The sequence below is a fragment of the Apium graveolens genome, chromosome 10 (assembly GCF_009905375.1).
Source record: "Apium graveolens cultivar Ventura chromosome 10, ASM990537v1, whole genome shotgun sequence".
In the NCBI taxonomy this organism is placed as follows: Eukaryota; Viridiplantae; Streptophyta; class Magnoliopsida; order Apiales; family Apiaceae; genus Apium; species Apium graveolens.
The window spans coordinates 221415411-221487499 of record NC_133656.1 but is presented as its reverse complement, the minus strand read 5'-3'; the positions used below and the strand labels follow the sequence as shown (position 1 = coordinate 221487499).

At 34.9% G+C, this 72089-nt stretch overlaps 3 protein-coding genes across 4 annotated transcripts; 2 read left to right on the top strand and 1 right to left on the bottom strand.

The window, feature by feature from the left end:
- The first annotated feature begins 49472 nt into the window (after window positions 1-49472).
- Window positions 49473-52758, top strand: LOC141691869 (B3 domain-containing protein LOC_Os12g40080-like). Its single transcript, XM_074496621.1, has 8 exons — window positions 49473-49526; window positions 49655-49951; window positions 50107-50295; window positions 50444-50662; window positions 51664-51777; window positions 51859-52156; window positions 52244-52383; window positions 52492-52758. Exons 1-8 carry the CDS (start codon window positions 49473-49475, stop codon window positions 52756-52758), a joined length of 1578 nt encoding a protein of 525 aa, XP_074352722.1.
- A 1206-nt stretch (window positions 52759-53964) lies between these two features.
- On the top strand, window positions 53965-55094 carry LOC141691868 (B3 domain-containing transcription factor VRN1-like). The gene is made up of 4 exons (XM_074496620.1): window positions 53965-54174; window positions 54288-54459; window positions 54539-54669; window positions 54828-55094. The coding sequence occupies exons 1-4, from the start codon at window positions 53965-53967 to the stop codon at window positions 55092-55094; spliced, it is 780 nt and encodes a 259-aa protein (XP_074352721.1).
- A 3712-nt stretch (window positions 55095-58806) lies between these two features.
- On the bottom strand, window positions 58807-70287 carry LOC141689224 (extra-large guanine nucleotide-binding protein 1-like). Of its 2 annotated transcripts, none has more exons than XM_074493442.1 (9): window positions 70085-70287; window positions 68192-69507; window positions 67975-68112; window positions 67791-67895; window positions 67529-67714; window positions 66260-66440; window positions 65333-65595; window positions 65025-65188; window positions 58807-59750 (listed from the first exon to the last, which is right to left on the bottom strand). In XM_074493442.1, the coding sequence occupies exons 2-9, from the start codon at window positions 69500-69502 to the stop codon at window positions 59156-59158; spliced, it is 2943 nt and encodes a 980-aa protein (XP_074349543.1). In that variant the 5' UTR covers window positions 69503-69507; window positions 70085-70287; the 3' UTR covers window positions 58807-59155. The 2 variants fall into 2 exon arrangements, with proteins under 2 accessions (XP_074349543.1, XP_074349542.1); XM_074493441.1 differs by having other exon boundaries at window positions 68192-69510; window positions 70085-70286.
- Between the last annotated feature and the right edge of the window lie 1802 nt (window positions 70288-72089).

Here is a 72089-nt window from a genome sequence, read left to right as displayed (position 1 = left end):
GGACCAATACATCATTATCATTGTGAGATTAACTTATGACACTATAAACATGTAGTATCTCACAACGGGTCAATCCAGCACCATGTATTTAATACATGTGCCTGTATTTTGACTTTAGTATCACCATACCTATGATCAATGAGATGTGATCATCAGCCAACAAACACACTAGTCTCAATGTATTTATTATCGTCCCTTAACAATAATACTTGACTAGGGACATTATGAATATCAATACTATTCTCATAATCTCATTTTTAAGTCACGTACTCAGAGATATAGATTTATATATCATATTCCAAGAACATTTATTAATCTAACATCTTATCACAGAAAATAAAGATATAATAAATTATTAAAGAATAATCCATATAATCATAATTAATAATCCAAATGTTTCATAATATAAACATAATAGTGTTGTCTCTAGGGCACAAACACTAACACAATAATCTTTTTGTAATCAATTCATAATAGAAGGCAGAGTTACTTGCCTCAAAAAGCTCTCATGTTTAATGGAACCTGAGCTACTGCCACCTAAGATTTCCTTTCCTTTACTAGCCTGAATGCTCCTGTTATCCAAATCTATAATACAAAATAGAACCCTAATTAGGGACTAGATCAATTCCGGACGTTTATCAAAACGTTTAAATTCTACCCCAAATGCGATAAACACTTATCTTATATACACATGCATAAAACGTATCACATAATAAGATATACCCTTATACTCTTTATATCACTGACCATCTCAATACCTTACATATAACAAGTAAACACATAGTCTCATAATCCGACACCAAATCTTATTAGGTCCTATCAACTTCTTTTGCGCTAATCGGGCATGACGTATTCGTACCACGCTTACCCTTATCATCTCAACCAATCAATCAATCAAGTATACTTAATTATTTTTAACACTTAACATGCATCTCAATTCTATACAATTAACAACTAATGACTTAGCATAACGAGTCAAAGCTACAATACAAGACTCAAATCCTTAGTTCTTTTAAAACCTAATACAAATTCTTGCGATCGTCTTAACGATAAAACAAATACCACTTCGCATGCAATTCGAATTTAGCATATTCAATCCAAATAACACATAACCTTCTTAACAACTATCATGCATACTTTATTAATAATCCAAATCATGAGTTAATCCTTATCATCCATAAAACCATTCTTTTTCGCCATTTTTTTATAAAAAATCGAACCAAAAGGTTCCCTAATTCGACCCAAACTCACAATTTTAACATGCAAAAATTCTTAGTTCTATAAAATCTCAATCCGATTATTCTTATACCACTTAAACATCAATTACCCTTGATAATCAACTATTTCCCCCTTTTATTAATAAAAATTTGAACCAAAACATCATGGAAAAATCAAACATAATCAACATGCAACCACTTAACACTTACATGCATACTTCTAAACATCACTTACCTTTAAAAATCATTTCCTTGCATTTTATCAAAAATTCGAACCAAAAACTTGTAGAAAACCCGAATGAAACTTAGAAAATCAACATGCATCCAATTTTAATAACATGCATCAAGATTTAGTGACATGCATTAACACTTTATTCAACTAATCATATAAATAACTACCACTAGTCATTATATCTAAACTTTTAAGCATAAAACTTGATTTGAAAACCAAGAACTCAAGCAACCTAAACAAGTAACATGCACTCCATATCTCATCCTATTTACACTAAATTAATTCAAAAATCAAATTCTTACAAACCCACCGGCTCCCATTTGGTCATGGTCGGTGGTGGTCGAACTCGAGGGTGCCCATGCACGGGTCTCCCTTCAAATTTTGAACCTCTAATTCACATAATCTATCTTGACTAATGTGTTTCACACCCTTATGAACATACACCAAGAAATTGTACTTTTCTTGGATATAATCAAAGAGAGAGTTTTGAAAAACTTACTCAAGAACTTACATGAAAAGTTTGTAGTGATAGAGGATTAGAAATGGTTAAGATTGGTGGTAAAATCTTTGAAAAGTAACTTGGTTTTGATCTTGCATGTAAGAGGTGAGAGAGAGAGAGAGTATTCGGGAGAGAGAGAGAGAGAGAGAGAGAGAGAGAGAGAGTGAGAAGAAGAAGAAGAAGAAGAAGAAGAAGAGAGGAAGAAGGTGGGGGATGGAGGGGTATATATAAGTGAGTGGAGGGGCACAATGGTCATTTGCCATTTAATTTCTAGAATCTTGTTTTCTTTTCTCTCAATAAGTAATAATTCTCTATTTGTAAAATAAAACATCTTTATAAAACCAGAAAATATTACAAATTCTATTTTTTAAAATAAAGAGCATGAAATTATCTCTTCTTCCATATTTTCAAAATAATTTCTGAGCGAACGAATTAATATCTATGGATTTTATAAATAAATCCCAAATGATAGAAATAAACTCCATAAAATCATTTTAAAATATCAGGTCATCAAAATTAATCCACCTATCATTTTTAAAAAGTCTTTTGAACTATTTTAGAGATAATAAAACAAATCTCGCACCTTAATCACGTTTCTATAATTTTATAAAAATATATAAGGATCATTAAATCCTTATTTAAATCAAATAAATCATTTTTAAAACATTTAAAAGCTAATGAATTCACAATTCATACACAAACTCACAAATAACACATATTCACATAACACTAGGAACCACCATTCAATTCGATACACTTTAGCATATAATTCTCTTTTAATTTGTCATTTGAATAACGGGTCCCGTTCTACTTGACGGCCCAACAACAACAGCTTAAGCCCTTAGCTGACTCATCAAACTGGAACGAATTACGTTACGTTCCCATTTACTATTTTACAACAATGACTAATAACCCAAAAAATCATTTAACCTTTTATTTTATATACATAAATCCACATAATCCACATTTATAGCACAACATTTTATTATATTCACATAAATAAATCACAAAAATCCCAGTCACTACATTTCTACTGGTAGAATTTTCCGAGGCGGGCTCCATGCCAAGTGTTCGGGACCTCAGTTCTGTTGAGATAGCTTAACTTGTAGGTCCCCGGACGGAGCACCTCTCTGACTATGTAGGGCTCTTCCTAGTTGGGCTATAACTTTCCTTGGTTCGTTGGGTCCGAAGCTTCGGTGTGTCGGAGTACCAGATTGCCTGTTTTGTGCTCCCTTATCTTGGCCTTTTTTCCGAAGTAGTGTCTTTTTTTTTTCTTGTAACTTTCCATCTTTTTCACAGCACAGTCTCATTATCTAATGGATTATTCCGCTATAATACTTTATCTGAAAAGTTATTAGACACTATTGAATCACATAAAGATATTATTGATGAAAAGGTGATTTATTCCAGATGAGATGAAAATTTGATTATTGGTAATTCATCGTTATTCAGAAGGAGCTGGATATGAGACAAAGAAGATGGTTAAAGGATATTAAAGACTATGGTCGTACTATACCTTACCACCCAGAAAAGATAAATGATGTAACATATGTTTAAGTGGAAAAGGAATGTCAGAATGATGGTTACTTTAAAAGATTTTAGTTCATGGGGTTGACAACATGAGATTGAAAATAAGGACCTAGTTTAATCAAATAAATCAAAGTACAAAATACAAACACAACCAGAAATGTTAGAAAATATTTTTGACAATGTCTAAAATAAGTGATGATGATAAGAAACCTTAATTGACGAGAGAAGAAATTATGACTATCACGGACAAGAGCTAATTATAACATGATATATAATATTGTAGATCGATTAACTAAATCTGCTTCCAGTCAGTGAGAGAAACATTTTGTTAAATTTGAAAACCGGTATGTACGAGGGAGATTATAATGAGACATGGAGTCCCTAAGTCGACGGTAACAAATTTTGATGCTTGATATTACTTCAAGATTTCAAAAGAATTTTTAGGAATATTAAGGCACAACGCATAATTTGAGTATACCTTATCACACTCAGACCTAAGGCATAGTAAGCACGTGTTAAAACCACCTAAGATATGATACAAACTGTTGTGTCTAGGGTTTAAAAGGGAGTTAATATATTGGTTCATCTTTGGTTGGTGATTTTCTTCATCCAAATTTTTGCAACGATATTTTTGTATTTTTTGAAAGGAACACCTATTGTTCAGAGGGTTATTTTTATATCATTTTATCATAATTAGTATTAATTTTCGACAATTTAAATTAATCGAGGGGTTATTAGAATTTTATTTTATGTTTGGAACCGTGAAATCGATAGTTGGTTATGCTGTTAGGTCACACACACACTGTAGAGGGGGTGAATACAGTGTAAAGTACAATCAAATCGAACTTTAGTAACTCAAGTAACAGAAAACAAACTTTATTGAAACAATAAACTCTGTTACAGTATGGAACTGTTACCTCTCAGTGATGAACAAATATCACGAGAGCTGCTAGGGTTACAATGAATAATCTTCTCGAATATGATAACACTTATAGTGTAAACCCTATGTCCGTGTTTATATACTACACAGTTACAAGATAATCGTTAATTGATATGGAATATAATTCTGCTTCCTAAAATATATCAATCAGATATCTTTTCTTCCAAGTATTCTATTCTTCATAGAATTCCTTCTTCATGCATATCTCTTCTTATGTTTGTCTCGATCTTCTTTCCTTTAATCAGCTGCAGTCCTTATCTGAACGTCCTTCAGTATTTAAGTTCTGATATCCATCTTCTGATGATTATCTCCTGATAATATAAGTACTGATATCCTTAAGTCCTAACTTCCAATAAGTACTAATTTATCCTGTTTAAGTAAGATCTTAAAACTAAACATAAATCATATTAGCCATGACATTATCAAATATATCTAACAATCTCCCCCAACTTGTAAATTAGCATAATATACAAGTTTAACAGATATTTGATGATGTCAAAAACATTAAGTACAAATACATGAGAATTAGACTAGATAACTACAACTTATAGTCCTTAAAACTTTACCAATCTTTAACTTCTGATAACAGCTTCAGTCTGTACAAATATCATAATTTAATCAGTTATAGATCTTGACTTGGCTTCATCTTCTGATCTCTTTGATGTCAGGAGTTGTTCTGAGATAGTTCTTCAACAAACATTTCTCAGCATATCTAAGTTCATCAATCATCCTCATTTTAACATCTTTAAGCTCTGCAGTATCTTCACCAATTAGAAAGATTGCAGCCCTGAGATCTTTAATCTTAGCTTTTCTTATATCCTGATCTAGTCTGATCAAATATGTCTTATCAGACTCAAGATTGAATTCCACAGCCCTGTAACCCAGAAAGGTAGTTATAATCTTAGCAGTGTTGGGCTTCATTTCAACTATATCACCCTTGTGATCTCTGTACTTTGGAAGATATGTGCTGTCAGACTTAAGAGAATAAAGCCTTTTCTGTCTCTGAATCTGATCCTTCAAATAGTTTGCAGCACTTTCTGTTAATCTGTCATTCACTTGAAGTAAGAATAGTACATGCTCCAGTTCTTCAAAATACTTCAAAGGAATGGCATTTTGCCTTATATGATAAACCCTACCATCTGTCATGAAGTACAACAAGATGTGTTCTTTCAAGTAGGTATGGTAAACCATTTGTACAGATTCCAGTTGATTCAATCTCTCAGGAGTTGCTCCAATACCTGGTTTACTCAAGGAAGTTGGATCATTGGTAGTGTTTTGTATTCTTCTTTCATCAGCACTTCCCAATCCAGTTTTATCTCTTGCTTCCTTTCCAGTAACTACTCTTGCTTCAAAACCACTTGCAGCAGTCTTCAAAGGTTGAGTCTATTTTGCTTTAGTGAATCCTGGTAGGAGTGTCTTTGATCTATCTTCTGATATCAAGTTAACTTGAGCTATGTCAGAGGTTACTTGCTTCTTTGGAATATCAGAACTTACTGTCTCTTGACTCTGAACAACTTGAGCCATGTCAGAGTTTGTCTTAAAAACTTTTCTTGAAGTCAGAGCAAGATCATCCTTTTCATCAGTGATTTCTTCATTCTCAGGAGGCACATAAACCTTGATAGGTTCACCAACTTTTTCTTTACCCTTGGATCTTGGATCTATCTGCAGTTGTGATTTAGCCAATGTTGCTTCAGTATTTGTCCTTTCTTTTATCACAATACCTTTGAGTTTTGGAAGTGTCTTTTTACCAGAAGCTTCAGATTTAGATGTGACTTTTTCTGATTTAAGTCTGGCTTCTTCTTCCATTAAACTCTCCAAGTCCATTCTTGGATTTTCCTGAAGAAATAACCGTCTTGACATTTCTTCATCAAGATCTAAAAGTTCATCAGAACTTATCATTTTACCAGTAGCAGAACTAATTCTTTTTCCAGTATCAGAACTTGTCCTGTGAGTTGTGATTTCAGCTTTTCTTGATGAAAAACCTCTACCTTGACTATGACCTCTACCCATTCCAGAGTAGTTTCCTTGATCATCCTTTTCATCATCCTTGCCCTTCAGTGTCTTATCAGTTTTGCATTTGGGCTTAATTACTTTCTCCCCCTTTTTGACATCAGCAGGTAAGAGAAGAGAGACAAGCAATTCCACTGAGGCTTGGATTTCATTAAGTTGAGATTGCTGAGAAGCTTGACTTTTCAGAATATCATCAATCTGAGCTTGTTGTTTCTCTTGAGTACTCTCAATATAAGCAACTCTGTCAAAGGTAGGTTGGAAGAATTTTTTCTTGTCAATTTTCTGAATCTATTCCTGCTTAATGAATTCTTCCTGAATCTTATGTAACTCTGCATGAGTAGTTGAATGAAGACCTTGTAGATGTTTAGTACTCAATGCAGTAACTCTAAGCTATGTTTTAAAATCATCAGTAATTAACATTTCATCAGCTTTTGTCAAGTGCTCAGCAAGATGTTGTGCAGATGGAGCACAGGTAACTGAGTTCCATTCCTTGGTCCACTCCTGTCCTGCAGGAGTTTCACTCCAAGGCACTGGTGCCTCTCTTGTAACAAACTTCTTAATAAGTTCAGATTTAAGAACAGTTTGTTAAGGTGCATGTCCAGAGGGTCCTGCTTCATCAGCATCTGCAGTTGGAGCAGCATCACCAGTATCTCCAGTATTTGCAGCATCAGAACTTACAGAATCAGTATTTTCTGATAAAACAACAGTATTAGTAGCAATGGAGGCTTCATCATCATCCCCTAATTGCTGATCTGGTTCTAAGTTCTGATCAACAGCCATATCCTGATGCTCACCTATATTCTGATCATCAGCATCTAGATGCAGAGAAGGTGTAGTAGATAATTCTGGAGTTTGAGCAGCATCAATAACAGGTGTTGTTGATGGATTAGTTGCTGTTGGAGCTTCTAAGTAAACTATCTCAGGCACAACCAGGTTCTGAACATCAATTTCAGCACTTGTGCCTGAATCAGCAGGAGATACAACCTTTTGAACAGGAGAAACAGATGGTGTGTTTGCCATTTCAGTAGCAACTTCCTTAGTTGGAGTTAATGGAGAAGCAGTGGCTTTAGCAGAATCTGGTTCTTGTGAGATCAGAGATTCCTGATCTCTTTCCTTAGCTGCTGCTTTCTCATCATCTGAAACTAGCCTTTTTGCCCTCTGTTTCTTGCATCTCTTTGAAGGTATGGATTCCTTGGGAATTTCAGCAACAGTCATTCTTCTAAGCCTTTTGAGAAGCCTAGATCCCCCAATTGCAGAATCCTTGTGAGAAGGAACTTTCTCAGCTTCTTTGACAACAGGTTCTGATGTAGAAACCTGTTCCTCACTGTCAGATTCATCTCTCAGAACAATCCTCCTTCTCTTCTGAGGTGTTTGAGGAACAGTCTTTGTCCTCTTAGGCTTGGAAGATGAAGGCTTCACAGTAGGTGCTGAGGATGAGGGTTGAGCTTTCTGTGAAGTGGAGAGATATGATTTGAGATATGTTCCGAGGGATGGTTGAGTAGTGTGAGAGGTATGTGCTGTTGTTTGCTGTGATGTTTGAGGTGTGGTGGTAGATTGGATATCAGGATAAACAGATCTGTAGGTATCAGGATCAGCATTTACTAAGATCTGTTTTACAGATTGAGGAATCTGCAAGGGTCTAACCACCTTTTTCTTAACATCAGCATTTACCAAATCATTAAAGGCTCGTTTTGCAATTTTGAAAGATGGAGTTAAGTCAGTGGTAGGTTGGGGGTTATCAGCACAACAATGGTTAAAAATAAGTTGACAAAATCTAGCAAAGTATACAACATTCCTATCTTCTGTCATCCTATCCCCAATAAAACCTATCACAGCAGTTGCAAAATCAAAATGAGTTTGGTTAATGATAGCATACCCGATGTGCTGACTCATTATGGGTATAGCATCAAAGTTGGAACATTTATTCCCAAAAGCTTTGGTAATGCAGTCAAAGAAGAAGCTCCACTCCTTTCTGATATGAGCCCGTTTCAACTGCCCAAGCTTTGCCAAACTCTGCTCATACCCCAAACTAGCCATGAACTCTTTAAGAGCTGATTCCTCCGGGGTTGAAAAAGTACATCCTTCTGGTAGATGTAGGGCCTTGCGAATTGTACCAGGAGTTACCCCATATATAGAATCACCCACTTCGAAAACAATACTAGGAGTACCATTTTGACCACCATTATCAAAGTTTCCAGTCCTCCAAAATGTCAGAACTTGTTGGCTCGAAAAGGTTGAAGGTTGGGTCAATGCATACCCGATTTCACTTTGTGCAAGAAGATCTTGCACAAAATACAACTCAGACGGAGCTTTAGTATTATCAAGAATTGCAGCATAGTTATTTGGAACAAATTTAGCTCCATCAATGATCAAATCCTTGGGTGCCATGAAAATAATCGAGATTTAAGAGTGCCTGTTAGGTGTTTGATAAAATGTCTAAATGAAAAACCAACGTCAGGAGAAGAAAGAGAGTAAAAGCAAATAGAGAGATAAAGTATAAAAGTGAATAAAAGATGAGAAAATCCTCTCTCTGTCTGACTTATACTTTTTTTTAAAAAAAATGTAACCGTTGGACACCTGTCAGACATGCAGTAATAATGAATAGTTAATGGGCACGGGAAAACAGTAATCATTACTTACCCACTTACCCACTTGAAGTTTTTCAAGGAAAAACCGTTCCACTTACCCAGTAAGTCCATTAAACAAGGTAAATCAGTTTTAATTCAAAATTGAAACTGTTTCCACTTATTCAATTATTTTTCACTGCAACACCAATATTCTGGAAAAAAAATTGAGTGAGAATGACCTAAATAAATCAATTAAACAAGTACTGATAATGTAAAATCAGAACTTAATTTAAATCAAAATATGAAATGGTCATCAGAATATGATATTTATCAGGATTTATCAATGCATTACAGAACATCTCAGAGACAGGAACTTGCAAAAAAAAGAAATTTCATTAATATATTAAGAGAATACATCCATTAAATTTAAATTACATCAGAACTTTTACAAGATTATCCTAAGCTGCTAAATCTAACATCAACAGCCTTTGTCCTAGCTCAAGAAGCAGGGCAAGGCTGATGGTGAAGAAAAACAGGAAGAAGAAAATAAATCATTTCTTCTTCCTACTCTCGACAAACAGAATAGCGAGTCGAATGATTCACTCTTGCTGGCGGAGAGCTTCCAGTCTTTCCTCCTCCAATCGCTCCAGATGGCGATGGTAATCCATGTAGAAGAACAGGAGGTGGGTGAGTACCTCCTGGGGAACGGAGTCCCATATCTCATCAGGAATGGCAGTGACATGCCATTCCTGCTGCCAGGCTTCACAGCTCAGCTTCATGTTGAATGTTTCATAGTTCAAAAACATATTGTAATTGACCATGGTGATTTTAATATTAAGAGTATGAATGTGAGTTTGTGATAAAAGAGTTGATGTGAAGGCTGATGTGAAGTGGTTGTTTTATAGGCAAAAGAATGTCAGGAGACGCAAAGAAATTTAATGCTGGCAGGTAGAATTAATTCTACCTCATCTCCCTAGACTGGGAAGACGAAAAACAGACATTGGAAGTGTAAGTCAAGGTTAATGCGCACAAGTAACAAGTAAAAATTACTGTACGTGTACGTGAACCACTATCCCTAATGATATGGACTGTTAGTATTCTACCCAAACGTGTTCTGATTTAAAATGAGACTGTTTTTAGATTTTATCCACAGATAAGTCAAGTAAAGGATCAGAATTTAATATCAGAACTTAGACTTATATCAGAACTTAACAGTTATCAGAACATAATTTCTTAACTCGAAAAATGAATGCCTATCTTAGTAAGTCCTCACACAAATTCTGATACAGATTCTTCAGAACTTATTCATCAGAACATGCAATCAGAACTTGTCATCAGAATTTGTGCAATATGACACAGAAACTGTTCATCTAAAATAACATAGATCACCACAGTAATTTTCATCATTCATATGGAGTGTTTAGTGTGTGCATTAAGCTAAATATCGGACAAAGAATAAAGTCTGATTCACTTCAGTACATCTTAGAAATAAGGCATAACTAAAACTTTACTAAAGACCTGTCATTATTCTGAAACCTACTATTGAATGAGTTCATGCTTGAGTCCACCTCAACTATTTTGTGTTAATTTTGTGCATCTTTTTAAATTCTATTTTACAATGACTTCTTAGTGTAAGTGAGTCACGACTGCTTATCAGAATTTATGCTATTATCAGAGTATTTCTCCAGTAATCATAGAGTGTGAAAAGTCACCAAGAAAATATTTTGCTTTTCTGATGCATATTTACTTAATACCAGCCATGCACTTGGGTCGTCCCTTCCACATTTTTACTCTAGATCTCAAAGGAGTACCTGATTTTAATCCATGATTATTTTCTTTTTCTTTTGATAAGAGAGGTTTATCAGCACTTAGTACATTCAACAGATTTACTATCATCAGAACTTAACAGATGAGAAGCAATATTCTAGTTTGTGACTTAGTAATAAGACAGACAAAGTAAACTCAACTAAGCTCAATATTAGAATTTGCTTGTGTTAATAGATTTCCACAGAAATAATTACTTCTTACATGGGATCCCTAGTTTATTGAAGACTACTAGGTCAGCATCTAGCACAGGTATCCTCATAGGATTGAATAGTTACATAAAAAGACATATCATTTTCAGAGTTTAGAAAGTTACATCAGACAACAGCCAGTACTTAAGCAAGTTTTCAATTAAGCACAGAATACACAAAGAGAGTAATTCCTGTAAATACTGATCATAAAGTCTGATGCATCAGAACAAAACTAAGCAGATTTAGAGAAAGAACCTGAAACCATTCCAAGTACATTTACCAATCTTGTAAAAGTAGCTTCACACAGTGGTTTTGTGAAGATATCTGCTAGTTGTTCATCTGTTGGAACAAAGTGCAATTCCACTGTACCTTCATCCACATGTTCCCTTATGAAGTGGTACCTGATGATGATGTGCTTTGTCATTGAGTGTTGAACTGGATTACCTGTCATAGCAATGGCACTTTGATTATCACAGTAAATAGGGATTTTGAAATATGTTAACCCATAATCCAGTAACTGATTCTTCATCCAAAGAATCTGTGCACAACAGCTTCCTGCTGCAATGTACTCTACTTCTGCAGTTGATGTGGAAATTGACTTTTGTTTCTTGCTAAACCAAGAAACCAATCTGCCTCCAAGAAATTGGCAGCTTCCACTTATGTTTTTCCTGTCAATTTTGCAACCTGCAAAATCTGCATCTGAGTAACCTATTAGTTTAAAATCTGATTCTCTGGGATACCACAATCCCAGATCAGTTGTTCCCTTAAGATACTTGAAAATTCTTTTCACAGCTGTTAAGTGAGGTTCTCTTGGATCTGCTTAAAATCTTGCACAAAGACAGGTAGCATACATGATATCAGGTCTACTAGCATTTAGATAGAGTAGAGAGTCAATCATACCTCTGTAATTAGTAATATCTACTGATTTACCAGTATCCTTGTCCAGTTTTGTTGCAGTGGTCATGGGAGTGGATGCACTTGAACAATCTTGCATTCCAAATTTCTTCAGCAAGTTTCTGGTGTACTTAGTTTGACAAATAAAAGTACCTTCTTCATTCTGCTTGACTTGAAGGCCCAAAAAATAGCTAAGTTCCCCCATCATACTCATCTGATATCTTGACTGCATCAGTTTGGCAAACTTTTTATAAAGTCTGTCATTTGTAGACCCAAAAATGATATCATCAACATAAATCTGGACCAGAAGTAAGTCTTTTCCATGGTTGAGGTAGAACAGGGTTTTGTCTATAGTTCCTCGGTTAAATCCATTTTCCAGAAGAAACTGAGCTAAAGTCTCATACCATGCTCTAGGAGCTTGCTTAAGTCCATAAAGTGCTTTATCAAGCCTGTAGACATAATCTGGATATTTGGAATCTACAAAGCCTGGAGGTTGTTCAACATATACTTCTTCCTCTAATTCTCCATTGAGAAAAGCACTTTTCACATCCATTTGAAAGATAGTAAACTTTTTGTGAGCAGCATAAGCCAAAAATATCCTTATGGCTTTTAACCTAGCAACTGGTGCAAATGTTTCATCATAATCAATTCCCTCCTGTTGAGAATATCCTTTTACAACCAGCCTTGCCTTATTTCTTGTAATTATGCCATCACTGTCATTTTTGTTTCTGAATACCCACTTTGTACCAACAACAGATCTATTCTTTGGTCTTGGCACTAGGGTCCAGACTTTGTTTCTTTCAAATTTATTTAACTCTTCCTGCAGTGCTTGCACCCAATCAGCATCTTGAAGAGCTTCTTCCACTTTCTTTGGCTCAGTCTGAGAAAGAAAAGAATTGTAAAGACATTCATTTGAAGTACCTGGTCTAGTTCTGACACCTGCATCAGGATTTCCAATTATCAAATCAGGTGTATGTGATTTAGTCCACTTCCTTGCAGATGGAAAGTTTTCTCTAGAATTGGATGCTCCCCCCATGATCCATGCTGTCTTCATTTTCATTTTCTGATGCTCCCCCTGAAACTATGCTCTCTGACTTGGATTCTTCAGAATTTAGATTTTCAGAACTATCAGAACTTGGCTTATCAGAACTTGACCAATCAGAACTTGAAGAGCCAGATGTATGTTCTGATGCTTCTTGAGATGTGGTAAGATCTTGAGTATGCTACCCCTGCATAGGTGCATCTTCCTTTGGCGTAGTCACCACAGTTTCAATAACATCAGAGTTTAATCCATCAGAGTTTGCATTATCAGGACTTAGATTGTCAGGATTTTCAGTATCAGAATTTGAGTCTTCATTTTCAAATCTCAACTGATCCTGATCAATAAAATCTTCAAGTCCAGTAATCTTCTTATCATCAAAGGAGATATTGATAGATTCCATGACCACTCTTGTTCTAAAATTATAGACTTTGAAGGCTTTTGTGGAAAGTGGATATCCAACAAAGATTTCTTCATCAGCTTTTAGATCAAATTTGGATAGATGTTTAGGATGAGTCTTAAGAACAAAACACTTGCATCCAAATACATGAAAATACTTCAGATTTGGCTTCTTTTTCCTCACCATCTCATATGGTGTTTTTCCTTGCTTGTTAATGAGTGTTGCATTTTGAGTAAAACAAGCAGTCTGCACAGCTTCAGCCCAGAAATAGGTTGGAAGCTTTGCTTCTTCAAGCATTATACGTGCAGCTTCAATGAGAGTTCTATTCTTCCTTTCAACAACTCCATTTTGCTGTGGAGTTCCAGGAACAGAGAATTCTTGCTTGATTCCATGGTTTTTGCAGAACTCTTCCATTATCAAATTCTTGAACTCAGTGTCATTATCACTCCTTAATATCTTTACTGAGTTTTTGACCAATTTATCTAGTTGTGTTAGGTCCCAATTTGTTTGTAGAAGGGGGGTTGAATGCAAACAATACCGTTTAATCGAATAAAATGCGGAATAAAAATGTGAAACAAAATTCAAGTTAAATAAAACTTTTATTAAACTTGAAAGGTGTTACAACTACGGTATCGGTTACAAGGGATTAATCTCAAATCAATTATTACAAATCTAGAATAAATTCGACATGAACTTTTTCTATTTTTGCAATTAAAAGATCAAATGCTAAATGCGATTTGAGATTAAGTTCTAGGGATTTTAATCCGCTAGATTGATACACAAGAACAAGATAAATAATTCTAGTGGATTGGATTTAATTTTTCAATCTAGAATTTTGATCTTGAATAAAGCAGATGAAAAATAAAATGTTGTGCCTTTGTTTTCTGCTGTGTTCTTGACTTGTGTTTTCTGTTGAATTATTGCATGAATATCTTCTGCTGTGTTTTTGTTGTTTAAGTAAACAGAACAATCCAGTTTACTCAGCAAGACTTTCGGCAAGACAATCAAATGAACTGGTATGACAATCCATTTGAACTGGTAGGACTTTCGGTGAGACTATCCTCTTGAACTAGCAAGACAATCCCAATAGCTAGCAAGACAATCAGAATGAACTAGCAAGACTTTCGGTATGACTATCAATTGTCATACCGATTGTCATAGTAGTTCAAATCACATTGTCTTACTGAATTATTAATAGATTTTAATCTAATAATAATTCTGAAAATCCTTAATATTAATTCTGAATTAATTAATCAATTAATTCAATTAATCAATTAATTCAATTAATTAATAAATTAATCTTTGCAGATATAATTTATTTTCTTAATTAAATTATTTGACTTAATTAATTAATAGAGAATTAATACTAATCTTGAGCAGCAACCATTCTTCTGAAAATCTTCTGAAAATTACTGTCAATTATGAATCAATTCCACCACTTCAATGTTGACACTCGATTTACTGTCTGGTTCATGAGTGACTAACTTCCGTGACGTTTCTTCAAGCCTTGACCTTGATACTCTTGATTTTCTTCAGATTAAATCCTTGTAATTAATTGATACCCTGACGAGATCTCTGTCACTTGATTAAATCCACAATCTTGATTTATATCACTGAGGCTTGATCAATTTCTTGAGCTTCTTCCAGTGAATTAAGTCTTCAAGTCTGTAGATGAATAATGTTTCTTAACCCTTTGACAGATGTTACTTTGTGAGATCTCTCTGACGATAGATCCACTATTTACTTATTACATTCTTATTTGAGTTGAGTTATATCCTCGAATATACAAATAGGCTATGCCATATGCCTTTCAATCTCCCCCTATTTGCTTGTTAGACAATAACAACAAATACCTAGAGGATAAATCAACTAACAAATAAGAAAAAGATATAAACAGTAATGCAAAGTAAATAGCAGAAAAGTTCTGGATTATATTTAACATTTTCCAGATTCCAAAAGAAATTTATAAGTGAATACAAGATAGATGTTCCTCTAGCCTGAACATATAACTACATTAGACTATCTTGATTCATAAAGCTCTAATCATATTACATTGAGTTTTGAGCTAATTGACTTCAGTTGTCTTCTCTTCTGACTTCACCTTCTTCTAAATCTTGAAACAACTCTTTGTCAAAGACACGATCATTTTCTGAAGTGAAGCTTGCTGGTCTGACTGGTTGAACTCCAACTGACTTCAGCTTATTCTTGATCTGATTGTACCTTTTAATATTCTTTTCACAATAAGCTTGAATCAAATCAGCAGCTTGAGTCTTAATCATGGATGAGTATCCAGCAGTTCTTAAATGATGTTCCATCCAGACCAGATGCTTAGCTGAGTAGTCTTTAAGAGATTGTACATCTAGCTGACAGATTTGAAGACAATCAGACTTAAAGAATCTCACCTGATGAGGATTGTTGACCACTTGAGGACTAGCCCTGCTGGCAAACTCTTTAAGCCTTTCTCGAAGAACTTCATTCAATTCTGAGCTTCTTTTTACCTTGTTGAGAAGAACCCAAATCTCTGACAAAGAACGATTCTCAAACAGATGAAGTGACACCTTGAAAGATCCTTCACTCTGACAATATACAAAAATGCTCATCTCATTTAGGGATCTATCAAAAGCAGCTGTGATCCTTGAGACTTCAGTCTTGATAGCATTCATATACATGTCATTGTTAGGATTTGAGATTTCCAGCTTGTCAAGAAGATGTAGGAACTGTCTATCATTGTTAGTGCTCAGCTGAGGCATATCAAGTACTCTCCTAGCTTCATCCCATTTTTCACCAATCTTCAGTCTGACATCTCTTCTCCTTTCTTGAGCCTTAATGTCATGAAGACGTTGCTTTTGAAGAGTTTATGTTCTTTGTATGTCTTCCCTCATGTCAATGATCTGGGAGACCTTTTTGAGTTCAGCTTCTTTTCTTTTCATCTCTGACTGCTGCTGCTGAAACTCTTTCTCAAAGATAGGATCCACTGTAGCTTCCTCTTCCCATTCTCCAAAATCACTTTCCTCTTCAGCTTCAAATAAACCATCTTTATCTTCCAAGACTGGTTCAGTGGGAATGTCAAAAATATCAAAGTCATCCTGTTCTCCACTGTAATAGACATCATCAGCCTTTCCTTTATCCCCACCAGAGGTATCTTTTTCTTTCCCCTTTCCACTACTCCCTTTCTTCTCCCCCTTAGTTGAGGGATCCTCTACTGACTTTCCCTTAGATCCTCCATGACCTCCATCACCTCCCGAGCCTGAGCCTCCACCAGATGGCCCTTCAAAGTAAGTCCTTTGTTCTTCATTGGGACAGTGAGAATTTTTGATTATGTAGTACAGGTGCTTCATCCCTTCATTCAGATGTTCCATACCTGTCTCTATCTTCAGAAATCTAGAGGAATCCAGTGAATGATTCATTTCAACCAAATCTTCAAGAGAAGTCAGCCTTGTATGTAGAGAGCAGAAGTCAGAAATGTCATCAGCTGATAAAGTTGGAGTTTCCTGAATGGAATTGAGCTTTGGTGTGACAGTGTTCTTGAGATCTGAGATATCATTCCTTATGAGTGCCAGCTGATTGTTGACAGAGGTGGAAGAAGAAGACCGTTCAACCACTTATGCTTTGAATGCTTGAGCTTCAGCTTGGCTTTTAGCAAGTTCTTCTTTCAGAGCAGCAATTTGAGCTAACAGGTTTACAGTATCAGTGTCTGTGTGTGCTCTCACCTGAATTTCACTCGTGTTTGGTTCACTCACCTCACGTGCTTGTGTTTCTCTCAATATAATTGCTCGTGAGGAGTCTTCCTGTTGCTATTCTTCTGTACCTGCAGTTAAAATCACCCTAGCCTCTTCAAGAGAGGTCAGTGGTGGTGCAATGGGAATTCGTGAGTCCCGATCCTCAGTCAAACCTATCATTTCATGTGAAATAGATGTCTGAATTGCTTCAGGGATAGATTGACCGAGTTGCCCTCCACTTTCTCCAGATAAATCTGCGAGTGGAGAATCCCGTGAGGGAGCCAGAGGTGTTTGATCTGGGAGGGGAGAAAATGACTCTATTAAGGGTGGCTGAGAGTCAGATTTTCCCTCAGAAGCATGTGACTGCTCTTCTGCCGTAACTATGGCAGGCACTGTAACAGACTCTATGTGCACTCCTCTCTCTGTGTCCTGAGTATCATCTGTGGGTATGTATGGTTCCATTGTGAGTAATGGAATTATGCTTGACTCAGTACAAGATGCCATGGCCCTATGGCGAATTTCAATAGATTCATCCTGTTGAGAGAATGTCTCTAGTAACTGTTCATTGGCCATTTCAAAGTCCATGTCCTGTTGGGAGGACAAAGATGGGCTTTCAGATGCCTCAGTATAAGTTCTTCTTTTCTTTGAAGGAGGCAGAGCTGAGGGTTCACTCACATTTAACAATGCACTACTTCCTATTAACCTTCTGGGTAAATTTTAGACAGTGGGGGAGAGGTTGAGATAGAATGTGACTCTGTGTTTGGCTCTATGACCTGGGATTGAAGCTGTGGTTCTACAACTTCATGGTCAGCGCTATCAACCACTGGGGGTCTTTCAATAGAAGTAGGAATGGAGTGAGAGTGAGGAATTACTACCTGTAAAGGAAGAGCATCTGATATTGGAGGAGCCTGGGTGGCTTGAACCACTGGAGGTTGAGGTTGCTGTTCATGACCGGGAAGATTGAAAATAGGTAAAGGAATATAAGTGGCCATGAAAGCAGATACAAGTACTGGAACTTGCATGAATTTAAAGGTTGTGTCTTGGCGGGTGTAAATCTTTTTGCTTACTGGAGGGGGTTCGGTTACTGCAGAGTTAGCAAAAAGGGCTTTGTGTTCAGGTGTGAGAAGATGATCTGCTGAGAAAACGAGCATAGTAACATGATACCCTACGATTTGTAGAATGATCACGTAAAGCAGTAGTGAGACGTCTCAAGAGAATGGGAAAAAGTAGTTTGCCAAAATTGATCCTTTGATTGAAAACAACCGCAAGACCAATATACTGCAGAGTGGAAGTGATGTTGTGAAAGTTGGATTTAGTGCAGTTGGCAAACACTTTAGAAAGTGTATCGAAGAAAATATCCCATTCAGACACCAAATTGGATTTTGAAAGTTTGGTTAAATTGATCACCCCCTGATAGTGAATATCATGGAAAAAGTTTGTGATATCATTTTCAGAGGGTAAATTACAGAAATTGTCCAATGGAAAATTTAAAGCCTGATTGATGACTGATTCATCAACTACATACTGTGTGTTTGCCACGGTGAATGAAAAAGATTTTGAATCATCGGCCACAGTAGAGGTTGTGCAAATCAGTCTTAGCAGATCGACATTTAAAATCACATTTGATTTAATAGCAGAGCTAACAATCGAATGGTCATTTAAAAATCTAATCCACGGCTTAAATTTTTCTACATCACATTTTTCTGGATTAAAATAACCAACCTGATTATGCGCGATAATTTGGAAATTGAGAGCCATTTAAAATAATAATAAGACACACACTTTCAGAATTTTAAGAATACTATTAAGAAAATTTGAATTAATTAAATTAATTTAATAATTCGAATCAAATTAATTATAATCGAAAAATTTAGACAGAAATGTATCTCGTTAAAATTTTTAACTCACAAACGCAGATTTGACAAGCCAAAAGACACAAATCAGAAATTAAAAATAAAATAAAATAAAATAAAATACCCAAAATCAACAAACAGAAACTGATTTTTTTTTAACAAAAATCCAACAGCACTTCTGTATGTATATATCACAGGAGGAGTGATGATTTTTGTATGCTGAGTAAAAACTCGAGCAAGGAAGATCAAATGGCGAATTGGGAGTAGCTGTTCGAAGAGAGAGAGAGAGAGAGAGAGAGAGAGAGAGAGAGAGAGAGAGAGAGAGAGAGAGAGAGAGAGAGAGAGAGAGAGAGAAGGAGACTGTTGAAATTTTGAAAGAAAATGAACTGATGAGGATTAAAACAGCCACAAAAATGATTAAGTAGTATAACTGGTATGACAATCCGGGATTGTCATACCGATTGTCATACCAGCTTAATAAACACTAAATAAATATAACTGGTATGACGATCCGATAGTCATACCGATTGTCATACCAGTATAAAATAAAAGAAAATATATATATAATGTTTATAACTGGCAAGACAATTGATAGTCATACCGATTGTCTTGCCAGTATAAAACTATACTGAAAAACACTAAAATGACAATTATATACTGAAATGACTTTCAGCAAGACAATTTCAATTGTCTTGCCGGTTGTCATTCTGGAAATAAAACGTTTACAAACAGAATTAATATGAATATATGTGTATATATATAAGTACTGAAATGATTTTCAGCAAGACAATTTTAATTGTCTTGCCGATTGTCATTTCAGTAGAAAGACAATCAAATATATACAGAAAATATGGAAACCTGAAATAAAGTCTTATATAAATAGTAGAAATTCAGAAAGTATTTACAAAAATAAATAATTAAAATATTTCAGAGATAATAATATTTTCAGTCTAAAAATAGATTTCTTTTGAATTTTAACAAATTAAATTCATAGAAAAATATTTTTAGAGAAAATAAAATATTCTGAGACATTAAAATTAACAATTTGAGTAAATAAATAAGATAAGATAATAAAAAATTCCATAGAAATAAGCAAGACATATGATAAAATGATAAAATAAATTTGCAAATGAATTTTTCATTTATGAAAAATTCATTTGTAAATTCTTTCAAGAACAGATCTCAGATATTAACTAAATTAATCACTAAAACTATTCAACATGCCCAATTTACCAACTAATCTGGTAAATGTGGATTCATCAAGTGGTTTAGTGAAAATATCTGCTATTTGTTCTTCTGTTGGAATAAAAAATAGTTCAACAGTACCACTCATGACGTGTTCTCTAATAAAATGATACCTGATGTCAATGTGCTTTGTCCTCGAGTGCTGCACAGGGTTGTTGGTGATGGCTATTGCACTTGTATTGTCACATAAAATAGGAATTTTGTTTAATACAGAGCCATAGTCTCGTAGCTGGTTCCTAATCCACAAGATCTGAGCACAGCAGCTTCCAGCAGCAATATATTCAGCCTCGGCCGTTGAGTTGGAAACTGTTTGCTGTTTCTTGCTGTACCATGAGACTAGCCTGCTTCCTAGGAATTGACAACTCCCTGAGGTGCTTTTCCTATCAACAACACTTCCTGCGTAATCTGAATCTGTATATCCAACAAGGTTAAAACCAGATTCTTTAGGGTACCAAATACCTAGATTTGGTGTTCCCTTAAGATATCTTAAGATTCGTTTAACAGCAACGAGATGAATATCTCTAGGATCCGCTTGGAACCTTGCACATAAGCATGTAGCATACATAATATCTGGTCTACTTGCAGTAAGATAGAGTAACGAGCCAATCATACCTCTGTAGCTTGTGATATCTACCTTAATGGAGTTTTCACATGGTCCAAGCTTAACAGCTGTAGTTGATGGAGTCCTTGCTGATGCAGAATCCTCTAGATTGTACTTTTTGAGGAGTTCCTTGAGATACTTGGATTGACAAATAAATATTCCATCTAACCTTTGATTTACTTGTAATCCAAGAAAGAACTTCAGCTCTCCCATCATGCTCATTTCAAACTTGCTGTGCATTAACTTAGCAAATCTCTTACAGAGATTATCATTAGTAGACCCAAATATTATATCATCCACATAGACTTGGACTAATATAGTATCATTCTTATGTTTTTTAGAAAAGAGAGTTTTGTCTATGACACCTCTAATAAAGCTATTTTTAATAAGAAATTCAGAGAGAGTGTCATACCATTTTCTTGGAGACTGTTTGAGCCCATAGATAGCCTTGAAAAGAAAGAAGACAAAATCCAAATGATCTAGATCTTCAAAACCAGGAGGTTGCTCTACATATACCTCTTCATCCAACTTTCCATTCAGAAAGGCGCTCTTGACATCCATTTGATAAACTTTAAAGTTTGAGAATGCTGTGAATGCCAGAAATATCCTGATGGCCTCAAGTCTAGCCACTGGAGCATAGGTTTCATCATAATCAATGCCTTCAGCTTGAGAATACCTTTTTGCTACCAGTCTTGCCTTGTTTCTTGTAACTACACCATCTTCATCTAGTTTATTCCCGAATACCCACCTAGTACCAACAGCTTTCTTGTGTGTAGGTCTAGGTACAAGTTTCCAGACTTGTTGACTTTCAAACTGATTGAGTTCATCTTGCATAGCAATCACCCAATCTGGATCAGTTAGTGCTTCTTCAATCTTTTTAGGTTCCATCTCAGAAAGAAATCCTGAGAATGGACACTCATTTTGAGTAGCACGTCTAGTTCTGACTCCAACATCTGGATCACCAATAATCAACTCAAAAGGATGAGCTTTATTCCAGACAGTCTGTCTTGGAAGATTTGATCTTGATGATTCGCCTTGAAACTCATTTGGATGTTGTGTCCTACTAGATGATCCTTCAGCATCTCCCCCTGAGTTGTTGCCATATTGACTTAAAGATTCTCCATCAGTAGCAGTGGTATCTCCATTGTTGCCAAAGTTTCCATCACTATTACCTTGAGTATCATCACGATTAACAGGTTCTTCACCAGCAACAACCTCAGGTTCTTGACCATGTTCTGATTCTGAATCTGACATATCATCAAACTTCAGTTTCTCAGAAGGATCTTCAGTTTGGATACTAGGGAGTTTAGTGTCATCAAATGTAACATTGACACTTTCAGTTACTTTATGTTGATCAATGATATACACTCTGTATGATCTTCTTCCATATCCAACAAAAATACCCTCATATGCCTTTGCCTCGAATTTACCACGACGCTCATCTCCATCCTTGAGCACGAAGCATCTGGCACCAAATACATAAAAGCATTTGATAGAAGGTTTCTGTTCATTCAAAATCTCATAAAGAGTTTTCATGAAGTCTTTGTTGATTAGAGTTCGATTCTGAGTATAACATGCAGTATTGACAGCTTCAGCCCAAAAGTACATTGGAAGACCTGATTCACTTAACATCGTTCTTGCAGCTTCAATCAATGTACGATTCTTCCTTTCTACCACTCCATTTTTCTGAGGGGTTCTAGGAGCTAAAAATTGTCTGGTAATCCCTTTGTCTGTACGAAATCCATTGAGAAGTGAATTCTTGAATTCTGTTCCATTATCTGACCTTATTGCTCTAACAGGGACGTTAGAATCTAACTCAATCATCTTGATATGATCAATCACAACTTGTGGTGTTTCATCCTTAGAGTGAAGAAATAAAACCCACGTATACTTGGAATAGTCATCAACTATCACAAGACAGTAACACTTCTTTGACATCGAAAGGACATTAACTGGTCCAAATAAATCCATGTGCAATAATTGCAGAACACCAGTTATGGAAGATGTGTCAGTGCCTCTGTGACTTGCTTTCTTTGACTTTCCTTTCTGGCAAGCCTCACATAGTCCTTCTGGAGAGAATTCCAGCTGAGGCAGACCTCTTACCAATTCTCTTTTTACAAGAGAATTCATTGTTTTGAAATTGAGATGAGAAAGTCTCTTGTGCCATAGCCAACTCTCATCTGACGATGCCTTTGCATAGAAGCAATTGACTTCAGGATTGCTTCCAGAGTTCATGTCAGCTACGAACAGATTTCCTTTCTGGATTCCCATTAAGGAGGGTTTTTCACTTTTCTTGTACAGAATCTGACACTTCAGCTTGTCGAATAAAACATTGTAGCCGTTGTCACAAAACTGACTAATGCTAAGCAGATTGTGTTCAAGTCCTTGCACAACATACACATTTTCAATGATAACATTTCCAGCTAGCAAACAGCCATATCCCTCCGTTAAACCTTTGCTGTTATCTCCAAAGGTAACCACTGGGACAGCTTTCTCAACCATATTTGATAGCAGGGCTCTATCTCCGGTCATATGTCTTGACGATCCGCTGTCAAGAATCCACACTACCGGTTGTACCTGTTTAATGCCCTCTTTTCTTGACGATGAGGTGTTTGAATCACTAGCCATGAGAGCAAGATTCCCAACTTCTTCATCTTCACTGTCAGTATCATCCCAGCTTATTCCCTTTGCCAGGTAAGCCCTTTCAGATTTACTCTTTTGATTAGAATCGTAAGAGTTCTTCCTTGCTTGTTTTGGCTTCCTGCATTCTGTGGCAAAGTGTCCCAACTCATTGCAGTTGAAGCATCGAATGGTGCTTCGATCAACCATCCATGTTTTATACCCACCACTGCTGGTGTTAGAGGATGAAGATCCACCTTTCTGGAATCTGTTGTAGTTGGACTTGTACTTGAACTTGGGATTCCTTTTGAATCTGACATTTGAGAATCTCTTGACAATCAGGGCCATTGACTCATCCTCCAATTGCTCCAGTTCTTCCAAGGAATAATAATCATCTCCTGATTGATTTGTAGTAGGAGGATCAAATTCTGCTACTATCACATTATCTTCAACCTTGGAAGACTGTACCATTCTTTCTGACTGTTGAGATTGTTGTTGATATTGTGGTTGTTATTGTTGTTCATCAGCTATTAGAGCAGTAGACGTGCCGACCACTCTTCCTTTCCCGTAAACTTCCTTCTGCTGAATCTGCTCCAACTCATAAGTCTTTAACACACCATAGAGCCTTTCCAAAGAAATCTCACTCAGATCTCTTGCTTCTCTTATGGCAGTGATTCTATGTTCGAGATAAGTTGCCAGTGTTAAAAGGAACTTTTTGTTGACCTCCCTGATGGAATAGTATTTACCATTAATGTTCAGGTTGTTGATCAATGCATTGTACCTCTCAAACACTTCAGTGATTCCTTCTCCTGGATTGGATTTAAAGTATTCATACTCAGAGGTTAGGATTTCTAGCTTGTTCTCCCTAACTTCCTCTTTGCCTTCATTAATAATCTCAATAGTTTCCCAGATATGTTTGGAATCTTTACAATTCATCACATGTCTATTCATCAAGGGATTAAGGGAATCTACTAAAATTAATTGAAGGCTAGCATCCAGGGAGGCTTCTTCTATTTCAGCAGGAGAGAAATCCTCAGGATCTTTCACATAAGTTCTCGCTTTGGTGATCACCACGTCATTTTCTATTACCTCTGGTTCAATAACCATAGGAATTTTTGGACCCTTCTTTAACACTTGCAAATATTTGGGATTAGCAACTTGTAAAAACAGTAGCATCTTCTTCTTCCACATAACATAATTTTCTTTATCGAAAAGTGGAATTTTAACGGTTCCAACTTTTTGTGTAGTCATTATGAATTTTTGAGTGAATAAAAAATTCAAGAAGTGAAAGAAACACAAAAGTCTAGGATCTAGATTTGTACGTTAATCAGAAGGCTCTGATACCAATTGTTAGGTCCCAATTTGTTTGTAGAAGGGGGGGTTGAATGCAAACAATACCGTTTAATCGAATAAAATGCGAAATAAAAATGTGAAACAAAATTCAAGTTAAATAAAACTTTTATTAAACTTGAAAGGTGTTACAACTACGGTATCGGTTACAAGGGATTAATCTCAAATCAATTATTACAAATCTAGAATAAATTCGACATGAACTTTTTCTATTTTTGCAATTAAAAGATCAAATGCTAAATGCGATTTGAGATTAAGTTCTAGGGATTTTAATCCGCTAGATTGATACACAAGAACAAGATAAATAATTCTAGTGGATTGGATTTAACTTTTTAATCTAGAATTTTGATCTTGAATAAAGCAGATGAAAAATAGAATGTTGTGCCTTTGTTTTCTGCTGTGTTCTTGACTTGTGTTTTCTGTTGAATTATTGCATGAATGTCTTCTGTTGTGTTTTTGTTGTTTAAGTAAACAGAACAATCCAGTTTACTCAGCAAGACTTTCGGCAAGACAATCAAATGAACTAGTATGACAATCCATTTGAACTGGTAGGACTTTCGGTGAGACTATCCTCTTGAACTAGCAAGACAATCCCAATAGCTAGCAAGACAATCAGAATGAACTAGTAAGACTTTCGGTATGACTATCAATTATCATACCGATTGTCATAGTAGTTCAAATCACATTGTCTTACTGAATTATTAATAGATTTTAATCTAATAATAATTCTGAAAATCCTTAATATTAATTCTGAATTAATTAATCAATTAATTCAATTAATCAATTAATTCAATTAATCAATAAATTAACCTTTGCAGATATAATTTATTTTCTTAATTAAATTATTTGACTTAATTAATTAATAGAGAATTAATACTAATCTTGAGCAGCAACCATTCTTCTGAAAATCTTCTGAAAATTACTGTCAATTATGAATCAATTCCACCACTTCAATGTTGACACTCGATGTACTGTCTGGTTCATGAGTGACTAACTTCCGTGACGTTTCTTCAAGCCTTGACCTTGATACTCTTGATTTTCTTCAGATTAAATCCTTGTAATTAATTGATACCCTGACGAGATCTCTGTCACTTGATTAAATCCACAATCTTGATTTATATCACTGTGGCTTGATCAATTTCTTGAGCTTCTTCCAGTGAATTAAGTCTTCAAGTCTGTAGATGAATAATGTTTCTTAACCCTTTGACAGATGTTACTTTGTGAGATCTCTCTGACGATAGATCCACTATTTACTTATTACATTCTTATTTGAGTTGAGTTATATCCTCGAATATACAAATAGGCTATGCCATATGCCTTTCAAGTTGCCTGACATGATCAATCAAGATAGATGCAGTTTCACTTTTTGTGTGCAATAAATACACCCATGTGTATCTGGTGAACTCATCTACTATGACCAAGGCATATTTCTTCTTTGCAATAGACATGACATTCACTAGACCAAATAGATCAACATGTAGTAGGTGATAAGGCTCAAGAATTGATGATTCAGTCTTGCTCTTGAATGAAGATTTTCTTTGTTTGGCCTTTTGACAGGAATCACAGAGGCCATCAGGAGCAAATACTGACTTTGGCAGTCCTCTCACAAGATCTTTCTTGACCAACTCATTTATATTGTTGAAATTTAAATGAGAGAGTTTCTTGTGCCAGTTCCAGCTTTCTTCAATTGATGTTCCAGCTTTCTTCAATTGATGTTCTACTTGTCATCTCCATAAGAAACACTTGGGCCAGCTTTCTCCACAAAGTCTGATAGCAGGGCTTTATTTCCAGTCATATGTCATGAACATCTACTGTCCAGAACTAGGATGTTTTTCCTGTTGCCCTGCAATCACAAAGACCACTAATGATTAGTTTTAAGGACCCAGACTTGCTTGGATCCTTTGGCCTTATCAAGTTTGTTAACATTTGCAGCGGATTTAGCATCAGAGTTTATGTTAACATTTTTCTTATCAGAATTTACACTATCAGACTTTGAATCAGAATTTACAGTAGAAGGAACAATGGAAACTTTCTTTAAAGAGGGTTTTATTTGATAATAATCATAGTACAAACTATGATATTCCTTACAAGTATAAATGGAATGCCATAAACTACCATAATGAAAACAAGGATTTTGTGGCTTATATCTAACAGACTGACTCTTAACTCCTGACTTTGAAGGTAAGGAGTTTATGTTCTTATTCTTCCTGTAAAAAGAAGCCAGATGGTTAGAACTTCCACAGTTATGACACGTTTTCCTAGGAGCTTTATTATAATCATTGCTTTTATTCACACCTTCCTTTCCATTCCTATTTTTCCTAGGTGATTTTACCTTGTTCGCATTCTTAACATCTTTCAGCTTACGCTTAAGCTGCTTCTTAGTCATTAAACCTATGTTTACTTTAGCTGTCTTTTCCTGTTTTAGTTTGTCAGAAGTTAATCCCTCTTTAACTTCTGATTTCTCATTATCAGACTTTACAGTTACAAACTTAACAGGTTTTAACTTTGGCTTTTGCTTAACAACAACAGGCTTAATTTCTACAGTTTCTTTATCATTCTTGTCCTTTCCATAACCTAAGCCCTCTTTACAGTTTTCACTACTTAGCAAATTTTGAGTTGTTTTGCCAGAGTTAGTCCAAGTCCTGATAACCTCTCTTTCCTTTTCTAACTCAGTTTTTAGAGATTCATTCATTTTTAGCACTTCATCCCTAACATAAAAAGCATCATCTCTATCTTTCTGAGTTTGATGGAACATAACTAACTCTTTTTCTAAGAAATCATTTCTTTTCTTAAAAGCAAGATTTTCAGAAGTTATTCTTTCACATGTTAAAGTTTGATCTCTATAACTGACAAACATGGTTTTAAGATATCTTCTCAACTCATTAATATCATCAGTATGAAAAGCATAAGTAGTTTGAGGTACCTTTGATTCAGCAGTTTCAGAACTGCTTTCAGCACTTGCATTATCAGCATTTATCATCAGGGCATAATTCTCCTCACTTTCAAAGTCTGAGGTGTATGTCCAGCTTTTCTTCTTTGTGACAAGAGCCTTGCCTTTGTCACTCTTCACTTTCTTGCAATCAGGAGATATGTGGCCTTTCTCACCATAGTTATAGCATTTGACCTTGGCATAATCTTCTTTGTCATACTTTCCTCCTCTGCCCTCTGATCTTCTGAAATTCTTCTTATCAGAACTTGTGTCTTTCCTGGAAAACTTCTTTCCCTTCCTAAAATTCCTGTATGCAATCTTTGTGATCCCTTTCACCATAAGAGCACACAGCTTCATCATCTCCTCATCAACATCAGTCTCAGGTAAGCTTTCAGATTCTGAGTCATCATCACTTTCAGAACTTGATGACTCAGTATCAGACTTTGTGAAAAGAGCTTTACCCTTGTCTTTCCTTGAGGTAGCTGCCTTGGGGGATTCTTCTTCAGCCTTAAGAGCAACTGTCCTTGACTTTCCTCCTTTCCTCTTGCTTCTTTGTTCCATCTCAAGTTCATGAGTCTTGAGCATTCCATAAATTTCATCAAGAGTTGTTTCATCAAGATTGTAGTTGTCTATTATTGTTGTAGCCTTCAAATCCCAGCATTCAGGAAGAGCTAACAGGAATTTAAGGTTTGAATCTTCAAGATCATACTCCTTATCAACCAATGACAGATCATTCAAGAGTTTGACAAATCTATCATATAAATCAGTCAATGACTCATTAGCCTTTGAGTCAAAGTGTTCATACTCTTGAGTGAGTATTGTCTTCCTGTTCTTCTTAATCGTATCAGTTCCCTGACATCTTGTTTCCAGGGCATCCCATATCTCCTTTGTAGTCTTGCAGTTTATAACCCTGTTTGACATTACATTATCAATGGCACTATGCAGTAAGTGTCGTACCTTAGCATCCTTAGCAATTGATGCGATATCTTCAGCAGTATAATCACTCTTCTCCTTTGGTAACGTCTTTGCTGCTTCACCTGCGACTGTAACCGCGAGCTTGGTTGGTTTGTGAGGTCCTTCCTTGATTCTATCAAGATATTCTGGATCTGTTGCTTCCAGAAACATGGTCATCCTCACCTTCCATATGGGATATTCAGATGGTCTCAATATGGGAACTCTGATGGTCTCATATCGACTTTGAATTTGTGTCTTTGGAGGTTCTTCAGTTTTGGTGGGCTAAGTTGGAGTTTCTGTTTCAGACATGATTGTATATGGATCTTAAACTGTTTGTACGCTAACAGATTGGCTCTGATACCACTTGTTAGGTCACACACACACTGTAGAGGGGTGAATACAGTGTAAAGTACAATCAAATCGAACTTTAGTAACTCAAGTAACAGAAAACAAACTTTATTGAAGTAATAAACTATGTTACAGTATGGAACTGTTACCTCTCAGTGATGAACAAATATCACGAGAGCTGCTAGGGTTACAATGAATAATCTTTTCGAATATGATAACACTTATAGTGTAAACCCTATGTCTGTGTTTATATACTACACAGTTACAAGATAATCGCTAATTGATATGGAATATAATTATGCTTCCCAAAATATATCAATCAGATATCTTTTCTTCCAAGTATTATATTCTTCATAGAATTCCTTCTTCATGCATATCTCTTCTTATATTTGTCTCGATCTTCTTTCCTTTAATCAGCTGCAGTCCTTATCTGAACGTCCTTCAGTACTTAAGTTCTGATATCCATCTTCTGATGATTATCTCCTGATAATATAAGTACTGATATCCTTAAGTCCTGACTTCCAATAAGTACTGATTTATCCTGTTTAAGTAAGATCTGAAAACTAAATATAAATCATATTAGCCATGACATTATCAAATATATCTAACATATGCATACTAATATTGATATATAACATTTACCGAAAATGAGGTAATATTATTTTTATGTATTATAAGGTGTTTTTAATATTAAAATTACTTTATTTCGCTGAAATGGAAGGTATTTAGAATAAATATAATCGTATAAAATTCTATTATTCAGCTAATTTTGTATTATGATTAAAATGATTGAGAGAGAATGTTTATCTCATTTACCACCATATCAAGAACCAAATTATAATACACATACAAAGCAAAAGAAAAAAAATACCCACTAAACTATAGAGTGAAACAAGAAAACCCACAAAAAAAAGATCAGATTGAGTTTGATTATTATATATTATATGGGATATTATTTAGGAATATTTTATTTTATTTAATTTTATAAATTAAAATTACCTTATGTTTTATATTAAAAATAGTAAATATATTGAGTTAGATATTTTGAGGTGTCCAGGATATTTTATAAGATATTTTTCTAGAATTAGATATTTTTTTAGATATTTTTAGGAGATTCTAGAGACTACTACATGTTTCTTTTTATTATATTTATAAATTTATTTCAATGGAGCTCTCTAGAACTAACTAGAATGAAGAACATATTTATTTACCAAGGTAGTTCATTTTTTTTCTTTACAATTATTTAGAATTCTTTAGAGAATAGTGGAACATTCTAGATTTCTTTTTATATATAACTTGAACTAGTGTAATTGTTCATTTTTACCTCTAATCCCTAACCACACACTAGTCTACACACACTTTCTCTTTGTGATATTAAAAGCTAAATTTTTACTAATTTAGGAGAATCAAGAGGGTTGGTAATTTACACATGGATTGTTAGTTAAGTTGGATAATTGAGATGGAGGATAATTGGGATGGAGCAGGAGGATTCATGTGGTGGTAGCTTTGATCTTTCCTTTATTTCAAGGTAAAAATATATGAGTAGGGTTATTTACCCAAATATATTCCCCAAAAAATTTAACAAATGACATGGTTGATACATGATTGATTTTAATTTGTGGGCGCATATAAATGCACGCGGGTCTCATATTATTATTAGGAAAGTTCCAAATATTCATATGACACATCAGATTTGGGGAATTTTTTAGTGTAAAAGTTTGGGGTCTTTAGCATTTTCCAAAATCTATTTCTCACAATGATATTGATAATTTATTGACTTGCCATGTATGGAGGAATTATCACGATGGTTACTTCTATTGGAGTCACTAGGATGCTTTTGCAAAATTTTAGGGCTGGATTTCATTTTTCTTTCTAATTTTTTAATTTTTTTCATCCTCTTTCTTGTTTCTTTTATTAATTATTCGAAAAAATGACAAATATATCACTTTTTTAGAGTTTGTAATAATACCACTTTTAAAAATTCTGACAAAAATACTCGTTTAATACGCATTTTTAAGTTGTGTATTACTAATACGCATTTTAAAAATGGCTAAATTATGTAAAAAATAGTTGGAAAAAAAATTAAATTGATCCACATATTTCATTTAATTTTTTTATTTGCACGACACTCATTTTTTTTCAACCGGATTTTTTTATGAATTGATCCACATATTTCATTTAATTTGTTTAATGAGAAAAAAAATTAATATTTAATGTCAATGTCATATTTTGATTTTAAGTGTTAATATTGTTCATGTCTTTTATTTTTAACTAAAATTCATTCACTTATTGGGAAAAAAAATCCCTAGAAAAATATTAATTTTTTGATTTTATGTGTTAACTTTGTTCATGTCTTTTATTTTTATGTGTTAACTTTGTTCATGTCTTTGTACAATACTTTTTAACTGAAAAAAATAGTATATTAGAAGTGAAAATACGCATGCATGAAAATTGAAATAAAAAACGGCCATTCAACTTGAAAATTATGAAATTCTTTTTTTTTTACCCTTTAATTTCACATGAATAGAATATACATGTACCATCCAACTTGAAAAATATGAAATCCTTTTTTTTTTTGCAAAAAATATCTTTTTTATAGTAATAAAAATACCATATTTGAAAATTTTGGTCAAAAATACATGTTTAATATGCATTTCTAAGTTGGGTACTATTAAAACGCATTTTAAAAATGGGTAATTTGTGTAAAAAAGCTAAATATTCTTTTAAAAAAAAATTTAAGATACGCATTCACATAATGCTTCTCACACATTTGACTTTGGTGATACGCATTTGTGACATGCCTATCTCGTGTTCTGCTTCTTTTTTTCTTTCTTTTTTTATTTTTTTTTACGTAATACCATTTCTCAAATGTATAATAGATTTATCTATTTTTAAAATTTATATTAGGCGGGTATTTTTTGGTCATAAATTCCAAAAAGTGGTATTCTGGTAATAATTTCTAAAAAAGGTATTTTTTACCAATGTCTTTTATTTTTAACTAAAATCCATTTACTTATTTGAAAAAAAAAGGTCACTAAGTGGTGTTGGATATTTTAGTGTAATTGGATTGACTAGTTGATCAATATAATCATAAAATTAAATTGAACAAGTCGGGAGAGTGCGGAGTGCACGCTTTGTTCGAGTTTATTGTGATTTTGGTATTATTATTTATGAGACATGTCCATTGGCAGCAGCCACACCTGCTGAAATAAGATGTGTCTGTTAGTTTTAGCCATGATTGTTAGACTGAGATGTGTCTATTGGCAAAAGACTGATATGTGTTTGTTGGCAAAATACACATCTACTGACATCCATTGATCATTTTTAGGGGTTGGTTCATTTTCTTGAAATTCACAACAAAAACACATTCTCTCTTCTTGCAGAATTTCTGATTTTATCCGATTGATTTATTTGGGTGAACCACAAATAACTTCAATCTGAAAGTGTTCACACGACTTCAGAAAAATTCAAGTTACTACCATTTTTCCCAACATAGATTGAAGCTACATTTTCCTTTTGAAAATTCATCTGTTTCCCAATGCTTTAGAGCCAGGGGCAGATCACTCAATTCCCATGTATTATTATTCATGATAGAATCCATCTCATCCTAGATAGCTTCTTTCCAGAATGCAACATCCCTTGATGTCATAGCTTCACTAAAAGTTTTTGGATCATCCTTAATAATAAAACAATATTGGTATTGATATTCAATTTCATCTCTAGAACCTTCAACTAGATAAAGATGAAAATCATCTCCAAAAGACTTCACTTTTCTAGCTCTAGTGCTTCTTCTTGGTTCAGACGGTCCATGAACATCTTCAGTAGAAACTAAGTTCCTATTATAAGAATTCTGAAGCATGTCCCTTGGCCTAGGCATAGATGTAAATCTGTTTTCATCAAAGATAGCATCTCTTGACTCAATAATCGAGTTCACAAACACATAGTCATTTAATTCTAACACATAAAATCTATATGCGATGGAATGCTCAGCATAATCAACAAAAATACAATCTATACCTCGTTCACCCAAGTTTCTTCTTTTTTGTTCAGTGAGTCTTACAACTGCTCTACATCCCCAAACTCTCAGAAAACTCAATTTTGGTGACTCTTTGTACCAAAGTTCATAAGGGGAAATCTTATTTCTCTTACTAGGAATTCAATTAAATAAATAACAGGCTGTTAACATAGCCTCACCCCAAAAACCCTCACTCAAACCTCAGTAGGATAACAAGGAATTAACCATTTCTTTCAAAGTCATATTCTTTCTTTCTGCCACACCATTTTGTTGTGGTGTATAAGGAGCCGTGGTTTGATTTATTATACCAGTAGATCAAAAATATACCGGATCATAATACTCTCCTCCTCTATCAGTACGTAGATTTTTAATCACGGTACTCTGATGTAGCTCTACTTCTTCTTTATGTATTTTAAAGAAGTCAACAGCTTCATCCTTTGCATGCAACAAATATACATAACAATATCTAGAAGCATCATCGATAAAAGTAACTACATACTTTTTATTTTCTAATGATGGTATAGAATGAAAATCACATAAATCACTATGTATTAGTTCTAATACAACAGACACCCTATTAGCATCTTTAAAGGGCATTCTAGTTATCTTTGTCAACATGCATGTTTTACATTTTTCATTGTTTAAATCAATAGCAGCTATGAGACTCATTTTTGACATATCCTTTATTCTTTTATAATGTACATGTCCTAGTCTAGCATGCCATAATTCTGATTTATTCAAACTATTGCTAGTACTAGTAGAAGCCATACAAGCAGATTCTTTATTAAATGGAGTATTTACATTCAACATAAACATACCATTACATAAATAGCCAAAGCCAACAAAATTACCATATTTTGACAAGATATAGTTGTCACTTTCATAAACTTGTTTATATCCATGATTATTTAATATAACACCAGACAAGAGATTCTTTCAAATCCCCGGAACATACAACACATTATTTAATAATATACATTTTCAAGAAGTAAAAACTAGCTTGGCATTTCCTAGTCCTTTGATCGATTCAGTTGCACCATTTCCCATCTTTAAGATAGATCCATATTCGATTGATTGAAAGTCTATGAACCAACGAAGATCTTTACATACATAACTCGTTGCTCCTGAATCAATCCACCAAGCAACATTATCATCCTGCACATAAAATGCTTCAAATATTAGTGATACATAATTCTGACAAGAATTATAATTTTATATTAAAATTTGATCCTTATATCCACTTGGACCAGCATTTTGCTTTTCCTTCTTGCCTTTACCAACCCGACAATCCTTCTTGAAATGTCCAGGTTTGCCACACTTCCAACATGCCATCTTAGGCTTTTTGTTGGAAGAGTTGTAGTTTCCTTTAAACTTCCGTTTATCACCCTTGCCATCCTTAGATTTCTTAGAAGGTCCACCATCTTCAACCATATTTACAGAAGAATCACCGACTTGGTCCTTGCCTTAAAATTATTCTGAATTTCTTGAGTTCTCAAAGCCTCTTCAATTCTGAAGTGACTTCCAAGTTCAACCAGTGTCATATCATCTTTATTATGTTTCAAGGTGTGTTTAAAATCCTTCCATGATGGTGGCAGTTTGTCTATAACACCATAAACAGAGATAGATTCATCCATCTTCAAATTGTGTCGAACAAACTGTCCCAGAATCCTTAACAATTCATTGTATTATTCCATCACCGGTCTAGAATCGACCATTTTATAGTTCATAAAATTACTGACCAGAAACTTCTTACTAGAAGCATCTTCTGCCATGTACTTGGATTCAAGAGAATCCCACAATTCTTTCGCTGAATCAACATTTTGGTATACATCGAAAAGGGAATCAGACATATCGTTCAAGATGTGATCGCGGCAGATGTAATCATCGTTTTCCCATTTGCAGTGCTTCCTTGTTTGTTCAATAGTTTCATTCTCAATCACTTCTGGCATGGGGGTACTCAGAACATATACAACCTTCAGTGTGGTCAACAGAAAATGCATCTTCTTCTGCCATCTTCTAAAATCTTGACCGTCAAACTTGTCCAGTTTTGCAAACTTGCTTGTCATATCTTTTACAGATTCTCCGTTCGTCATCTTCAGAAAAAAAAAATAACTTCAATCTAGAGGCACAATAGATAAGTTTAAAGCTATATTGGTTATCCAAGGCTTTAGACAAAAAGAAGGGATTGATTATTTTGATACTTATGCTCATGTTGCTAGGACTTCCATTATTAGGTTGTTAATAGCACTTGCTGCTATACACAACCTTGTCATTCATCAAATGGATGTGAAAACTGCATTCTTGAATGGTGGGTTAGATGAAGAGATTTATATGAAACATCTTGAAGGGTTTGTTATGCCTGTTTATGAAAACAAGGTGTGTAAGTTGAAGAAATCACTTTATGGTTTAAAACAAGCACCGAAGGATTGGCATGATAAATTTGATAATGTGGTCTTGTCTAATGGTTATTTTCTTAACCAAGCAGACAAGTGTGTATATAGCAAATTTGATGCTTCTGGTAAAGGAGTTATAATTTGTTTATATGTGGATGACATGTTGATTTTTGGTACTGACCAAAATCAAGTAAATAAAACAAAAAGGTTCTTGTCATCTAATTTTGATATGAAAGACATGGGGGAGGCTGAGGTGATTCTTGGTATAAAGATCAAGCGTGAGAACAATGGTATTTCAATTTCTCAATCTCATTATATTGAGAAGATTTTGAAAAGATTTAACTTTAAGGATTGTTCTCCTGTTAGCACTCCTCTTAATCCTAGTATTAAACTCCTACCTAATAAGGGTGTGGCAGTATCTCAACTAGAATACTCAAGGGCTATTGGTAGTCTTATGTATGCCATGATAAGCACTAGGCCGGATATTGCCTATGTTGTTGGAAAGCTTAGTAGGTATACAAGCAAACTAAGTTCACATCATTGGCAAGCCTTAAGTCGAGTGTTCAAGTACTTGAAAGGAACCATGGATTATGGTTTGATATATACTGGATTTCCTTCGGTTATTAAAGGTCATTCAGATGCAAGTTGGATTTCCAATAAGGAAAATCATTCTTCCACAAGTGGCTGGGTATTCCTTCTTGGAGGAGGTGTTATCTCTTGGACATCAAAGAAACAGAGTTGCATTACTGATTCAACGATGGAATCTGAATTTGTGGCATTATCAGCGGCTGGTAAAGAAGCTGAATGGCTAAGAAATCCGATTTATGAGATTCCATTGTGGCCTAAACCGATATCACCCATATCTATCAATATGATAGTGAGTCTGCCTTGGCTAATGCTTATAGACAAGTGTTCAAAGGCAAGTCTAGACACTTAGGTGTTAGACATAGCATGATTTGTGAGTTTATCACGCATGGTGTTATATCAGTGGAGTTTATAAGAACTCAACATAATTTAGCCGATCATCTAACCAAAGGGTTGAGTAGAGATCTTGTGCACAAGTTGGCTGTGGGGATGGGATTGAAGTCCATCTAAAAGTCTCTCATGTTGAGAAACCCAATTCTCACTTAATATTACATTAGGTGCTAAATTCAATGTGGAAAGCTTAACATCTAAAGATTGGAACACATTAGAAGTATCATCCCAAGGTATGTGTTCAAACCTGCAAGTTGAGGAGGTTGAAGCTTATCTTCTTAATAGTTCTTTTGAAAAATTGCATATGCAGGTGCGGGAGTAAAAGAACTACCTATTTGAGCATGAAGTTTAGCCGCTTCAAGAAGCTAGGACTTGGCTTTTATATGCTTATGAAGGATTAGGACACAAGGCTAGTAAAAGATAGTTTCAAGTAAGAACAATTTGAGAATGTAAATTTATGTGTATATTATCTTCGTGTTTATGTGTATATTATCTTCGTGTATTCTCTATGAATAGTAGAGGTTCAATCCATAGTGATACCTTGATATTCGAATATATATAATGTGTAATATACTAATATGAAATTCAATCATCACGATATTTCATTTATGCATGAGTTTGTTGTTTGTTGTGAATTTATTTTAGTTAATCATGGATTACACTAAAACGGGGGAGGATCGTTGGATATTTTAGTGTAATTGGATTGACTAATTGATCAATATAATCATAATATTAAATTAAATAAGTCGGGAGAGTGCGGAGTTCATGCTTTGTTCGAGTTTATTGTGATTTTGGTATTATTGTTTATGAGACATGTCCATTGGCAGCAGCCACACCTGTTGAAATAAGATGTGTCTGTTAGTTTTAGCCATGACTGTTAGACTGAGATGTGTCTATTGGCAAAAGACTGAGATGTGTTTGTTGACAAAAGACACATCTATTGACATCCATATATAGGTGTTGCATTGATCAATTTTAGGGGTTGGTTCATTTTCTTAAAATTCACAACAAAAACACATTCTTTCTTCTTGCAGAATTTCTGACTTTATCCGATTGATTTATTTGGGTAAACCACAAATAACTTCAATCTGAAAGTGTTCACACGACTTCAGAAAAATTCAAGTTACTACCATTTTTTCCCAACAAGTGGTGTGCTTGATATTGTACACACATTGATGATGATACTTTTTAATTGAAAAAAAGATAGTATATTAAAAGTAAAAACATGCATGCATGAAAACTGAATTAAAAAACCCGAAGCTCTTTAAATATTAATTATACACGATTAGTTATGAATTTTGTACCTTCTTTAATTTCATATGAATAGAATATATACATTTAACATTCAACTTAAAAAATGTAAAATCTTTTTTTTTTGCAAAAATATTTTTTTATAGTAATAAAAATACCACTTTTAAAAATTTTGGCCAAAAATACCGGTCTAATACGTAATTCTAAGTTGGGTACTACTAATACGCATTTTAAAAATGGGTATTTTGTGTGAAAAAACCAATTTTTTTAAAAATAATAATAATTTGAGATACGCATTCACATAATGCGTATCACACCTTTGACTTTGGTGATACGCATTTGTGACATGCATATCTCGTGTTCTTCTTCTTTTTTATTTTTATTTTACGTAATACCATTTCTCAAATGCATAATAGATTTACCCATTTCTAAAATGCGTATTAGACGGGTATTTTTTACCATAAACTCCAAAAAAATGATATTCTTGTTATAATTTCTAAAAAAGGGTATTTTTTACCTATGTCTTTTATTCTTAACTAAAATCCATTTACTTATTTGGAAAAAAAACCTAAGTGGTCTGCTTGATATTGTACACACATTGATGATGATACTTTTTAATTGAAATAACAGATAGTATATTAGAAGTAAAAACACGCATGCATGAAAATTGAAATAAAAAACCCGAAGCTCTTTAAATATTAGTTATACCACAACTATCTCATATGCATAATGTGTTTTATGTGTCTCTTTTGATATGCTACAAATATCACCCGTTGCACGTAGTTCATTATCCATTGCATAAAATTAGAGAGTATCTTTCTTGTGAGGAGGAATTTGAGTTTGTGAAAGTTTTGTGAAAAAATCATTCGGAGAGAAAGGCTACTTGGGAATTAGAAAAATCTATTCGTGAGAAATATCCGCATTTATTTGATTCAGGTACGAGTATTTAGTTTTGTTTGATTCCGGGGACAAAATCCTTTTTAAGGGGGTATATATGTAATATATAGAAATTTTAGATCTTATAATAATAATAATAATAATAATAATAATAATTACGAGTTTAATGACTACTTTTTTAATACGTATTTGAAAAGTTGGGACCGGGTCCGGGAGCAGGAGAAGAAGTAGGATTGTTTAGTTTTGGATCACATAGACCGACACCTAAACAGGGTAGAAAATCAATCTCTCTATATACACCTCTATATATACGTGAAGTTGTGATGGGGTAAAATATCAACATCTTTAATTTGTGAACCCTGATAAAGCTTTATAGTACTATTAAATAGATATACAGAGAAATATATTTCCCATATTGCCTGAAGAGATGATGTTAGAAATTCTTTACAGACTCCCTGTTGAATCTCTTGTTAGATTCATGTGTGTGTAAAACATGGCATCAAATTATTGCTACTCCAACTTTCACTAAAACTCATATTTCATATCAAACACCCTCCACTTCGAACAAGTATATACTCTATGAAGATGACAACTTGTGTACCTTACTTACCGATATTGATCCCCTGTTCGATGATTCTAAATGTTAACATAAATAAAATTTTATCCCAATTCAAATTGTATCCAAATCTAATCAAATCCCGCGACGGCCAGTGTGCCTAAAACATCATATAAACTAAACCAATGTGCCTAGAGCACCAAATAAACTAAACCAATCCCTCAAAGGGCCAATGTGTCTAGAGCACCAAATAAACTAAACAATCCCTCGTAGGGCCAATGTGCCTAGAGTGCCAAATAAAATAAAACAAAAGTCGGAGAAGTATACAGATGTGCCTAGGGCTACCCTCATCATCAACACGATAAAAAAAAGGAAGATGAGAGTGAAATAAAGAAAAAAAACAATATCATCAAGGATCCAATATCATCAAAGCGAGATCGAGTGTGTGTATTACAGTCCCAACCAAAATCAGCAAAAAAATTGTATGAGAGTTCCAACAAAAATCAGCTGAAAAGTTGTCTGAGAGTCCCAACCAAAACCAGCAGATTAAAAAAATTCAACCAAAATCAATTTTGTTTACCCGTGAGAAATCCAACCAAATCGAAAAAAAATGATAATCATGATTAAAACTCAAAATCATCCAAGAAAAAAAAAATAACCAATTTGAATAAGAAGAAGACAAAAAGAAACAATAATCATAACACATGTTTTAAACCCAACATGTGGAACCCAACCCGATATAACTCATCATCAACCAATCCCGAATCGAACCATAGCTCTTAATACCATGATAAATTTTGGAGAGAAGATAGAAAAGTAGGTTCTCTAGCTCTTCGTACTTCGCGAGATTGGTGTAGGTTATTTGGTGCTCTAGGCACATTGGTTTAGTATATTTGGTACTCTAGACACATTGGCTCTGCGAGTGATTGTTTAGTTTATTTGGTATTATAGGCACATTGACCCTTTGAGGGATTGGTTTAGTTTATTTGGTAATCTAAGCACATTGGCTCGTCATAGGGATTGGTTTAGTTTATTTGGTGTTCTAGGCATATTAGTTTAGTTTATCTAGTGCTTTAGGCACACTGGCGTTTCGCAGAATTTGATTAGATTTGGATACAATTTGAATTGGGATACAGTTTGGTTGATGATTGGATACAGTTTGTTGACTTGGATTCAGTTATTTGGAGTTTGTATTGGGTTGGTTATGGAGTTTGGTTTTGGATTAGGATTCAATTTCGCATACAGTTGTGGTATTGTTTTCGATGGTTGCAGATTTGTTACTTTGGTGACTTGATTGCTTTGGTTTCTTTTGGGTTGCTGCGTCTTTGGACGATTACTCTTTTGTTGTTGCGTTTTCTTTTATTGTTGCATGTTTGGATTCGTTTGGAAGTTTTTGGTTTGTTTGAATTTGTAACTCTGTTTTTGCATTTGTTTGGATGCTCTTGAATCTGGTGTTGCAGCTTTGGATTTGTTTGGTTACGTGACTTCGTCTCTTGGTTGCCAAACTCCCGATTCAACATCGTGAATTTGAGGGGATGTTAATATATATAATGATATTATATTATTGGATAATTTTATTATTATTATAGTTTCCTTGTTGGCTATATAATCACCTCTTCTATTTTAATCAACAACAAGTCGTATTATAATAAAACCTATTTTTCTATCTTCTCTCCATAATTTATCACTAAACATTCTAAACTATTCTGCACTCCTGAATCATTCGCCACAGATGTCACTTGTGATAATTGCTACGTATAGATTCACGGAGTTTGTAACGGGTTGATATGTTTGTCCTGTGACTGCGACTGCTGCTCTAATCCTGGAAGGAACATTTATCTTTGGAATCCAATTTGTAGAAAATTTAAAAAGCTTCCGCAACTTGGACCCTCAATGAATGATTATAGTTTTGGCCTGAATGCTGGTGTGAGTTTTGGATATGATGGAGACGATTATAAGGTGATAGTAATTGCTCATGTAGACGAATTATACGTAGTTTCTGTTTATAGCTTGACTACTAATAGCTGGAAATATGTAAACACTAAATTTTATTCTGAAGCAGCAAGCGATGAGTTTTTCTTTCTAGCCACCAAGTTTGTAGATGGCGTCGCTTATATGATGACATCTAGCCAGGTAGTTGTTTGTTTTGAGTTGTTCAATGACACCATTCGAGTCATCGAGTTTCCAAAAGAATTTTCTGAAACTACTGTTGTCACTGTGGAAGCATACGGAGAAACAATGGCCCTTTTGGGACATGAAAAGAGTTATCTAACTATGTGGATATTACGTAATAAGTCACTCTCGTCCACTTCACCCTGGGAATAGAAGTTCAGTATTCAAATGCAAGAAGTAATTAGTCCTTATCAGTCTGTGGGATTTTTAAATTTATGGTAAATATATGGTAAGGACTTTCAGTTTTGCGGGGGATTTGTGCGTTGTAACCAAGTTATATACGTGCGACCTGGAAATGGAATGTCCAAAGTTGATATAATCATTAACTGAATTTAGATCTCGATTTAGACTTCCACTAAAATATCCAAATTTCAAAGGCCGCATACATTCCAACTGCACAGGGAGTCTTCTTCTATTCAACAACGAAGATAGCGTGGATCCTTTTGTGCAGACGGAGGAGATAGAGTCTTCATGCAATTCTATGTTGTTTACTTTACAGTGGGAAATAAATATGCATTGTATAAGATTAAGTCCAAGAGATGACTTATATGATGTCTTAAATTAAAATTTAAGGCATATGACAAAATAATTTGATCGAACAATGTCCTAGTGATGCCTTATATCACTAGGACAACATCTTTAAGCCTTATTTTTAAGTCACCTATCTCATTGCTCTATTTTATATTTTATAATATATTATTGTGCACTCTCTCTCTTTCTCTCTCTACAATATATTGTACTTTAATGATGAAAGTAAACATTTAATAATAAAATATCGGTTTTTTTGTGGTGTGCCCATTGACACACAATAAGCACAAACTTCTATAATTTTGGCTTGTTTTGATTGGTCAACACTTGTTAATAATAGTGGACCCCCTGCATTCACAACAACTCCAACAATTAAAACACTCCAAACTTTATAAAATTTTAGTGCTTAGGCACATACTAGACAAATTAAATATATAATGAGAATAAGACACATTGTTGGAGTTGAAGTAAGATAAATATGTCATAAATTACTAGGACATAAATGAGTTCTCTACCAATCAAATTCTTACAACTCATCTATCACACTTTCTTAGCATGTGTCCATGGGCACATACTAGAAAAATCCTATTTTATACTCCCTTCGTCCCAATATAGATGTCCCTTTTGGAAAAAAAATTGTCTGAAATTACTTGTCCATCTCTTGTTTCAATACAAATTTAAGGGTAATTTTTCAAAACTATCCATATATTTATTGTTCCCAAGATTTTGACTTTTCAAAACTTAGCTCAATTCTCATTTTTCAATGCATTAAATAAGGGTATTTGGTGGAAAGTCATATCCAACTAACATTTTTCTTAATATGCGTAATTTTTTCAAAAGGGACATGTAATATGGGACGGAGGGAGTATTATATTTAAAACTTCAACTAACACATTGTTGAACTTGCTCTAAGGTTTGTTTTTATTTTGAAAGTGTGTAAGGTTTGTTTTGATTTCAATAGAATTGCATTCTGTGTCAATAATGGATATATGTTCTTTTACTTTGAAATTGGAGAATATTAGTGAAATTATACTTGGGGAAGCACATAATCAATAGATCTTAAATGTATCGTAATTCGTTATAGTATTGGTTCTCTGTTCCCAGAGTTTAGTGAAGTTAAAATGGAAGATTGTTAGCAATCTTGTACGATAAAGACATTGTTATATATATATATATTGAATATATAACTACTTCACAAAACATTGTTAATTCTTAAATCACATAAGCATATGAGAATTAACAATTAAATTAGGAGAAGGGTTTGAGAAAACAAACAGAGATTGGATTTAATCTCGAGTCCAGAAAACTGTCTCCTTAAAGCAGTTTCGCCCCGCACCATCCGTGTTTAGCGACCTGCTTCCCAGGATAAAACGAGATACTAGTATAATCGATAGATCGAATATACTCTCAGCGAAACACGGTATAAGTCCCATATTGGTAAGTCATATTTTTGAGCATTATGACTAAAAGATGTGTGAGATATGATGATATTCTCTTAATAATGGAAATTATTATTTTCCATTAGAATTTGGCTCAAATATTATGGCATAAATTAATTTGATTTTGTTTCAGATTAATTGATATGGTGTATGTCTTGATATATTTAATCTGATTCTGTTTCAGATTATTTATGGAATAGAGTAGCTTGCAAGTATTACACCGATTCCATAATTAATGATATTTAATTATGGAAAAGAGTAGCGCACAAGTCTATCTACACCTATATAAATACCTCTAAGGCGTTAGAGTTAGACACACCAAAAACATATTCGCCTCTAAACACAAATCTCTCTCTCTCGGTGATAGTTTCGTGCCCGTTCAAGCTCGCTGAAGGTGCTCGTTATCCGTAACGCCGCCGCTATCTCGTTTTATCCTGGGAGGCTATCGACTCGCACATACGGTGAGAGGCGAAATAGCTTTAAGGAGACAGTTTCAACTGGACTCGAGGATCTCTCTTCTGTTTATATCTTTTCTTCCTCCGTTTGATTTCGTTTACTCACGCACACACTTGTTTGATTATTTGTATTAATCGCAGATTGTTTTCACAATCTTAAAGCTATTTTTTTTATATACATCTGTGACTGATACATCTGTATCTGCTTGTTTTGTTGAGTAACAGATCGATGGAGAACCAAACTGTGAACGATTCGATGAACATGACGGCTGATCCCAACGCACAGATCACTGGATCTGATGGGGTTCACCAGCAGCCGATTAACCCTAACGCACGGATCGTACGATCTGATGGGGGTCAAACGCCTGTTGGACATGTGCCTTCGGGACATGTGCCTGTGGGACACACTGTCATTGGACAGTTTAGTGTTCCTCTTGGACAGATATCGGCAGGATTCACTCCTCCGATCATACCTGCGGTGCCTACTGGTGTGCATACACCTGTAGTACAGACGCACGTACCATCTGTTCCACCCGTGGTGCCTGCTGCACCTGTTATGCCAACTGTGCCTGCTGCACATGCTGAAAAACCTGAGAAGTTCAACGGAACGAACTTCAAACGTTGGCAACAAAAGATGCACTTTTATCTGACCACGTTGCATATGGATCGCTTCCTTAAGGAAGAACCACTGTTGCTCACTGCTGAGAGTAACATGCAGACTGTATATGCTGCTGATGCTTGGAAGCACTCTGACTACATCTGTCGGAACTATGTGTTAAATTGTTTGTCTGACTCGTTGTATAACGTATATAGCGCGAAGCCAACAGCTAAAGTCTTATGGGAGTCACTTGACCATAAGTATAAAACCAAGGACGCTGGGGCAAAGAAGTGGATTGTTGGCCGCTTTCTTGATTATAAGATGGCAGACTCTAAGACTGTGGTCAGTCAGGTGCAGGAACTGCAGGTGATCATTCATGACATTCATGCTGAGGGAATGGTCATAAGTGAGTCTTTCCAAGTTGCTGCTGTTATTGAAAAGCTTCCACCTGGATGGAAAGATTTCAAGAACTACCTTAAGCACAAGCGAAAGGAGATGTCTATGGAGGATCTTATTGTTAGACTTCGTATTGAAGAAGACAACAGAGGGTCCGAGAAGAAAGTTAACGTTGCCACTGAGAAGGCAAACATGGTGGAGCATGCTCAAAGCTCCAAGCCCAAGAAGGCTAATTCTGGTAAAGGGGCAAAGCTGGCACCCAAGGGAGGGATTTCGAAGTCGAAATTTCAAGGGAAGTGCTACAACTGTGATAAAGTTGGTCATAGGTCTTCTGACTGCAAGAAGCCCAAGAAGCCCAACAAGAAGAAAGAAGCAAACATGGTAGAGAATATCTCCAAGGAGATGGGTGACATAGACCTCTGTGCTACGGTCTCTGAAGTGAACCTGGTCGGTTCTAATCCACGTGAATGGTGGATTGATACTGGTGCTACTAGGCATGTTTGCTCAGACAAGGCGGTTTTCTCTAGCCTCAAAGCTTCCGATGCTGGTGAGAAGCTCTACATGGGGAATTCAACAACTTCTACCATTGAGGGTGAAGGCACGGTGATCCTGAAGATGACCTCTGGGAAGAATCTGACTTTGAAGAATGTACTTTATGTGCCTGATATTCGCAAGAACCTTGTGTCTGGTTCTCTGTTGAATAAGCATGGCTTTCGCATTGTAATAGAGTCAGATAAAGTTATTTTGTCTAAGAGTGGTATGTTTGTAGGCAAGGGTTATTTAACTGATGGGCTTTTTAAGCTCAATGTAATGTCCGTTAAGGACGATAATGAAATGAAGAATTCTTCTGCTTACTTGCTTGAGTCTCCTAATTTATGGCATGCTAGATTAGGACATATAAATTATGACACTTTACGACGTTTAAGTGCAAAAGAATACATACCTAAACTTACTATCGATCCAAAACATAAGTGTGAGACTTGTGTTGAGGCAAAATTAACGAGATCATCATTTAAACGTGTGGAAAGGAACACCAAAGTGCTAGACCTAATACATAGCGACATATGTGATTTAAAATTCGCTCCAACAAGAGGAGGAAACAAGTATTTTATTACATTCATTGATGATTGTACAAAATACTGCTATGTATATTTGTTGAAAAGCAAAGACGAAGCTATAGATAAATTTAAAATCTATAAGGAAGAAGTTGAGACACAACAAACTGAGAAAATCAAAACGATACGAAGTGATCGTGGAGGTGAATATGTTGAACCGTTTGGGGAATTCTGTTCACAACATGGTATAATCCATGAGGTCACTGCACCATACTCCCCTCAGTCAAATGGTGTGGCTGAAAGGAAGAATCGCACTCTGAAAGAGATGATGAATGCGATGTTGTTAAGCTCTGGGCTCCCACAATCGATGTGGGGAGAAGCCATCTTAAGCGCAAATAATATTTTAAATATTACGATGCGCAAGAATAAGGATGTAAGTCCTTATGAAATGTGGAAGAAAAAGAAACCAAGTTACCAACACCTGAAAGTGTGGGGGTGCCTTGCAAAGGTACTGATCCCTACACCGAAGAAGGTGAAGATAGGTCCTAAGACTGTGGATTGTGTCTTCATCGGATATCCTCCACACAGCACTGCATATCGGTTTCTTGTTCATGAATCCAAGATTCCTGATATTCAAAAGAATACCATTATGGAATCAAGGAATGCCTCATTTTTTGAGACGATGTTTCCCTGTAATCCAGGAAACCAACAACCTACGACGTCTAAACGATCTCATGAGTCTGTAGATGACGATAATGAGAGTGACGAAAGTGAAGACGAAAATGTGGGGGTAGTGAGAAGGAGCAAAAGACAACGAACGGAGAAATCCTATGGGTCTGATTTTATGACCTATTTGCTCGAAGAAGGTGACCCAAAAACTTATAAGGAGGCGGTTACCTCACCTGATGGGCCTATGTGGAAAGAGGCCATCAAGAATGAAGTTGATTCAATTATGCAAAATCATACTTGGGAATTAGTGGACTTGCCAACTGGTTGCAAACCATTAGGTAGCAAGTGGGTTTTCAAGAAGAAGTTGAAAACTGATGGCACTATTGATAAGTATAAGGCCAGACTTGTAATTAAAGGATACAAGCAACAAAAAGGCCTTGATTACTTTGATACATATTCTCCTGTAACGAGAATAACGTCCATAAGGATGATGTTTGCTATTGCTGCAATGCGTAATCTAACTGTACATCAAATGGATGTTAAAACAGCTTTCCTAAATGGAGACATAGATGAAGAAATCTATATGGAACAACCTGAAGGGTTTGTTGTCCCAGGACAAGAAAGGAAAGTGTGTAGATTGGTGAAATCATTGTATGGTTTGAAACAAGCGCCTATGAAATGGCATGAAAAATTTGATGAGGTTGTGCTGGCCAATGGTTTCAAAATCAATGAATGTGATAGCTGTGCCTATTACAAGGATAACGAGAACAGCTATGTCAAGGAGAATGACAATGGCTATGTCATGATGACACTATATGTAGATGATCTACTTATTGCTGGAAGCAATGATAAAGTTATCAAATCTACAAAGGACATGTTGAAATCAAGGTTCGACATGAAAGATATGGGACTCGCAAATGTAATTCTGGGAATTCAAATTTCTAGAACATCAGAGGGTCTCGCATTAAGTCAACCACATTATGTTGACAAGATCCTTGAGAAGTTTCTTAAGGATGACTTTGAGAAAGCTAGGACACCTGTGGATATGACTTTGCACCTATCCAAGAACAAAGGTGTAGATGTTTCCCAATTGGAATACTCGAGGATAATTGGTAGTCTGATGTACCTCATGAGTTGTACAAGACCAGACATTGCATACTCAATTAGCAAGTTGAGTAGGTTTACGAGTAATCCGGGAGCTGATCACTGGAAAGCGATTATAAGGGTACTAAGGTACTTGAGGGGAACTCGAGACTATGGACTGCACTATGGCAGATACCCAGCAGTATTAGAAGGATATACTGACGCAAATTGGATATCTAGCAAGAAAGCACTTAAGTCTACGAGTGGCTATGTGTTTACATTAGCTGGAGCGGCAATATCATGGAAATCCTCAAAACAAACGGTGATAACTCATTCCACGATGGAAGCTGAGTTTGTGGCACTAGATAAATGCGCCGAAGAGGCTGAATATCTACGTCAGTTTCTGGAGGATATTCCAAGATGGCCAAAGCCTGTAACTGCAATAGGGATTCACTGTGATAGTCAATCCGCTATTGGCAGAGCACAGAGCACGATGTATAATGGAAAGTCTCGTCATATACGACGACGACACAGTTCCATTAGACAATTGATCTCAACCGGAATTATCACTATTGACTATATACCGTCAAAGGATAATATCGCGGATCCACTAACCAAAGGGTTATCAAGAGAAGTGGTTGAGAAATCATCGAGAGGGATGGGCCTTAAGCCTATTGCTTAACGGCATCATGGTGGACACCCAACCATTGCTGACTGGAGATCCCAAGAACTTGGTTCAATGGGACAACTAAATCATGATGACCAAATCACTGTGGGGGTAACCCCTGGCCTGTTCCTATGATGAGGAAACAGTGAGACCCGTAAGGTACGAGGTTAAGCTTTGAGCCTTTAATGATCTTTGATGAATACATGGAGCTCAGGAGTGAACGCATGGAATTCAGTTGAGTAAACGCGGGTTACTCTATAAGATAAAGATCACTTATGTGGGAGAGAAGTGGGGCCGCTTCAAAGGAGAATTGCGAGGCACAATTCTTTAGAAACTTCTGCAGAACCAGGACGATGTTCCATGGCCAAAATGGACATACTCATGAGAGCTGAACGAGTCAGAAACGATATAGTGATAAGTATATCATCGTTTACATAAACGGTCGAACAGTTCAAGGACAAGCACGTCTACTGTCTACCAGTAAAGTCGGTATGCTTACTCGAGCGAAGGTTCAAGGAGCATTCTCTACCTATCGTATGCTATATCTGATCGAAGAAACTATCACCAAGTCAAACTCCGTGTCTGTCTGTCTGTCTGTCTGTCTGGTGTGTGCTACTAAGATCACCAATCTCACCCATGTGGGGGATTGTTGGAAAATATGGGTATAAGTCCCATATTGGTAAGTCATATTTTTGAGCATTATGACTAAAAGATGTGTGAGATATGATGATATTCTCTTAATAATGGAAATTATTATTTTCCATTAGAATTTGGCTCAAATATTATGGCATAAATTAATTTGATTTTGTTTCAGATTAATTGATATGGTGTATGTCTTGATATATTTAATCTGATTCTGTTTCAGATTATTTATGGAATAGAGTAGCTTGCAAGTATTACACCGATTCCATAATTAATGATATTTAATTATGGAAAAGAGTAGCGCACAAGTCTATCTACACCTATATAAATACCTCTAAGGCGTTAGAGTTAGACACACCAAAAACATATTCGCCTCTAAACACAAATCTCTCTCTCTCGGTGATAGTTTCGTGCCCGTTCAAGCTCGCTGAAGGTGCTCGTTATCCGTAACGCCGCCGCTATCTCGTTTTATCCTGGGAGGCTATCGACTCGCACATACGGTGAGAGGCGAAATAGCTTTAAGGAGACAGTTTCAACTGGACTCGAGGATCTCTCTTCTGTTTATATCTTTTCTTCCTCCGTTTGATTTCGTTTACTCACGCACACACTTGTTTGATTATTTGTATTAATCACAGATTGTTTTCACAGGTCTTATTTCGTTGCTCAAAGCAAACTGCTTTCCCAAAATTAATCTTTTAGTAGATCTTTTATCCTGCAAATATGCGCAGTTTTTTCAAAATCATCGTCTCTGATATTACTTCAGAGAGCAAGCTTGTAAGTATGACAATCCCCTCCTTTTAAGATTCTTAATGTATAACATAATTATATATGTTCAATTTATCTAAAATTATGTCTTTGTGCATGCATGCATATTCATCTGTAACGCATGTTTGTGGATAAAGATTATTCCCCGAAAGTTTGTAAGAAATCATGAAGACAAGTTACTGGAACGTGTTGTACTGAAGACTCCAGGAGGTGCAGCTTGGGCAGTGGATGTGGAAAGGAGAAACAACAAGGTTTCAGTCCGAAATGGTTGGCCTCAATTCGCAACATTCTACTCTATAAGTTTTGGTTATAATCTTGTGGTTTTTGATTACATAGGACAATGTAATCTTCTAGTACATGTCTATGATCCAAGCACGACTGAGATAAACTATACAAACCTTAATAATGGAAAACTTGTCCTTCAAATTAGAAAAGTACGACTGTAATTGATGATTCAAGTTGATATGAACTAAATCTGCCTTGTAAGAAGCCAAGAACAAGCTCTGCTAGTCAAGAAGCCTCATCGCAATTGAAGCAAGAAAAAGGTTATTCTACTATGTCTCAGTTTCTCTATTTTGTATTTGCTCAGTTTCTATTTACACACTGCACATCAGTAAAAATGACATCATATCATTGTCAATTACCAGCAATTAGAGATGGAGTATCTGAAAGTGAAGGAGAGAAAGACATAGCACTTGCCTCTGCTAATGCTTTTAAATCTGACAAGCCATTTTTCGTCGTTTCTATGAAACCGTCATATGTAGCTGGACGTGGCATGGTAAGCTACTGAGATAAACTTGTAAATGTTCAAATCCAATCTTTAAAACATTCTTTTTAAAGTTTTATGAAAGTTCGTGGTTATTGTGTGCCCTTAGATACACGTTAGAAAACTGATCTTAAAATTCTAACTTCTTTTGTTTAAGCAGAATATACCAAGAAACTTTCAGGAGACTTTTACAGAGTGGAAGAACAGAAACAAACTTATTCTCCATGTTGCAGGAAGAAATTGGGCAGTTGATTGTATTTTGAGGCCGGATCGGTGTAGATTAACTAGTGGATGGATCAAATTTATACGGGCCAACTCGTTGAACGTAGGTGATGTTTGTGTTTTCGAGCTGATCAACTCCTCTAGGAAATTGTTCGAGGTCTTTATATTTCGAGCAAAATCTGAAGCTGCAATATCTTCATTACTCGAACTTCATTAATAATAGGCACTGATTTTTGTATTTTGCTTTCCTGGTATTTTTGACTTGCGGATCCGGATTAGGAGATAAAGTACCTTTTTTCCATTTTTGGAGTGAAAATGTATCAAATTTGCATTCATGATCAATGGTTTTCGCTCCTTTTAAAAACTCGGGAGCATCATTACGAGGGAAAGTGAAACTACTTACTTCGCCTCCCCCTCCACTTGCTTTCCGTCCTTAAGGGGGCTGGTTTTGTTTATCATGCAGTTCAAATGGATTGATAATGTGAACTAGTGTAATACATAAACTACATTTTGTATATCTTAACTTCAATTCATAAATTTGTATTGCTACAGGATTTAAAGTCAAATTCAAGTTAATTTGAATAAAAATTTCTCGAAAATCAATTAGTCAGTTTGTGGTGAAAGGAGTTACTAAATGACAAAAAAATATGAATGTTTGAGTGAAATGTAAGAAAACTAGAGTGACTACACAGTTTCAAGACTTCTGAAATGGTGAAGACTTTACAAATGTGAAATGACAGATGTTTTAAATTGCATGCATCTATATTTACAGTAATCCAAATTAGTAATTATGATTTCATGTACAAAATCATTCATAAAGTACAATACAAGCATAACAATCTAAATATATCATGTTAGAGCAGCTTAGTTATTTAGATACCTCAGGGTTTCAAAGAAAAATTCAACTGTAATCTTAACTCCAGATTAAGTTTTTAAGTTCAACACACATCATGGAGTCCTATTTTACATCTGATCATCATGCAAAGGCTAGCTGTTTTTTCAAAATCATCGTCTGCGAAATCAATTCGAATAGTAAGCTAGTAAGTACCTCCCATGCATGCAAAACATTTCCCTTCATAATTCATAACATGAGCTATACAATTTTAATATTTCCATTTGTGTTTGTGTTTAATTAATGTCTATATTTGTGGATGGAAGATAATCCCCCAAAAGTTTGCGAGAAAGTATGGAGAGGAGTTACAGGGACGTGTTCTGTTAAAGGCTCCAGGCGCGACAACTTGGTCAGTGGATGTGGAAAGAAAGAAAGGCCAGGTTTGGCTGCGAAATGGCTGGCCTGAATTCGCGAAATTCTACTCTCTATGTTTTGGCTATTGTGTACTTTTTGAGTATCAGGGGAACTGCAATTTCAAGGTTGTGATATTTGATACAAGTGCTACCGAGATAGACTATCCATTAAAACTGGAGAAACAGGTACACTCTTGTTGTAATAAGGTCTGTCATGCTGGTGACAGTTTGAAGCGAAAATTGCAGAAAGAAAAAATTGCAGAAGCTTCATCCGATATTGAAACCTCGAGTAGTGATGAGGATCTGAGTGATGCAATTGGTACTCGACGTGATGCTGACAGGATGAGGAAGTTTATAAAACTAGAGGCTGATCTTGATATCTCAATGCATCAGCAAGTTATCAGAGGCAAGTTAGCTAGCTAGGAAATCTTAATATTTGTTTTCTCACTTGTCCCTCTTTTTATATAGCCTGTTGTTGGCATGCATTTTGCAGCTAAAGGAGTGATCAGTCGTTGTTCAGAAAGTGAAGAAGAGAACAATAGAGCAGTTGCAGATGCTAGAGCCTTCAAATCTAGCCACCCATTTTTCAAGGTTTTGATGTACCCATCATATGTTGGTAGAAAATACAGCTTGGTAAGAAATTAGAGTTCTAGAAATTTATGATAGATGTGTTATGCATCAATGCATGTTACAAAAGACTAATGTAGATGAGTTTCGATTTTGTATATTTTATTATGTCAGCAAGTGAAGAAGGACTTTCTCAAGAGCTATATAGGGAAGGGCGTTGTAGAAGTGCTTCTTCTTCGAGTTGGAGCAAAAACTTGGCCGGTTAAGTGTAGTGTTTACTCGAAAAGGGTATCATTGAGTTGGGGTTGGAAGGAATTTGCCAAGGACAATGCAATAGCAGTAGGTGATGTTTGCGTCTTTGAGCTTGTCAAGCCTTCTAAAAAACTGATCAACGTCGTGATTTTCAGAGCAACTAGTAGCACCGGTGTTCATCAGCAGTAAAAGAAGAACATGTTAATTTCTAGTTATATTTGGCATCTGATCAGTGTTATAACTTTTTTTGAGTAGTGAAATTCCAAGATTTGCATGTCCTGATCATTGATCAGCTTGCCCTTTAACTAGGGAATGCTCAGATCATATTGAACTTAAATTTTGTTTTGGTATTGAATTGTTGATTGAGCTGCAAAATATGGACATTATTTTGTTGAATAATGTTTTGGCTTTGTCTGGAGTCTAATTTCATTTCTTGAGTATTTGGTAAGTTCTATGATCTAAAAAATTATTCGATTAAATTATTGCATAAACATTATCATATCGGTTTTTCCAGTGTGCGCCCTTGAGCACATGATCGTATAGTATATGATCAAATTAGGTCTCATTGTCACTGATCAGTATAATCAGCCATGCAACCAAAAGGCAATATTTTTTGGGAACAGCACCAGTTCCAAAGCTAAAAGATCCTCCCTAGAAATAGGCGTAGAAGGCAATGATACTGCAGAGTACTTGAGTAGTACCTAAAATGTTTCTTGCTATGTATGGAACTGCCCAATTCATTCTTTTAAGGCATATATATACACTACTACTATCTTGTTTCCATTGTTACATGCATACACACAAATTCAGAAGAATAAGAAGGGTCTGCACAGTGTGAGGAGAGCATTCACTGCATGGATTCACTCCGGCCAAGCTCAGTGGTGAAACCCCGCTGCTTTTTTAAGATTATTATCTCTCCTGTTACTCCTCATAGTAAGCTAGTAAGTGTTCCAAGTTATATTTTCTTTCTTTCTTGATATTTTTGTCCATTTTTGCTTCAGTGTTTCATCTTCTTATGTTAGGACACCAGGTTTTTCTTGTCACCATAGCTTAGGACATAGACTTAACTCTGCCGAATTTGTTGTTTGATTTGTTGAGTCATGTTTAGTTGTGTGTGTCTCCGAACCAAAGATGGTGTGTGTGGTAACATACAAATAGTTAACCTGATAGTACAGTTCAACCATGTTGATCTGTATACTGTATGTTACTTTGCTATATTGAAGTGGCTTATCTTGAAAATGACTTGAGTTGAGGGATCCACTAATCACCATTACAGGCTTAGAGCTTCATAATAATGTTGCATATCTCTATTACTTGCTATTGTTCTATTGGCTATGAATTTTAAAATTGGTAGAGCTGCTCTACATCAGTTGTCTAAAAACATACTTGTTTCAGATGATTCCCAGAACGTTTATTGCGTGTGGATATGATCTGGCAGACAAGGTTTTCCTAAAGGCTCCAGCAAGTTCAGTTTGGAAAGTGGAACTAGAAAGGACTAATGGTGAGGTTATGCTTTGGAAAGGTTGGCCTGAGTTTGCAGCATATTACTCGATATGTGTTGGCCACATCTTAATGTTTAGATATGAAGGGAATTCCATTTTTCATGTAACTGTAATGGACACAAGTGGTACTGAGATAGAATATCCCATGAGTTCACGAAAACAGAAGACAGGAAAGGACTTCTTCTTCTCCTTCTTTTAATATATTCTGAATTGCAGTTTCATCATCGCTTTCTCTTTGAAACCTTGGTTACTGATGAGACGGAACCTGCAGGTATTGAGAAGCCAAACACTGTAATCCCAAGTCAAGCTAATGGCACTCAACTCAACAGGATAAAGCCGGTTAAAGTAGAGGTTGACATTGATAATCCCAGGCAGCATGTTATCACAGGCAAGCAAGCTACAAAACCTTTTCATTTATCTCCTGTCTTTCGAGTTTATCCTTGAATTCTGTCTCAGTCTATTTCCAGCTATAGGAGCTAGAGAGTCAGCGACTGAAGAAGGGAAAGCTAGAGCTCTTACCTTAGCTAAAGCTTTCAAATCTAACAAACCTTTTTTCATTCTTAAAGTGCAGCCATCACATATAAGCAAACGTGGCGTGGTAAACAATAAATATAATTTCCCATCTTTAATTTCTAAAATACTAATATGTAACATAACTATTGCCACTTTCATAGAATAATCTGGAGAATATATGAAATCTGATGTTTTCAGATGAAAATTTATCATGGTAATTAGATTTTTATGTTATCTTGGCAGCATGTACCGAAGGCCTTTAAAGAGGCGTATGAGAAGTGGAAGAAAAGTGAAAGTGAACGAGTGATTATTCGGTTTGCAGAAAGAACTTGGCTGGCTGATTGTATTTGGACGTCGATAGGGTATCGACTGAAAAATGGGTGGTACAAATTCGCAATGGACAGTTCACTGGCAGTCGGTGATGTCTGTGTTTTTGAGCTGGTGAACCCTTCCAAGAGAATGTTTAAGGTCATTATATATCGAGCAAAGGCAAAAGATGAAAAATGGTAGTTGCAGGCATCTTTGTTTCATCATATTTGAATGCTGGACTGGAAGGTTCAACACCTTTATCGCAACCCTATTCTGTAGTACTTGTAATTGGTTTCTTGATTGTTCTCTTAGTGTCCCTGAAGTAGTTTGGTATGCATGCTCAGGTCACTTTATTAGGATTGAACTTCAATTCTGGAATTACTAAACTTGTTTTTTGGTTTTTTTGCTAGTACCTAGCATTGTGTTTCTAAATTTAATATCTACCACTGTTAGTCTGCTAGACAAAATGTGGATTTAAAATCGTGACATCAACTTAGTTTTGATACTCAAATAGGCAGAGAACAGGTTATCTATACTCTTTATTAATATTAGTTGATAATCCGTCGCACGGGTCGAGTTAATTAATTTAAATAATTTTTAAAAATCATAAGAGTATGGGTGTTATGTCAAAATTTCTAATTTTTACTTTGAAAACCCAACCTAAACTGTTGGGCGTCGGGAAAGATTGCCCAACCCACTAAACACGAATGTGAATAATATATCACGAAAATGCATATTTTGTATATATAGGCATAAACATGTTGAGCATGCATGTTCTTATAATTTTCTTTTACTATATGATATGAACACTGCAAACTCAAAAATTTAATTACAGTGATTACGCATAAGAAACATTAGTTCAAACAAAATATTAGTACATAAGTTGTTCGGTATTTTAACCACTATTCCACGCTAATATGTATTTTCGGACATCTAGTTTTCGGGCATCGTACAATGTTGAAATCAATATAAGAATTGTAATTAAAAAATGCGTAAAATAATACATATAATATTATAAGTTATATAGAAATTAAAGAAGAATACATAGGTGATACTTAGAAATCAAGAAGTATAATTAAAGTAAAATTCTACTAATTATACTAAACCAAAACAGCTAAAAATAATATATTTTCATGTAGGAGTGTATCTATATTTATATAGATGGAATTAGGATGGTATGGGTGTTGTTTAGAAATCAAAAAGTATAATTACAATAGAATTTTAATAATTATATTTAAAAAAACATATGATTCAAAAAAGTTAAAAAGATAAAATTACTTTTACTATAGTCGTGTAATATATTTAATTAGCAATACACAAGAAAATTAGAAATACAAAGGTTAAATTCAAAAGGATGAAACAAAAATAAAATCAAACTTAATAGGATAATACATGTAGAAGTATAAGATAACAAAAATAAAATCATATTTAATAGAATCATAAAACACGTAGAAGTATAAGATATACATAATAAATGATGGTTATAAAAGTTTTAGTATAGTTAAAAGACATAAAAAATAGAATTATAAGATATACATGAATGAATAAGTGAAACCAAAAGTTGGTGGTATCAAAAATTAGTGAAACCAAAATTTATGTACCACTTAAAAAGAGGTTTCGCTTATTAATAAAGGTTATTAAAGCGAAACAATGTATAATTTGGTGCTAAAATTACTAAAGTACCAAATTTTAGTACTTACCTGACATAAGTTTAACTTCTATTCTCTATAAACTTTGTTTTTTAACACAAACGACTTCCATTCTTTATAAATTTTATTTTCTTTACAAACTACTAAGTAAATTACTAACACGAATTGACTTATATTATCTGTAAATTTTATTGATTTATAAATTATATTAAAAAATTATTAAGTTATGTTAAATTAAGTAAAATAACATATATTTACTTTTATTTCGAAAAACTACTAACTGCAAAGTAAAATATTAACACGAATTGACTTATATTCTCTGTAAACTTTATTTTCTATTAGTTAGTGTCAATCCTAGTGTCAGTTTACTTTTAAATTGGATAATATTATTTTAAAAATAATTAAGTGATAGCAAATGATTTTAGTAACATTTATTAATTATTATTTTTTTATCGTAGGTAACCCGCAGCCGCTACCCTTCGGGTGCGCACCGGGTAAACCCTACGGGCTCATGTAATAACCTGCAAACCACGTGAACCAAGGTAAACCGCATTTAAGCGAATTTTTTACTGTCTATCACAACGTTTAATTACTTAAAATTAAAAAATATATTTTAACAATAACAAATTTATGGGCTGTATTTAGATTATATTAAGTAATATTAAATTAAGTTTAATAACATCTATTTACTTTTAGTTTGAAAATTAATTTTTATCGATAATCAAGTAATATTAAATAAACTATATTGAAAAGGCTAATTATAAGATAATTATCAAATAATATTCATTAATATTAGATTATCTAAAGAACAGATATTTGGTTCATAAGATAGACATACAATTCGTTTCACACAAATAAAACTAATATGTTAGATTTCCATATGAAGTAAAACAATGTAAACTTACAATTACAGTGAAAAATTTCATAACTGATTCGATTCTTTTTAACCACATAACTATTTTTGCAAGTATCAATTCAATATTCGATATTAATATATTAATCTTAATTCATGTTTCGCTCAGATTATGAATAATTCTCTACAAATATTAATTCGATATTTTTAATTCCGGGCCCGTGTTTCGCACGGGTTATCAACCACTCCCTATGCCCCTAAATACTTTTCCTTTTTATACTGAACACGTTTGCCAATGTACATTTTTTTATTATTAATATCTTTAGTTTCGTATTAGTATTAAATATAAAAACTTTATTATATTAAAGTACTCATAAATACGAATTCAACAATATCACTCATACTATATTTGATCTTATATATTAGACGTAAATTAGTAATCAATCGCTTACCATTAATAATGTAAAAAATCAAAACATGAGATGTTTTTTTTGGGACGGATAAAGTATCAACTATCTATACTAATAAGCGAAACCATTTTTAGGTCCCAAATCTTGGTACTCACTAAAAAATTATATAACTATTTTTAAAATTTTATGTAATAAAATCTCAACTGACAAAAATTAATTTATACTCTCTGTAAATTTTATTTTTCTTCAATTTTTATTTGTTGCTGAACATTCAAGTGTCGGTTTACTTTAAAATAACCGTTTTAGTAAGTTAAAATGTCATATTTGTATAATAAGTAAATAATTAGGTGCATGCATAATTAGAACTATACGGTGAAATTTTATAGTTACATTTAACTTCGATTTTTTAAACTACATATTTTAACAACATTTTATATATGTATTTTGCACGAATTATGAGTTTCAATTTTATGCAAATAATAATATAATATTATAATTTTTAATTTCGGGTCCGTGTTTCGCACGAGTTACCAACTACTATATCTAAAGCCCTAAAAAAGGTTACATATCTGAAAAGAAAAAACATCTCCATATATTGAAAATATTGTCAAGTCTTTCCTTCAATGTACTCATCTACCATAATATAAGTTAAACCTTGAAAGGTAGCCATTTGTTTCAGATGTTCATTAAAACGAAAATTAAAAAAAAAATGCATTATGTGTAATATATGGGGGGGAGGAATATTAAGTGGAATATAACTCTTACATAATTACCCAACACCAACACCCCCATACGGTGGACTAGCGATATCTCTCGCCCCCTTTCGACTTTAACTTTATCGTATTTCTCTTTACCATTATTTAAATTTCTTACCAAAGAAGACGTGCTCTTTTCAGAACCAAAAAGAAGGCATGGTTAAAAACCATGAAAGAGCATACAACATATTCTAAGATAGACCTGCATATCTTGTTTGAACTTTAAAAAACTGCTTCCCAAACTCCACCAGTGAATCTTGAACTCAAGCATTTGATGAAAAGATACACATCATTGTCTTTCAAAAATCACATGCTTCTTTTGTTCTTCATATAATATTTTACATATGAAATAGGTCGAAGGCCTCACGTGCCACAATATAAAAGATCTATGTAAAATACAACCACAAACACCAAAGTGAGACTTTGAGGCTGCAATGACACAAAAACCTCTCTACGCATTCGCAGATGACAAGTTCTACCATGAATCAGCTCCCGCTCAAACTTCTCTTTTCATTTACAAGCCCTTCTTATGTACAATATATGGCCATTGACAATATTTTGGTATGTGACATCTACAAGCCATGTCTAATTTCGACTACTGAGAAAATGAACTTGCCTCAGTACTATACATTGTATTCTCGCTCAAGCTGAAGTTCACTCTCTCTTCATCCCACTTCAGAATCTCCCTTGCATATTTAAGGGATTCGTCAACACTGTCAGGTTCCGTAGCATTGACTAGTGAAACGTATAACTTTCGGTCTGTGAGAGATGAAAAGAGCCTCTTGAACTTAACTGCAACATAATGGGAAGCTAACTGACCGAGGGAGGGATTATAGTTAATGTTGCTGGAGCTGTTGTTTGTGCGATGATGACTACTTATCAATGGATGGAAATCATTAAACCATTCACACTGAGTCAGAGGGCTATGTTCTATCTTTTCCTCGAACAGATCACATTTGTTGAGTATAAGAAGAAAATCCATCTGATCAAATGTTGGATGGGTAACAATGCTTTCGAATAACTTCCTGCTCAACAACATCTTGTTCACTAAAGCTCCATCTCCATCACGGCCAAACTGGTCATAGTCACTCAAAGCAACGCAGAAAATGACAACTCCGACATCTTCAAACATTTCTAGCCACTTGCAATTTTCTGCAAAGCCTCTAGCCTGTACCCTGATTAGTTGGAATCTGCATAGCAAAGAAGATAAGATGTTATAAATCACAAGTAAACCACCACTAGTACAAATTTAGTCAGGGTCAGAGAAACACAAAATATTATGATTAAATATTAAAGATTATGATTAAATATTGAAGATAACTGCAACTTTACAGAATAGGAAAACGCACAATTTGAACGATATACTAATTATCGGCCATCACATGACTTTTAAAGTTGACAAACAAACAATATCATATGTAAATCCATAATTCTATAGTCATGCATCCATCAAAAATACCATAACTGATTTTGAAGAAAAAAAGATAAATTACTCAAATAAATATTGAATACACAAACTTGCACGTCCATCTTGGTTTACTATGGCTATGGTTTCATCAATTCAAGGCCAAATAATTTCATCTGTGACAAAATGTTATGCATCACACGTAGTTTGTACTTGTAAGTACTGCCAAGTGTCAATCAATTATGAAGCAATTCTATTAAGTTTGGGTTGTGTCCCCTTGTTTGTGGCTTACTGGATTAAATATTAAGAGCATGTTGTACTTGTAACTATTACTAATCAATTGTCAATCTATGCTATTAAATTTGGGTCCTACTGATATGAAATTATCCCATATAACATACATATAGTGATAGTGGTATCTAGTGTTTCTTAAAAAAATGGTTCATCTTGTATGTGGTGTTGGGTCATACAGATAGTTGGAGGAAACTTGAATGGTGATTCGTAAAAAGGTTTTAATTATTGACTTGTTAATATACACTCTTCAATCATACCAGAAATGTTAAAATTAAGATGCTTTGTTCTTATTTTGTGCTAATGTAATTGTCATGGTTGAGATTTTGGTACTTGGAAGCTCTGCCTGCAGAATGTAAATAATAAATTTAACATAGATAAGAAAAGAAATAGATTCCTGACCAGAAAAAAGAAATAGATTCAAGTTGTAGCTCTGCAAGATATGTTTTGGTTGTTTCTGAAGAAACCTTTCTTTCACTAACTGGGGGTATCAAATGGCTTCCCTCGTATATTATTTTCTAGATATGTTCGGCAAAATATTTTACAATTCTTGTTTCAAGAAATTTGATCTTTATATCCAAATGCAATCTATACAAGTGTATGTAAGTTGTAACCTAATTATTAATGTTCTTGCTAATTTTAGGCAACTTCCATTCAGTTAAGGGGCATTTTGCATGTTGCTGTGATTATCGTTATATTAAATAAACTGATTCCATTTAAGAGCTAGAGAAAGACAACCTTCGGTCGGAAGACAAAGATAAAGATAAACTAATATTGTGCATGGCAACCTTCGGTCGGAAGTAGAGCTGGCCAAATGTGCGGGTTTGAACCGCACATTCGGGACCGGCTCGTACGGAAACCGTAAAAAATTCGGACCGTACCGGGCCGGTTCAAACCCGCCCAACTCGCTAAATTATATGAACCGAATACGAATTGTAAAATCATGAACCCGGAACCGCACGAGCCCGCACGAGCCGCACGAGCCACACAACCCGCACAGCCCGCACGAGCCCGCACGGCCCGCACGCAACTGTGCTCACGCGCCAACACTTCCTCCCTCCCTGCTGCTTCTACCGTGCCTGCTGTGAGTGTGACTGTCTGTAACGTTAACCTGCAGTCTGCAGACTCCAGTTAACATTAACCTGCAAGTTAACGGGTTCCACCACCTCCAACGGCAACTTTTATCTCCTTATAAATATATACATATAAACAGCAATTTATTCACAATCTTCGAACTCAATTTCTGGTTCTCTCTCAATCTCAATTTCTCCGACCTCCAACTTCTTTCTCCGACCTCCAACTTCTGTTTCTCCGACTTCTTTCTCCGACTTCTTATAATAACCCATTCGCAATTTTCAATTCAACAACAAAGAGGGAGCATTTATAAATTATAAGTTATAACAGGGATACTTCTTATAATTCTATTCTCGTTTATAACAGAAAATGGAACAGGGAAGAGGGAGCATTTCTTCTCAAGGTTCAACCCCGTCCGCTTCGATGCTCCCGCCTCGACCCGGATCGACGTTTAATACCGAAGAAGGTATGTTATTTTCCGTGTTTTTGTGTGTTTTTGATGTTTGATTTTCCGAAAAACTATGAACTTTGAGGGATGAGGACGGAGTTGTTGTTGTTGGTGTTTGAGGATGAGGACGGATTTGTGTGTTATATATATAATATATTGTTTATTCGTTTTGTAAAATATTTTTTTTAATTGATGGTTGTAAATTGTAATTTCATTTTCTATTCGTTTTTATTCGTTTAATTCATGATTGTAATTTTTTTAATTGGTTATTGTAATTTTATTAATAGATTATAATATTTTTATTCGTTTTTAATTTTATTCGTTTTTTAATTTCTGTAGGTGCTACGAGTTCGAGACAATCATCGCACGTGTGGACATATTTTTCGAAAGAAGCTATGCCGGATAATCCGAATAGATTTAAAGTACATTGTTTGATTTATGTACAAAATGGTAGACCACAGCCACCATTTAGTTATGCTCGAGGGACCGGCACGGGAACACTAAGCCGACATTTGGAGAATATTCACTCTATTACGAAGGCGAGTCACGAAAGCGGAGAAGCACGAAGAGGTCCACAACAATCACAACTCGGTGGTTTTATGACATCAACGGGAGGTGGAGGTATGCCTTTTTCCTATAGTAGAGATAGAATGATAGAAAGTTTTGCTACTTATGTTACACTAGACGAGTTACCATTTTCTCACGGTGAGAGTGATAATTTAGAATATATGATGAAAACTACGATAAATCCGGCATTTAGAAAAATTCCTAGAAACACACTAAAACGGCACACAATAACACAATATCATTGCGCTAGAGCACAATTAATTGAATTTTTTCGAGAATTTGATGGTATGGTTTCGTTAACTAGTGATTGTTGGAGTTCGAGTCAAGGTGAGCCTTATATATGTGTTACCGTTCATTGGATTGGTGTCGATTACATGTTACAAAAACGAATTATTGCATTTGATGTTATGGACGAATCACACACCGGTTATAATATTATGTCTAGAATTTTAGATACAATTAAAGAATTTAATTTGTTTAACAAGGTATTCACAATTTCCTTAGATAATGCTGCTAATAACAACAAATGTATTAATTATATTAGGACCGAAATTCCTTTAGTTTTAGATGGAGTATTTTTACACATTAGATGTTGTGCTCACATAGTTAACTTAACGGCTCAAGTAGGAATTCAACAAATAACTAATTTATTAGAACCTGTACGTGACATACTTTATTGTTTTGCGCATGCTACTAAAGTTTTTTCTTATGTTTATGAACCAAATGTACACCATTGTATCATTGAATGTGTTAGTATTGTTACTACTTTAAAGGAATATGAAGAAAATGATAATTTTAGTGATATTATTAAGGATATGAAAATTAAATGGATCGAATACTTTACCGAATTTCCGTATATTTATGGTATTGCATGTCTTCTTGATCCCGGTGTTAGGAAGGAAGGTTTAGAAAATATGTTAGAACATTATTATGCTGTGTTAGGAGTTTCATATAATCATGTTTTATATGTAACTAATTGTTTAAATTTGTTGTTTCGTCTTATAGATATGTATGCTCCAAAAACTCAAAGTACTATACCACCAAAGAGTAGTAATACTTCTAGTAGGTTTAGTAGTACCATTTCATCTATACTAACCAAAAAACAAAAATGTAGAATTTCCCAGTCATCTACCGTACCTTCTTCTGCCACTAGTATGCCACTAGTATGGTTCACGAATTTTTTTCATATAGTTATGAGTTAAATGATGATTTTGATATACTAACATGGTGGAAGAATCATGAGTTACAATTTCCGGTTTTAGCAAAAATTGCAAAGGATATTTTAGTTGTCCCAGCTTCTACAATTGCGTCCGAGTCCGCTTTTAGTGCAGGCAGAAGAGTGTTAGATGAGAAGAGATCCAGTCTTGCGCCAGACGTTGTAAAAATTTTAGTTTGCAAAAAAGATTGGGATCAAGCCGATAAAAGACAACAAGGAAGAAAAGAAGACTCCGACGATGACGACGAGCCATGGATGACAATGGATACTTCATCCAAATCGGGAACCTCAACTAGCGAACAACTTTAGAACAAATATTTAATGAAATTTTTTTTTAAGTTTTAATATCATTTGATTTGTAATTTTTTAATGTTTGATACGGTTTGTTCCGTTTTTTAGAGAGAGAGGAGTCCTCTCACATCATTTGTAATTTTTTTAAATTAATAAAATTTATAAGAGGTACCGTCCTCTTTTTAACCAAAAATTTAAAATAATAAAATTAATTGATTACAACTATAATATTTTGAATAAATTATGTGACATAATAGAAAATAATGTTACATTTTGTTATTTATTTTTTATTAATTTATTACTAATTTCGAGTTATTATTGCTCGAGTTTTCAGGAATTATTGCTGTCAGGATCTCAATTATGCAGCCCGCACACGGCTCGCCCAGCCCGCACACACGGCTCGCCCAACTCACGAATTCAACCCGCACAGCCCGCACACACGGCTCGCCCGCGAATTTGTTCGGTTCGTTCGGTTCGGTTACGAGTCCTGTTTTAACGGTTCAAACCCGGCCCGAGCCCGGTTCGTAATTCAGCGGTCCGGTTCAGTGTTTAAATACCGAGTGTTCAACCCGTGTGCGGCCCGGCCCGACACGCACGGACCGCACACTTGGCCAGCACTAGTCGGAAGACAAAGATAACGATAAACTAATATTGTGCATGGCATTGAATAATTTTTACATCAATGTAAATTAGTTTTCTTTTAATATGTCAAAGTCCCGTGCTGAAGGAAGCAAGTCAAAAGTCTATCAAAAAATGCAAATCAAGATGATGTATTTACCAGCTTCTAAATATGTATACAAGTATACAAAATGTAAAAAACCAAGTCATTTGCCATCTAAATTTCTTGGCTGGGGTCTCATATACTTTTCGAAAGTAATAAGCCTGTTTCAAATTTCCTTGTTACATGTTACATGGTTGATTTTTAAGTTGCATTGTCTTGTGTCAACTCCTATAACACCCACTACATAGTATATAATCGTTCTCTGATTTGCATTAATATGCCTAAGACATGACTATTAATGATCAAAAGAAAAGAAAATATGTTGTTCAGGACACCAAGGAGAATGAAGTACCAGAATTTAAGAAACAGCCAAATAAAAGTTGAGAACTAAAATAAATAAGGAGACTCAAAATGAGAGAATTTATTTTGAAACTGAGCAGTTTATACGCACCTAAGAAGAGAATCATGCTGATCAACCGTATCAAAACTATCATCAGATGCTGGAAGCGGGAATGCAAAGTCTGCACAAGCAAGCCCATTTGATGAAGTGACACCCTCAGCGTATAAAATGTCCGCATCTGAAGGTAAATAATCTATTCGCAATATATCAACAGCCTGCGAAGAAGATAATTAGGCATTAATAAGTGCACAATTTATGTCATTACCAGATGTGCATCAGGTGAAAATGCCTTCACAGCATGTAAGCCATGCACTCATAAAGGAGAACATCATATCTTTACTTTAGCTACTAAATCATACCCTTTCCAGAAAATAACTAGCTATGCTCGGGAGCATTTCTAGTTCACTTCTCCGGCTGTATGTGGCTTTCAAGGCTTCACTTTTCAACAATTCTTCAATAATTGGTGCATATTCCCGAGTAGCAGCTGGGAAAATGGCTTCCAAATTGCCAGATGCCATTATCTTGAGAAGCCAATCTGAGAATGCTTTCAGTCTTGGACATATCGAGTATATAGATTTATTATTGTTTTCTTTCTCTCCTATTGTCAATGAGACTCCATCTTCTGCAGAATGTAACAAGCGCCATAAAGACATGTTCCCATATAATTGACTAATTTTCGGTACTCAATACTAAATTGGAACTTGTGCAGTGCTTAATATGATACATACAAGGAAGTAAATTTAAATTAGTCAAAGATGCCTAAACATGAGGCGTTCCAGTTTAAACTATACAACGGAGTAAAAGATAAAGTATGATAAGCTGCAAAGATGCCTAAACATTATACACACTCTGTAAGGTTCACATGGGTCCCAAGGAGTCACAAGGAAAACTTATGGACATTCTTACAATAAGACGTAACTGAATCATCCACATCAAACCATAGGCCAATGTGCTACGAGCTAGATCTTCACAGATTGCTTAGTCTTAGAAATTGATTTGTTTTAGCACATTTTGCACAAAATCAAAACTACGACTCCATTACATGTTGAAAACCCAAATTTAAATGATTATCACTGGATCAGCATCCCAAATTTGTATACAACATTTCTACCGTAGATTTGGTGAACCTGAAATGAACCGTACACCTATTTCAAAATACTTCTGATAACGCAAGAAGACTTGCAGTCACCAGATTTGTATATCTTCTATTTTATCAACGACATCGGCTGTCATATTCAGGCAAAACAGGAACAACAGCAACAAAAAAGAACAAGATAAAGTTTTACCTGCATTGTCACAACTCTCAGAAAGTTTATCCTTCCTCGTGGCATTCAAACTTTCATCTTCAAAACGCTCACGCCCTTCAAGGATTATGCAAAGATACCCATAGACATTAGTTTGAATCAATAATTTGATAGTTTCACGTTCGTCCTCTCCAAAAGGAATGTCTTTATATAGGATTTTGGCCTGATAAAAAGAGAATCAGTAATTTACAGAGCTTATATGTAGAAAGACAAATAAGACATTTTTTGGTTCATGATTCAATCCAGAAACATAATATTAACTAGAGTAAACATCTCAGGCCTAATCTCAAATGAAAACTAGTAGCAGGAGACACATAATTCTTTGTTAATGTAAATACGTTTTTATTAAAAAATTAATTTCTAGGATTTTTATAACTATTTCTATAAAAATATCCAACTCCTACTGTCCTAAGGTAAAATATTTTCAAAACTGGGTTTGGAACAAAATTGAATTAGAAATTAATAGAGTTTTTATATTGTAAGTTAGAATATAGACAAAAAGGACAGGGGAAATAAAAATATATGTAATTCACATTGGCCTGTATTTTTTTGCTAATATGTTCGATCTTAATTTATCCTATGCTATTCCATGGTGCATAGATACTAATAATAAATTACTTTATACAGTAATCACATTTATAAGTACATTAGATTTGAGTCTATTTCATAAATTTTACCAATTTTTTGTTGAAATAAGTTACAAGACTCATATTGCTAGAAATAAAATTATTTTATTTGGAAAGATAAAGCAAGCTTGCAATTACGTTTCAGATTATGTATTTATGAAGTAACTCATTAAATTACATGAAATAATAAGAACAATTTCATACTTAGAGGAGACAAACATATATATTCTTATTTTCCAGCATGAATCAAATTTTGTTTCTTCTGTGACAATCATGACAGAAATAAAATTATAATGGATAAATATGTTAACAAGAACTACATATATATGAAACATAACAATTTGAACAGTTGCCTTCACAAAGATCTTCTATTTTACTATTTAAAATTACAAACAAACACGCAATTTGTTCAGGTATGCCTTCACTTGCAACCTAAAATAGTACCAAAATTAGGGAGTTCCTAAATGGTGCAGCCATGTACTCTTATAGATAAACTGTTTCAAGTAAAACTCAGTGAAGGAAGCATATGATTATCAAGTAGCTGTGTGCAAGAAAAAAAATTTGAACAAGTTGCATGGATTATAAAGTTCAATTTTCAGGCATAAATAGATGAACAGGAAAATACCTGTTTAAATATGGTACTGGTCCCAGATCCATTGTATCCAATTAAAAGTAGCTTCTGTACTGTTATTTTCTCAAAGTAGTCAGGCACGATTTGATTTGTCACATTACTCACTTGTTCTCCAGAAGAATGTATGGATTTAGAAGGAACCGGAAGTGATAACACAGCAGATAAAAGTTTCATTCTAGCCTGCATAAGAGCTTAAACTTTCAGGATACAGAATAGTTGTGAACAGATGCATATTTGTTTCAAATGTATAACATACCTTTCCCCAAATATAACCTTTCGTATTTTTTTGCCCCTCTTCTTGGTATGAACCATCATCATTCACCCAAAAGTGTGGGTTGCCAGCACATTGGACTCCTGCAAGCTGCAACTTACAACCATCAATATTATCCTACCATAAGATACTGAAACTAGAGTAAATAAGTTTATTTTCGAGTATTAACCTGTAACATTCGCAACTCTATTTTCGTTATCTCGCGGCCATTGATATAAACTCCTGTGTTGCCATTGCTAGCATCAACATTTATTGGACCGCCGACGTTCAAATGGGGGCTAATAATTTTTGAAGGCTTCTCTCCTTCCTATAATAATATAACATAGTCACTCAAGCTCTATGGCAAGAAAACGGTATAAATAAGATCTAAAAATGATGTTTTTTACCTTTCCCCAAAGACCAGATACTTTATCATACCAATAGTTTCCGGGCTTTAGCTTTTTTGGTGGATTAGGGCAGTTTTGTAGTGTAACCAGTTCTTCATTGCACAGAGGTTTCCCATTAACACAAACATACTCAGATGGCAATTGATTTGCACAGCATAATTTCTCTGACTTCATTACTTGTCGAACCTCTAGGTCATTAAGCAGTCGCTTCAGCATTCGAGAGCATTTACCTAATTTACCGCGCTTAGACTCGTCAATGGGGAATCCAATGCAAGTAACACATTTTCTTCCTTCAGGCATAGACCCCATTGCTCGAAGTACGCAATTAATACAATATTTAGCATCACAAACAATGCAAACCTCCTTCTCTGTAAATCTATATCCTTTAAAGCATCGATAACATGCTCCTTTCCTGACCTTGACCTCGGATTCTCTCCTTAATCGAACAATATCAGGTTTAACCTGTCTATATTCCTCAGAAATATCTCCTTCTACTGATTCAACATCAAGAAAAGTAACAACGGGGGTATGTCTTTCATCACAAGTAGTTTCGTCAATGCAACTACCAGTTTTACGAGAAGAAGGATACTCCGAGCTCAACTCTGATTCAGTTGAGATCCAACCTGCTTGAGTTAAATCATTAAAATCTAAGCTCTCCTTGCAACCATTTGAAGCTCTAAGTGCCACTGAGCTCCCTGATAGCTCTCTTGACTGATCAAAACTATCTGAAAACCCCAACGTCCCCGAGCTTCCACCCCCAGCTAATAATTCAATTGAATGACTAATAGAAGGTGTCTCAAGCTCAGTCGAACTATTTATCACATCAGAAAACTCACTAGATCCATACTGCCCTTCACCCAACTCTAAAGTACCCGAACTACTTAACTCACCGGACACAGCAAAATTACCCAAATCTCCCCTTGCTTCCTCCAACACACTCACTGCATTTGTAGAAACACTAATCCCAGAACCTAAACCATCTTTTTCTTTACCAACACAATCATCATCACTCCCATCTTTCTGCTCAAACTCCATCACCGACACAGGCGAAATCACAATCTTCGATCCTAACTCTAACTCCTTCGAGAACTTCTTAGCAAAATCCGCCGCAGAAATAGGTTGCACAACTGGCAGCGACAATTTATCACGAACTCCGCCTTGACTAACCGAAGCCACCGGAATCCTATCAACTTTAATTGGAACCGCACAAGGAAGATCCCGAGCAGCAATAGGAGGTCCACGATACTCCCTAGCAAACGAATATGGAACTCCGTCTACATCCGTTACTCCACTTCCCCTTCCCGGCGGCATTTCTCCTACTAACAACACAACCAAATCAAACCTAATTAACTTCTCCACAAATCCTCTCACACACACACACAAATCAAACCTAATTAACTTCTCAACAAATCCTCACTCACACACACACACAATACTAACACTATACATAACCAAATTAAATCTAATTAACTTTTCCGCAAATCCTCAAACACACACACACACAAAAATCAAACCTAATTAACTTCTCAACAAATCCTCACACACACACACAATACTAACACTATACATAACCAAATCAAATCTAATTACCTTTTCCGCAAATCCTCAAACACACACACACACACAAATCAAACATAATTAACTTCTCAACAAATCCTCTCTCCCTCCCTCCTCTCTCTCTCTCTCTCTCTCTCTCTCTCTCTCTCACACACACACACACACACACAAAACTAACACTATAAACAGCCAAATCAAACCTAATTAACTTCTCAACTCCTCCTTACACACACACAAACACAATACACAACCCTAATTCATGACTAACCAGCAGTAAAAAAATACAATAACACTAAATTACATTGAAATAAAAACAGTAAAAAACGAAAAACACACCAGATTGAGTTGAGAGCAAAGAATCCAAAGCAGTGGTAGCGTAGATGCGTAGAAATTGGTGACGGCAAGAGAGAAAAAATGTGAAAAAAAAAACACAAACCGGTAAAGATGTACACGCTTTAGATTTATCTTTAACTTTATGGATATATATATTTGTTTGGTGTGATTGTATGTGTGTGTAAATAGTGTTACTGTTGGTTTTGTTTTTAGTGTGTGTAGGAGAGGTAGGAGCCAGTAGAAAGTGATGCATGTGGGACGGTGGGGACGTCTTTTTTTTTGCTTTTGCTGGTGAGTTTCTCACGCCACCCAAGTAATGTAATTTTTTTATTTGATGTCTTTTGTTTAAATTTGGGGTTAAGGTAAGTTGATATATACTTTTATTTGGATTCTTGAAGTGAGAACTAATTTATTAGTGGTGTTCATCAACCACACAAACCGCCGGCACCGTTTCGCGTGGTTTAAATTTTTCGTGGTGCGGTTGTATTTTGTATTTTTATCAAACCGCGTGTTGCGGTGCGGTTTATGGTCATGTACCTTTATAATAAATAAATAAATATATAATATTATTGTCTCTTTATAATATAAACAAATATATATCAAAAACATTTATGTAGTAATGTTGCAGCTTACGATGGATAATTGGAATTTGGATGTTACCGTTTTATTATTTTTTTGTCAATGACAAATATAATTTGAAATTGTATCTAATGTATGCCAAACAAAATTAGAAATTGTAGTTTATGGTTCAGATGTACTAAAATTGTATTTTGAATTAATACTATCAACTTGAAACTTATTTATTAATTTATTTATTGATGTATTAAAAATTGTAAATCACCCGCATTAAAATTTATTATTTTCTTAAAGCGCTCAAACCGCTTAAACCGCACCGCACCGCACCACACCGCATTTTCGTGGTGTGGTTTGCGCGGTTTAAGATTTACAAGTTGGGGTTTGAGAATTTGGACAAACCGCACTCGCGGTTTGGTGTGCGGTTTTGGTCCAAACCGCACCAAACCGCACCGCGAACACCCTTATAATTTATTATTTTATGCTTGATTAGAAATGTTATTGTTTTCTCGGAAAAAAAAAATGTTATTGTTTTATGCTTGTTAAGTGCTCATTTAGGTTATAGAAAATCCGAAATTTAAGTTAGACGAGACAAGTCCAATTTGTTTTAAACGGGAAATCAACTTCATTAATTAAAAATGTCATGAACTATACCTAATATGAGTAGGGGTGAGCAACGGGTCAGAACCGGACCGAATCGAACCGGAACCGAAAGAACCGTGAACCAAAATAGGAATATTTCAACAATCGAAACAGACTCGTTTATATGTAAGAACCGAACCGTAAATTTCTGTTCGGTTTGGTTCTTAACCGAAAGAACCGAATTTATATTTTATTTCATATTTATTTAATTTGCATATTATTTTATATTATAACTTTTAAAATTTTGACTAGTTTTAATTATTTATTAAGGATAACTTAGCATAAGAAGATTTTTATTAGTGGTGGATCATTTTGAATTCGATTACTTTCTAATATTTAAGAAGAAAACTATTTATATAAATATTCAAAACTCCATATATATTTAAAGAAACGAGTAATACAATAAAAATCATATTTTTCTTAAAATTTATTATTATATTATAAATAAGAAAACATAATACGTAATATATATACATATATTTATATATATATATATATATTTATATACGGTTCGGTTCGGTTCTTACGGTTCTAGTATGTTAAGAACCGAACCGAACCGAAAACTGTAATTTCTAGAAAAATAAGAACCGAATCCGAATTAGTTAAGAACCGAACTGGGACCGTAATTTTTTATCGGTTCGGTTCAGTTCTAGGTTCTGAACCGGAAAAATGCTCACTCCTAAATATGAGAGATCATGATACGAGAGACTTGTTGGACAATAACCTTGCATTGATCCATTATGTGACCAATCTCGAGTCTGAACTCCTTAGTTCCGTTGATAACATTAGTCGT

Coding starts and splice junctions, on each gene's coding strand:
- LOC141691869 (XM_074496621.1), top strand. CDS start 49,473: ATGCGCAGTTTTTTCAAAATCATCGTCTCTGATATTACTTCAGAGAGC. Junction 49,527..49,654: donor TTACTTCAGAGAGCAAGCTT/GTAAGTATGACA, acceptor TTGTGGATAAAG/ATTATTCCCCGAAAGTTTGT. Junction 50,296..50,443: donor ATGTAGCTGGACGTGGCATG/GTAAGCTACTGA, acceptor TTGTTTAAGCAG/AATATACCAAGAAACTTTCA.
- LOC141691868 (XM_074496620.1), top strand. CDS start 53,965: ATGATTCCCAGAACGTTTATTGCGTGTGGATATGATCTGGCAGACAAG. Junction 54,175..54,287: donor AAGGGAATTCCATTTTTCAT/GTAACTGTAATG, acceptor TCTGAATTGCAG/TTTCATCATCGCTTTCTCTT. Junction 54,460..54,538: donor CAGGCAGCATGTTATCACAG/GCAAGCAAGCTA, acceptor GTCTATTTCCAG/CTATAGGAGCTAGAGAGTCA.
- LOC141689224 (XM_074493442.1), bottom strand. CDS start 69,502: ATGCCGCCGGGAAGGGGAAGTGGAGTAACGGATGTAGACGGAGTTCCA. Junction 68,113..68,191: donor TATCTGGTCTTTGGGGAAAG/GTAAAAAACATC, acceptor ATATTATTATAG/GAAGGAGAGAAGCCTTCAAA. Junction 67,896..67,974: donor TAGAGTTGCGAATGTTACAG/GTTAATACTCGA, acceptor TGTAAGTTGCAG/CTTGCAGGAGTCCAATGTGC.